At 43.6% G+C, this 72,089-nt stretch overlaps 2 protein-coding genes and 2 long non-coding RNA genes across 9 annotated transcripts; 1 reads left to right on the forward strand and 3 right to left on the reverse strand.

The window, feature by feature from the left end:
* The first annotated feature begins 645 nt into the window (after positions 1-645).
* On the forward strand, positions 646-3,974 carry LOC146181532 (uncharacterized). The gene is made up of 2 exons (XR_014700221.1): positions 646-1,041; positions 1,736-3,974. It is a non-coding gene; the product is annotated as an uncharacterized LOC146181532 (long non-coding RNA).
* Positions 3,975-20,349: 16,375 nt separating this feature from the next.
* Positions 20,350-40,996, reverse strand: LOC146181533 (uncharacterized). Of its 2 annotated transcripts, none has more exons than XR_014700444.1 (4): positions 40,934-40,996; positions 28,769-28,885; positions 28,093-28,129; positions 20,350-20,683 (listed from the first exon to the last, which is right to left on the reverse strand). It is a non-coding gene; the product is annotated as an uncharacterized LOC146181533 (long non-coding RNA). The 2 variants fall into 2 exon arrangements; XR_014700445.1 differs by lacking the exon at positions 40,934-40,996 and adding an exon at positions 40,821-40,889.
* Positions 40,997-48,447: 7,451 nt separating this feature from the next.
* On the reverse strand, positions 48,448-51,899 carry LOC146181534 (uncharacterized). The gene is made up of 2 exons (XM_084576578.1): positions 51,784-51,899; positions 48,448-48,735 (listed from the first exon to the last, which is right to left on the reverse strand). The coding sequence occupies exons 1-2, from the start codon at positions 51,882-51,884 to the stop codon at positions 48,510-48,512; spliced, it is 327 nt and encodes a 108-aa protein (XP_084432704.1). The 5' UTR covers positions 51,885-51,899; the 3' UTR covers positions 48,448-48,509.
* An 11,832-nt stretch (positions 51,900-63,731) lies between these two features.
* Positions 63,732-70,402, reverse strand: LOC146181535 (uncharacterized). Of its 5 annotated transcripts, none has more exons than XM_084576580.1 (5): positions 70,244-70,396; positions 69,953-69,986; positions 68,670-68,711; positions 66,501-66,827; positions 63,732-63,861 (listed from the first exon to the last, which is right to left on the reverse strand). In XM_084576580.1, coding segments are annotated over exons 1-4 (333 nt in total). In that variant the 5' UTR covers positions 70,245-70,396; the 3' UTR covers positions 63,732-63,861; positions 66,501-66,571. The 5 variants fall into 5 exon arrangements, 2 of the variants coding, with proteins under 2 accessions (XP_084432706.1, XP_084432705.1); XR_014700224.1 differs by having other exon boundaries at positions 63,733-63,861; positions 68,670-68,766; positions 70,244-70,400; XM_084576579.1 differs by lacking the exon at positions 69,953-69,986 and having other exon boundaries at positions 63,733-63,861; positions 70,244-70,397.
* Between the last annotated feature and the right edge of the window lie 1,687 nt (positions 70,403-72,089).

Raw genomic sequence — 72,089 nt, forward strand, 5'->3', positions numbered from 1 at the left:
GTTGTGATATACAGGGCCCATAGCGGACGTTAGCAACAGCGGAGCAATATTTTCAGGAACGTTTATTTTTTTCACCTATTACGGTCATAAGCGTTTATTGCCTTGATCGAGCACAACGGTACCGATTGCGCACCTTGACGGGGTTTGCATCATACAGGGTCTACAACAATTTTTTTTTCTTTTTCTTTTTTTTTAAGGCTTGCCATGTGGCATAGAATGAGGCTGTCTTTTAACCTGAAGGGAATCATGCAGTCTATTTTATTCAAGGAATCGGAGCAAGCTCCGGCTCTTAATTTGTCCATTAGCCACAAGTGTAAATGTTCCTCCTGTGTAGCCGACAGCCGATCCAACTTCTTGTAGTTGTCTTATTCTTGACGGCTGCATTCCTGGGCATGTCCATAAAATGTGGCGAAGATGCATCTCGGCAGCTGGCCTTGGACACTTAGGGCATGTGCTCTGCACTGCATCCTCTTCAGAGCCTCATCGGCACGTCACCGATGGAGTAAGGGACAAGTCTTGCTACGCAATAGCATCAGCGTGGAATCAATCTCGGTTTTGTGCCGCCACATGATTACCTGCAACTGTAACTGATGAATATGCGCACCAGAAGTGATACAGGTTTCCTGCTTTACAGCTGGCCATCCCAGGATTAGCTGCCGGGCTGCATGAGCGACTTCTGTGCTGCTGGAAGTTTCCCTGGCATCGTGGGCGCCATCGACGCCACTCATATGTCAAGATCCAGGCCCATGAGCTGTACGAGGGAGCGTACATATAAATAGGCATTTCTACCACTCCATCTTCGTGCAGCTTGCGGTGGACAGCAAGTGCCAGATCCTCGATGTGGTCGCAAAGTGGCCCGGTGGCACATATGACGCACGAGTGCTCACACACAGCGCACTCGCTCAGCTCTTCAAACCGGGCACTTACACCGGCATCCTGCTGCAGTGGCTATCCATGCAGACTTTGGCTCCAGGATGCGGACATATGCGGCAAAAAGCGATACAGTGCAGCTCACGGCACCACCAGAGCAGTGATTGAAAGGTAGGTGCGCAGCACATTCTAAATATTGGATTGCATGGTATCCCGGACACTGACCGGTTGTGGATGTCCGTGTTGTTCGAACAGCTTGGTACAGTTGCAAGTGTTGTTGAGCGAACAATGTATGCTGAAATTAACTTTGATGTCGCATTTGTTTACTAGTTAAATAACACTGCAGTCAAATAACTTTGGCCAAGCCTGTGTGGGGGGGGGGGGGGAGCTTTTCAGCAAACAAACAAATTATGGTTGGGTGTCAGTCAAGTTATATTTGTTGAATGACACATATCAATATTTACTTAGCAATTAGATTTGTTCAAAAATCATAGCATTATTTTGTCATTTGAGCATGATATATATTTCCGTAAATGAAGGTATTGAAATATTTCCATTCATTAATGATGCAAGGGTATTTACTGCATTAAATTTCACCGGACACGTTTACAGGTTGTGTGATAGCCTGGAAGAACAAATGCTCAAAACATGCATTCCATGTACAGCATATTACGAAGCTGCCAGTTCCATAAACCACAGGTTACTCAGAGCAGATGTGGCGTTATTTGAAATGCATCATGATGGAGAGAAAATTTTTATTATTCTGCATATGCATTCACTTTACTGCAGCAACTTGCGTTACGCGCTTCACCAACTTTATAGTGGCATTGCATAGCCCACTCATGATGGTTTTTTTTCTTTGTAGGACAATAGGGCAGCTGAAACGCTGCTTCCATTCCCTCCATGATCAGCAGCACATGCCACTGGACCATGTGTGGACCAGCATCATGACAAGGTGCTAACTCCACAACGTGTCCCAGGAGTATGCGTGCAGCATAGGCAAGCAAATGGAAGTGCAAGATGAAGTGTCTGTACATGCTTATCCTCACTGGGGTTATAGATTTATGCTACGCAAAGGCATGGTGCAGCAAGATTTCTCCTGCTTTAAGTACAGTTATGTGAAATGAATTATGCCTGTGCTAGTCACTGAGTTTAATGTTTTCACTGGGTGACTTCTCATGACCGGATAACTATGCAAATGTGCTTATTTCACTATGTGCTACGTCAGTCTTGTATTGACATCCTGAAGCCTACGCAAGAGTGTGCATTGAAGTATTTGCTGTTGAGCTGTTTAACATTGCAGTACATATAGATCATAACAGATGGAGCATAAACATCTTCTTTTTACTTCATTTTGGTTGTAACGTCCAATTCGAGACATGTAAACAGGAGATTATATTTGAGCACTAAGCTTAATGTCTACCTGCAGTGGAGTTACAGTGGTTAGGGTGCTCAACTACTGCACCCGAAGATGAAGGATTGAATCCTGGCCGTGGTGGCCACATTTCGATGGAGACAAAAACATAGGCGCCCGTCTGCTGTGCAATGTCAGTGATTGTTAAAAGGTCCGAGGTGGTCGAAATTTTCCTACCTCTCCACTACTGCATCTCTCATAGCTTGAGTCACTGTGGGATGTTAAGCCCAATAAATGAAACCAAGCGTAACCTTAACATCGGTTACACCAAGAGTAGGTTCAGTGTGGTAAAGTATGGTACTTAACAGATTACAGATATGTTTTTAAGCTGTGAATTTGTTATTTTAATACCTACAATATATATTTTGTTACAGTCTGTGCAGTAAATTGTTAAACATGCAATATATTTTTCCATCACTCAAAGATTGCCATTTTGTCAAATACTTGCATGGCATCAGAGTGCAATGGTAAACTCTGGGAGACTTGGTGAATGTATGCAAAAGTAGAAGCGCGGGCTACCATATTGTGGTAGGTGTTCACAGCCCCAGATTTTGTATAAAATGTCTCGTATGGCATCCATGGCAGCAATGCTCGGACGAGCCATGTGGCATAAAAATAAAATGCGAACTACCTGCTCAAAGTGTAACGAGTAATTTTGCCATCAACTTTCAGTGATCATACCTGTATTATTGGCAGTGCTTACATTGCAATTACAGTTGCGACAACTGAAAAGTATATATAGGGCCACAGAAAACTGTCTTATTATTTGCAGGTACAATATTCAACAACATTTTGGTTAACCTTGTATTAGAATGTTTATAGCCTTTTGTAGCACTCCTCACCCACCGTGATTCAAATCATGTGCATGTTTTGTTGTGTGAAGTTTTTATGTCAACTAAGCTTTTCTGCATTATACTCTTGCAAGTGCTTCAAAAGTATTAATTCCACCCTTTGAGACCAATACTTGTAACCATTACAAACTGTTGTTTGTTATTTATTCTCTGCTGCTCACTATGTAGCTTGACTTGCAGAACAAATATCAGCATGTCTGGTGTGTGTAGGGCATCTACAACTGCCATTTTGTACTTTTCTCAATTATATGTTGTTTTGCTTGTATGATAATATTTCTTGCCAATGTGGGCCACCATTTCCTCAATTGTATGCTGCGAGAACAGTATGTGCAAATGATTTTGCTCAATGTCATGCTGGTGCTGGTCACATGCTTGCATTAAATCACCTCAAGGGCTACTGATCTTGCATATCTGTATATGGTTGCAATACCACTCGTAACCTGTGCACATCCAACACCCAGAACAGGCCAAAATTATATGACTGGAAGAAAAGTACCTGGTCGTTTTTGTTTATCTGCAGGAAAAAACGGTGAGAGCAAATGCTGTGGTTGCACAAGTATACCACATTACTGTCATGGTGGCAACTGCTGTAGTCATATGAACAGCTGTATTTGTCAACAATACTGTAACATATTTGTGTTCATTTGTGTTTCAGAAATTGGGGTGTGGAGTACTGACATTTTGATATACAAATCGAGTACATTTGTGGGGAAGAATGCATTAGAATAAATATTCTACAAACTGGTGCAAAAATAATAAAAATTAATAAAAATAAAATTTTGTCATTTTTGCCTAACATTTGCACATGACTGATATTGTGCATAGGCATACACCGAAACTAAAAGTACATTACAAATGTTACACACCTTTGGACATACAATTTTTTTTTTCAATAAGGCCCTGCATAAAACTAGTGGGAGCTGTCATATCGTGGCAGAATGCAGTAAACTTCCATATACCTATATCAGCCTTTAAGGATCCAGAAAAATCTGCGCTTTATAAGAAAGCATTATTTATTTAAGGGGCCTGAATAAATTGACAGAAACCATTTGTACCTGACGTGCACTTGCGCGATTTTGTCTGCTTTTTAAATGAAAGCGTATTGAGAACGACGTTATTATCGGTTTTCGTAAAGCGCTTTATTGGGCACACCGTCGCAATGGCCCTCTTTACGAAACGGCCTCGTCGCGTTTTGAGAATACTTCACTGCATGGTCCACGCGATCACGGTGAAGCGTGGAAGCTTTCAAAGTAAGGTGATTGAGAAATTAACGGTATATTTGGTATTTTTACACTAGTCACAAATTCAAATCAACTTTTCGGAAGACGGATAGATTAACAAGCATATTTTAATCGTATATATTTTTTCGCGAAGCCCCTCTAAAACGAAAACCGCATATCTTGAAGTTCGTCAATACGACCCCGTTTTCTATTTAGGGGTGTTGCAGGCATGTGTTCCAACCTGTGCCGCTGCTAAGCGCAAGTTATTCTTTTAGTGCTATTGCGGTCCGTTTTGTATACCGCTGGTAAATAGGTTTACAGGCAACGTTCCGAGCGACGAGCCTGTGCCAGCAGTGGGTAAGGAAACCGTGTCGAAGAAAGGATGTGGTGACGGCTCCAAAAATTGGAATGTGTGAGCGTGGCAGCTAGTGAGGCGTTTTCTAAAAACGGAATGATATTGAATATTGGATTGATATTGGTGAATGAGCGACTCGACAGTTTCGCGTCAAGATAAAATGCATGATTGGTGAATCTTGCGTCGAGATAAAACGCACGATCCGTGAATGAGCGACCCTTAGAGAGGTCGAAATTTTGTGAGCCTTCCAATACGGCATCTTTTGTCACAACCTGATTTTAGGTCACATTTGCGGCGCACATAACCTCAATTGTAGCTGCAGGGCGTAGAGTGCTCTAAAATTGTGGGAGACAACTCTCAGCTTTTGATAGCTGTTAGGACAGCGTCTAAATGTAACTGGTCGATTCCTATAATATGCCTCAGTAGCGATTCAACCGGCACTGACGTCAGCACAATACTTGCTTTTGAGGACTGCAGTTAATTAAAGCTCCCTAAAAGCGCTGCTACGTGTACAAGTCTGATATCCGCAGCCTGTCTGTCCCGCCCCCCCCCCCCCACACACACACACACCAGCACCAGTACGCGCACGTACTTACACTGCTTACCCAAATGCATATAACCGCTGCCTAGGAGGCTTTTTGAAGTCATCCCGAAAACGTGTTGTGGAAGGGCGTGGCGCGTTCCTGTAGGCATTTTATGAGAGGAAAAAAAAATACCCAAGCAAAGACGTGGTAATTAATCAAAATGAGGCAAATGCTTGAGAAAAACTAGCGGCTTAACATTTTAATTGTCATTGCTAGAATGAACATTCAGATTGCCAATGAAGCACGCACGACGGCTACGGTTTCTGCTGCTTAAGACGTGAACGTCGCGTCATATGCATGCGAAGTTGAGCTCTGTTTTAGACAGCAACGACTGCAGCACGCTTTAACGTGCGCTCGCATCATGCCCCCTAAGAGATTAGACATGCAGGAAAATTCGACTTTGGAGGCGGCCTTGCTTAGCTGCTCATCGCTAGAGTCCCAACTGGCCGTGGCCAACGGGCAATGGTGATAGCTTTGTCCAGTGGCCTCCCATACTAGGCATTCCACTCATGCAAAGGACCCTTGACCTGCACTCTTTCTTTTTTTTTTTCAATAAAGTTTTTCACCCTCACCACGCCGTGACATACTGAAAGCACCGTCAGGTGCCACGGCGCGTTCCCTAAGCAGGGGCCAAGATTTCCCATGTATAGGTACCCGCTGTCCTCAAACTAGGTATCCACTGTCTCTATGGGTATGTTAAGACAGCCCTGAATAACTCCGGTCTTGAAAAAGTCTGGTCTTTCTAAAGACACTGTTTAAGTCTCGACTTAGCGCGGACTTTATCGTGCAAGCGGGCCCTGGTCTCTTCAACGGCAGCCGAGTGCTTGCTTAGACATGTGGCTGAGTTTCAGAGAAAGCTCAAGCAATTTGGCCCACGACAATCAAGGCAACGCGACAAGCAACAGCGAGCTTCAAGCGTTCATGTGCAGGCCATTAAGTCGTCTCTTCATGCAGCAGATGCGACTGCTGCCCTGCGTGACTCTTTTGGCAGGGGAGGAGGCTGTTATGACCGTGCATCGCCCGCACTTGCGCGCTCTATTGTTCGCCTGTGGGCATGGATATGTGCTGTGGATATGTGCGGTTGGTGCAAGGGCGCTAAGTGAGCCTGTTTCCATGAATCCTTTTGTGTGAGCCTGTTTTGCTTTGTCGAGACCCTGCAAATGCCAAATTGGCCCTGTCATGGGAACGTCAAGAAAAATAGAAAGAAATGTCGCCCTGTGGGTAATAGCCGGATGGGCTTTTATTCAATTGTTCACCCTTCCCGTCGAGAAGCGCTATTGTCCAGTGAGGAATAAGGCTCCTCTATTTTTTTAAAGGTAGCGACAACTACCCGAGCGCCCTCTCGAGGGGTCCAGGGGCTGCGCTAGCAGAGGACGCGTGGCACTCTTTCGAGCGTATACCGCGTACTCATGAAGCCGCGCTCGGTGCACACATATAAACCGGTGAATTCAACAGATTTGTGTGATCTGCTGCTCAGGCAACTTCAAAAGACAGGAATAATAACTTAAACATGCGTATGCAGCATAAACGTCAAAAAAAAAAAACGCGTGCATTAACAAGCCAGCTCATTCTTCTGAACCATTTTCGACTTAGTAAAGCGGCTTGGAAACTGTTCAACAATTATGCTTTGAAATTAGTAGCGAACTTGAAGTAGAAATGGTATTTCACTAAACGTATTGTGCTCGTTTCCTTACCAAAAAATAAGTAAACAGCGAGTTTGCAACTTTTGGGAACGTCGTTGCGCACAGAGCTCTGATGAAATCAGGGCGTCAGTGCGTTTGTAACTGTTCGGGTCTACTCCGTTGTACACACTTTTTTTTTGCTCGAGTTTATTTCGTTCACAGCATTCCAATAGCTTTATTTTGGAGAAAAAGTCAGTTTCTTCGCAGCTGTGCATTACCAAGGCATGTATATCTTCCAACAAATACAAAAAAATTCGGGTATGATGTGATGGCGGATAATGTTTTCTGACTTTCTATTCTTTATTTGCTTTATATTCTTTTCCTTATAGCCTGTCGGACAATAATGTCACCAGTAAGCTTGGATGCCGCCGTCCTGAAACTTGACGAGTCCCTGTGCGCGTTCAGCGGAACTTGTTTGCGTTTGATGCAACGCCGCGAGACTCCTCCGTTAAAACAATGGCTCAATAGCGTTTCACACACACGGTTGTTTTTCCACTTTTTATGGTACAAAATTTTGTTTTATTTTTTAATTTTATGCACCGGTAATTATAGCATAGGCAAATTTTGACTTTCCATTTCAATCACTTTGACAACATTCGCAGCCTCCTCTTTTTCCAATGTTTCATTTTTCATTTATATCAATTAACTGATCAATTGTACGGACAAAATGTTCGTAATAAGCATAATCAAGCATTGGCTTTTCATTCTGAGCATTTTGGCAGCATTGATTCCAAGCGTAATATTGCAGTCCTGATATGTTTGGGAAAGCAATGGGGCTTGAAACGGCAGTGACTTTGCACTATACATCCACAGTACAAGTAATGACTACATAGTCATAGTGTTCTTGATATGTTGCTCATGAAATAGCATATGCCCAAACAAAGGCCATCCCGGGTAAGCGAACGGCTTTTTAAGCAGACAGAAATCCCTTCGCATAGTCGGGTGCTTTCCGTGGCCATGAAAATTTTACGCCCGATTACATGAGGCCATAGCTTCCTTCGGTTGCTATTATCGCCACCGCGAAGAATGTTTTTTGCGTCTGCCGCACTGTCCCGGCAGCCGAAAGCACAGCAGCCCGACGCAGCCGCATGTCACGCGCACTCTTCAAGATTTGAGTTCAGAGATTTAATTCTTGCGTCCACTTAAACATTAAGTACTGCATATACACTCCTAAAGATGCAATAGAGGCATGTGAAATACTTTTTGCTTAACTAATCGGCCAATATCAGGCTGCCAAGCTCAGACCGCCATGCATTTCAGCGGCGCAGCGAGCTCCGCTGGACCCTTTGGGCGGAGCTTGGCGGCGAAGAGGTCACGTGCAGCCAACCGGCCTATCGGCGGGAGGGGCGGCTGGATTAAGACCTGTCGCTACCTTTAAAAAATAGAGGAGCCTTAGTGAGGAATGCCTATTGTCCAAAGGAGACGACAGAGTGACACGTCCGTTGACCTACAGGACAAGAAAGGAGCATGACGAATACGGCCATTAGAGGAATTCCCGGGAATGCGGGAAAGATTTGCAATTGTCGGAAAGGGGCAATGCTGGGAGCAGTATGTGGCGCGCACGTGCACTTGGGTTTCTGAGAAGGAAATCTACTTGCCGGAACCAGCATATCAGATCTTTGCTTAAGAATAGAAATGTACCTCCTCGCCGTTCCAAAGCTCTACCCGCCAACAAGTGACCACGCCCAACGAAACAATGCCGGACCAGTCAGTGCATCAGACCATCAGTGCAGTGATGTGTTCGATTGGATGCCGATACCTGAGGGGCGTGCCCTGGAACTGGTTGGTCAGCATCTTCAGAGAGGGGCTGGACATAGGGGGTTTTAAGAACATTGCAGAGCACGAAATGACGCTCTGAGCCCTGGGTAAAGGGCTCATCCAGACGCTTCTCGCTATGAACTCTTAACGCTTGCCATTTTGCTGATATACCTTCTTTTTTCATGTAAATAAGTTTTTCTCAAAGTGCCATTAAACCTGCTTGTATATATTTTACCAACTTCGAAGATTCAATCCTTCATCAACCCGGAGTCTCTGCACGCTACCAAGTGAAGGCCGGGTCGACTTAGCCCCAGCGTCACGACAATACATTGTTGGCTTCATAAACTAATGTTAAAATATGTGTATTGTCTGAAATTGCATGGTTTGTTAGAATCTTGGATTCTTTACAGATATAAGCGCACAAGATATTTCCGCGACTGGATGTTCTCCTGAGACTAAACAAGAGTCAAATGGTGCGCACTTTAAGTAAAACAGTGGAAAGTCTTTTCTCTTAGCGAGTACTCTATGACACAGCCCACATTGTGCTGTGCCTTCTTTTGAAACAATAAAACTTTGGTAAATATGTACGTACAATGTGAAGGCGACATAAAAGTACTTCTAAATATTGTTTAGCGGCGAGCATGACTCCATTATGTTACTAGAGGCTATACTAGGTGTAGGCGAGTGACTTCTTTAGTGTTTCATTTAAACTGCCAGTTAATTATATATCAGCTTATAATGTGGTAGTGTTGATGTGCCTTTGAATCCAGTATTTACACTTTTAACCTTTTGGCTCAAGTCTTGTGCTGTGTATGAATCTTTTTCTTTGCCATTTATTGCAACATGGGTCAGAACTCAGCAGATTTTCACTATTTGTGTATATGTTTTTGGTGTACCTACGTCGTGTATAATGTCGGCAATAAATGATTTGACTACTATATTGCTTTGATGAATTAAGGTATGCGTAGACAATCAGCGTGTGATACCTAGTCATGCTCTCATTTTTTAATTTCTGTTTCGACTCGGCAGTTAAAATGAATTTGGACTAGGTAGCCGCACTATTTTCTATTTTTTCTGCCACTGATTTGGCTACGTAGGGTTCTGGTTTTCAACAATTGATATAAAATACTGTTTATTCAGCGTATCTTTCGTTAAACGGTAAATTTCTAGTGCTTTTGATGTTTGGTTTTGCTGAAATTGTAGTAATGTGACATGACCCACATATGGAAGGCAGCAAAAAGGGTGTGGTCGGGTTTCCGGCAAACACCAGGTAAGTTCCCATAATTTATAATTTTTGACATTTTTGTTCGAACTGAAGAGCAAGCCTTTGATATTTGTTTATGAGCACCGTTTAAATGAGCATTTTAGCTATTTAGTAAGATATATTTTGAGAGAGAACGAAACTTCATGACACGTGAGCATGGAAGTGTAATTAATGTGGCAAGAGGGAGTTCAATAGTTTCTACATATAGACTGCCTACATGTGATATTTCTTTACGCATCCCTGCAAACATATGCAAACATTACTTCTGTGCTCGGTCTAGCTTTTTATGTACGATGGTCTGGCTGATCCATATACACTGCAACCATAGTCCATGGATGTGTGCCCAAGAGAGCGGTAAATTCGTAGATGACATACCCTATTAGAACTGCACCCTATTGGAAAATGCAGTGCCACTGGGACACACTGGGCCACAGCCAAATCTGATTATCGGACCAGTACGGCCCTGGTTTCTGGGACACTAGACACTGGCTAGCACTGTACTGGGGCATTGGACACTGGCTGGCACTGGGACACTGGCTGGCACTGGATACTGAGACACTGGCTCGCACAAGGTACTGGGACGTCCGGTGTTTCACTTCACTGACTATTGGCTGCATGGAATTGCGCCAGACGCGTATTTAGACCCATTTTAAAAACCGATACCTATAATAAGATGTACGGCATGAATTCTCAAGCAATTAAGCGTTAGTAAGCGCCCCCGATTTTCTCAGGGAGTATGACGGGCACTGTCCCAGTGTGCAAACTATGTGCAGTGTGACATTGGCACAGCTTGGCGCTGCCCAACGCTGGGACCAGTGAGTTTGCAGTGAACGTCCCTTAGGCACAGCATGACACACTGCGATCAAGCGTGAGAAGGGTAGCTTTGCGCTGTGAAACATTGGGACCGGTGAGCTTGCAGTGAATGTCCAGTAGGTGCCAGTAATACCCAGTGCTAAACTGCGAGCATCAGTTCCATCAAAGTGTGGTCCAGCGGATCCAAGTGCGACAACAATGTGGGGCAGTACTGCCAGTGCAAAAAATATACTGATTTAAACTGAAAACCACTGTCCAGTGTCCCAGTGGCACTGCATTTTCCAATAGGGCTATAGAAAATTGCAGTGCCACTGGGACACACTGGGCCAGTGCCACATCTGATTATCGGACCAGTGCGGCACTGGTAACTGGGACACGACACTGGCTGGCACTGTATTGGGACACTGGACACTGGCTGGCGCTGGATACTGGGACACTGGCTAGCACTAGGTGATGGGACGGCTGGCGTTTTAATTCACTGATGATTGGCTGCATGGAATTGCGCCAGGGGCCTATTTAGCCCAATTTTAAAAGCCAACACGTACAATAAGATGCACGGTATGAATTCCCCAACAATTGAGCGTTAGTAAGCGCCCCCAATTTTCTTGGGGAATGTGACGGGCACTGTCCCAGTGTGCAAACTGTGTGCAGTGTGACATTGGCACAACTTGGTGCAGCAGAGCGCGGGGACCAGTGAGTTTGCAGTGAACGTTCATTAGGCGCAGTGTGATACACAGCGACCAAGGGTGAGAAGTGTAGCTTCGCGCTATGAAACACTGGGACCAGTGAGCTTGCAGTGAATGTGAAGTAGGTGCCAGTGCCACCCAGTGCTAAAATGTGAGTGTCAGTTCCATTCAAGTGTGGCCCAGCGGATCCAAGTGCGACGTCAGTATGGCGCAGTATTGCCAGTGTAAAAAATATACTACTTTACACTGGAAAACACTGTCCAGTGTCCCAGTGGTACTGCATTTTTTGATAGGGTGCAGTGTTTATGTGAAATTACTTCCAGTATATTGGTGATGTGAAGCTTCGTTTTGCCGCACAATTTTATGGCATAGGACAGTTAGCTTTCTGTGCAATATTAGTACCTTATATTGGCGGTCGCCTTTTACAGGTAATTCAGCCTAGTTCGTGTTTAGAATGGAGTCTGGTTATAAATAAGTCCTGGTTTAGTGAATAAATAGCGGCCAACTAAAAGCAGGTGTGCTCCCAGAATACAAGCGTCGAACCGAGTGGATGCCAGCAGCTTCATCTAGATGTACCGTGGTAATTTTTGCCTGAAATACAGTTCGCCTTTATATTTCCTGTCTTTTACATAGGAAATAACACATAGTATAATTTGTTCTTTGTCAGCATATTCATCATCAAAGAAAAAATACGAGTATGTTTGATATCAAAGTGATAATAAAGTTTGAAGGAAGCAATTGAGCTATTTCGTATAGAATATAAACATACAATAAACACTACTGCAGTAAATAAAGTTTTATATAATTATCCATTCTGTAATATTTGAGAGGACATTTAACCGTATAATTTATAATAGTCTAGGGACTGGCATCAAAGCTCAATTCCTGGCATTTGAAAATAAAATGCGCAATATTTGCAGCAACTCAAGGTAAAGCTGGGCTGTTTATATTTCGGGCACATATTCTCTATTGACATCGAAAGCAATGAACATGGTTTACTTCGCTGAATCTAGTAAAGTGTGCGAAAGTCTACCTTGGTGTAGTTTATCATTGCTAATTATACTTTCACTTGACTTCGGCACTGTCTGCTTGTCCACTGTTTTTCAGGCCATTGAGCTCTTGTATCATAATTGTCAGGCCACTGCGACAAAGGAGCAAGCTTGGTATCATTTCAAGCAGTACGATTTCAGCGGCTTCAAGCAAATTTATTGGGCTACCAACTTGACACGTATCCTACTGCTGATCTCATGTTAATTAGATGTTTCATGTACCTGAACACCAAAACTACCTTATGACCAAGTAAATAACGGACACAACCAATCATTCACTGCCCATTAGAAGATGATTGTAATGTGTGCAGCCTAAGTTGTCATGAGGGAGAAGTTTGTAAACCCCCACGTAACAAAGTTGTTGTAACATTGCTGTGTGGCCTAAATGCATTGTGCATAAAAAGGGATTTATTTATTTAGTTAAATATTTATTTGCAATACTGCTAGTCTCTAATTGAGACTATAGCAGGTGGGCATTACAATGATAATATCGTAAAAATTGATTAAAATAATTAAAGCAGATTTACAAAAATACAGTATTAGGCAATTCTTAAAGCACGAAAAACTGAAAATGTGTTCGATCTGAACATGTCGATTCACAACTATGCCATTCATTTCAATGTTTGTGAATGCAGATAGGCCTCATGTCCCAGCGGTTCGAACAATCCATCTACCAGGGAAGGCCTGTAAGATGTAATGGGAAAATACTACCATCCCAGGGTATCATTTATGTCTATATTCTACATCACAAAAATTCCAATTGCTTTTTTCATATTTACGCAATGCTTTGTTTTCCAGGTAGAGAATATCCTTTTCTTTGCAATCGCAATGTAGATTCCTTCGGAAGCAAAACCATTACGGGTACTGGTATAGTAAAATGGCATTATCTCACGCACACCCTGTTTGAGGGGAACCCTGTGATGTACAAAAAGATGTAGCCTTTTTTCCGCTGATGTCATGAGCCGTATGCATCGTAATTCTTCAGTAATTGTCAAAAGAGTTACGTACCCAGGCAATTACCTGTTTATTGCAAGCTACCAAAAGATTTTTGTTTGGACGTGCGTCGGAAATGTCCTAATTTCAGCCACGTACCCGCCATTTGAAACGTCACCCATAAGGCTCTGTTTTCGATTAGGGGATGTGATGCCAAAAACTTCAGCAAATTATCGCTGTGTGGTCCTTGCAGTCGACAAGCTACCAGCATGGAAAGTTTGTTGCGCCGCACTCGGATAGTTTCTTTTTATCCCTGTAAACTCTACTGCGCCAATCAAACTGCTGCGCGTGAGTGTAGAGCCTAACGCATCTTTTTACATCCTGCTCGTAAATTATCGTATATGTGAAAGAAACAGCAACAAAGAAATGTTTCTTGAGGCATAACAACCTAAGTTTCATATGGTATGGGAGTTTGATCTCCAAAAGTGGCATCGGCTATTAGGTACGTCTTAGTGGAGTGACCCTAAAATTTATGGACTGCCGAGGATGTTTTGCTCTTCTCTGACGCCAACACTACCTAGGCGCTTCAGCTTCGCCTTCATCGAAGCGCGGCCGTTGCTTCTGTGATCAAACCTATGTTTTCAGGCACTGAAGTCAAGAGCACTAACCACAGAGCCACTGCTGGATGGCACAACCAGTTTCCCTATTTGTATTAAATATGTAACAAATATTAACAGACCAGCCAGCTCGTGCGGCTTCTGCAGCGAGAATACGAGTATAATAATATCGGTGCTATCGCTTGATTGGAAGCACTGTTTTACGTTTTCCGCCGGGTCATAGCATGCAACGAAATCTTGTTTGTTGCATGGAATGAGCTGGCCCTAATCAAAATGCCCCTACTCGAAAACAGAGCCTAATGGGTGACGTTCACAGATGTGAATAGGGGCGAGTTGGTACAATTGCATAGTGGGTGGAACAGCGCACTGTTCCTCTTCGCGCTGTTCCACCCACTATGTGAAAGCACGTTCAGCAATTTGTACACTCCATTATGATGGTAATCTGGTACGAATGGTCGAGGGTATCCTCTAAATATGTCACAACAAATATCTCCTGCTCCAGGAATAGGGAAACACTGCAGTTGAGTGACATCGATGCTTCCTGCAAGCGACTCAATTCGCCATTATCGCATTGAGCTGCTGTCATTTTTGAGATCTATTTCCACAGGAAAATAATAATATATACTTGGCTGAAGAAGGAACGCAACAGATTAGTAAGAAAGAAACCCATCAACGAATTAGCGGTGAGGGGGAGGGCAGAAGAGTTCAGGATCTCGCTACAGAATAGGTATTCAACTCTAACTGAGGATGGCAACATTACCTTAGAGGCAAGGAACAATAATTTCAGAGATATCATTACTGAATGCTCGGTAGAAGTAGGCGGTAGGATCGCTAGAGAGGATACCGGTAAGCTGTCTAAGGAGACGAAAGATTTGATTAAGAAACGCCAGAGTATGAAAGCTTCCAATCCAACAGACCATATCGAATTGGCCGAGATATCAAAGCTAATCAATCAAGCTAATCAAGAAAGCACTAGAAACTATGAAAAGGGGAAAATCAGCTGGAGAGGATCATATAACTACGGATATCGGGCTAGAAAAACTGGCCACCTTGTATACGCAGTGCCTGGCGTCATCTACGGTACCGGAACCATGGAAGAATGCAAACATTATCCTCATTCACAAGAAAGGGGACTCTAAGGACCTTAAAAATTATAGACCAATCAGCTTACTGTATGTTACGTATAAGGTATTTACTAAGGTAATCGCTAATAGAATCAGGACAACCTTATACTGCAATCAAGCAAAGGATTAAGCAGGGTTTCGGAAACGGTACTCTACTATCGATCATATCCATACCATCAATCAGGTGATAGAAAATTGCTCGGAATATAACCAGCCCTTATACATAGCATTCATTGATTACGAAAAAGCATTTGACTCAGTTGAAACCTCGGCGGTGATGCAGGCATTGCGAAATCAGGGGGTAGACGAGCCGTACGGTAAAGTGCTGGAAGATATATATAGTGGCTGCACAGCAACCCTACTTCTGCATAAAGAAAGTAACAAAATTCCCATAAAGAAAGGTGTTAGGCAAGGAGACACAATCTCCCCAGTACTATTCACAGCTTGTTTAAAGGAAGTATTCAGAGACTTGGAATGGGAGCAGTTGGGGATAAGGGTAGATGGGGAATACCTCAGTAATCTGCAATTTGCTGATGACATTGCCTTGCTAAGCAACTCGGGGGATGAACTGCAAATAATGATTGATTACCTAGACGGGAAAAGTAGAAAGGTAGGCTTGAAAATCAATATGCAGAAGACTAAGGTAATGTTCAACAGCCTCGGGAAGCAACAGCAGTTTACATTAGACAGCGAAATACTAGGCAAATATGTCTACTTAGGACAGGTAGTAACAGCAGATACGGACCACGAAAAGGAAATAACAAGAAGAATAAGATTGGGATGGAGCGCATTTGGCAAGCACTCGCAGATTATGACTAGCAGCTTACCGGTATCGCTCAAGAGGAAAGTATACAACAGTTGCATCTTACCTGTGCTCACCTATGGGGCTGAAACGTGGAGGCTAACCAAGAGAGTTCTACTTAAGTTGAGGACAACCCAGAGGGCTATGGAACGAAAAATGGTAGGGGTAACATTAAGAGATAGAAAGCGTGCAGAATGGGTCAGAGAAATAACTCAAGTTACCGACATTCTTGTAGAAATTAAGAAGAAGAAATGGACATGGTCAGGACATGTAGTGCGAAGAGAGGATAACCGATGGTCGCTGAGGGTAACAAACTGGATTCCAAGGGAAGGAAAGCGTAGCAGGGGGCGGCAGAAAGTTAGGTGGGCGGATGAGAATAAGTTCGCAGGGGTCAAGTGGATGCAGCTAGCACAGAACCGGGTTAAGTGGAGAAATATGGGAGAGGCTTTCGCCCTGCAGTGGGTATAATCAGGCTGATGATGATGATGATGATACTTGGCTGCGGGACATAGCATCGGCAACAAAGTTGTCGACTCTCTTGATGCGGTGCATGTCAGTGATGAATTCCGATATATAGGGCATCTTCAGCAGTTCGCGAGCCGTGTTGGTTGGTTGGTTGGTTCACAGGAAGGGAAAGGCGCAGTATCTGTCACACTTGCTCTGTGGAAACCTGAACCGCGCCGTAAGGGAAGGGAGGAAGGTGGGAGTGAAAGTGGAAAGAGAGAAAGGGGAGCCGTAGTGGAGGGCTACGGAGTAATTTCGACCACCTGGGATCTTTAACGTGCGCTGACATCGCACAGCACACGGACGCCTCTTCGTTTCGCCTCCATCGAAACGCAGCGGCCGAACCATCGCATTGAGGGACCATAAGGTGTACTTGAGGGGCTTCTGAACACTCATGACAAACAATTCAGTCCCTTCTAAATACGAACAAAAGTGCGAGTGCTGCGTAGACGGCCAGCAGTTCTCGACCAAAAGTGCTGCAACGCTGTTCAGTTGGTGTCGGTGTCCGAGAAAAGAAAGCGATAGGCCACTATGCTTCTGTGCTGAGTTATTGAAGGATGGCACCGACCGCTGCGTCTGATGCGTTAACCAATGCGCACTGTGGAATTCCCGTTTGCGGGTAGGCTAGATGTGCAGCATTTGCAAGGCAATTCTGCGTCACCCGTTCTGAGTAGCTCCTTCGTAGCACCTTCTGTAACTAAAGTAGGCAGTGGAGAAGGTGTAGCTAGCCGGCAACTGAAATACGAAATGTGGGCAGTAGTTTACGAGGCCTAAAACCTGGCTTACCTGGCGGTTTATTGTGGGTTCTGGAAGCGTTTCAGCAGCTCTAGCCTCGTCTGGGTAGGGTTGAATGCAGAAGATTAAAATGACGTGGCGAAGAAGTGAAGCTTCTGGTCACCCAGTTTGCACTTGGCCATGTTAGCTAATATCTGCTCAGCCAATCGCTGAAATACAGATAAGTGCGCCTCGTGCGTGCGGTGAACTGCTTGCGATGGGTAGGTCTTATGGCAGAAATCAAGGCCGTGGAAAACACCGTTCATAAAGCGTTGGAATGTCTGTTTGGCATGTATCAGACATAACGGCATGCGGAGCAACTCAATTAGTCCGAAGGGAGTCGCTATTGCCGTCTTCGGGACGTCTTCTGATACCCTTGTCATGCGGTGGTTGGGCCTAGAACTAACTCGATGTCAAAGAAAATTGTCGCATCATGTAGGCTCCTTTGACATCATGACAACGATGTACCGTACAGCGCTCGGGCACTCTGTTCGCAAGAAGTTTGGCTATACCCACAGGGTCGCTAATATCATTTTGTTGACTTGGGTAGCATGTGCGATGTCGACGTCCAAGTGCTGGCAGAGGAGTGGATTATGCCTAGCACGAACGTGTGATCAAACTCCTACCGTCCTGCTTGCAGCACTCGTGGAGACAGGTGTCGTGTTTGATGGCAGTGCCTGCCCGTAGTGGTCGCGTCAGCTCGGGGAAATCGCAGAGGATGCCGGCGAATTGGGCCACGCCGGTCTACGCCAAGAGCTTAGGACCGACGCGAGTATGCCTAGATGGCTTGCCGCGTACTTTTCCTTGTGAATGTATATCGTGTAAACGTCGGTTGCAGAAGCCGATAAGCAGTCAAACGTTACACAAAACCTGCGCTTCCAAGACTGTGAATTTTAAATCGGCCATTACAGAAATCCTCCGAAGTATCTCCTTGCTCCCAAATTCACTTAGAGAGAGCGTTGGCCGTACGCAGGTATTGCACTGTTTTTCACAGTTTGCAACGGTGACGCCGCTGGTCGCTTACTCTCAGCTGGCAACACTGGCGCTACACTGACGTCTGCCTCTGTATCCGCAAGGCAACTGGCGCTTTTCTTACGATCAGTCAAGAGAAAAACCTATGGTCAACTCTATGCCGGGGCAGTTGCACCGGTTGCCCTCAGTGCTGACTGGGGAGTTGCCCGACTTCTCGTATGGAGGCACACAGTTCGTACAGTACTTCCAAGCTTCCGGTGCTACCAGCACAGTCTCCGTTGTTGTGGTTGTGCAGAAGTACGCTGTCATGCAAAGTTGTCATCGCTCGACTGCAACGACGCGATGGTGTCAGCGAGGCGAGAAATCCCGTCTCGCATCTCTTGCAGGGAGTTGGCGGGCATGGGCGGTGCGTGTGCCCGCATCGCCGTGACTGTCGTCGTGGCGACGGCCATGATGTTTTTGGTAAGCTGAGACATATTGGTATTGCCCGTATTGCTTGAGGTTATGAGGGCTATCCGCGCGTTTTTTGGGAGATTTTGCAGATATAGCTCCTGCACTTGGGGCTACCGACGTTTGCCCTCCTGCCGGTCAGTTCTTTTTGGCTAGGCCTACAGTCACCCAGTTCGTCGTCCCGCATTAGCTGTAGAAGACGCTCCGGCTCTGAAGGCGTCAGACGAAGAATCAGCTTCTCTTTAAGGCTTTGGTAGGACGTTCCCGCTGGTAGCGGAGGACCTACGTCCCGCACCTCGCTGGCCGTCGCAAGCGGGAGGCTGCTCAATACGTGGTGGTATTTCGTGCTGTTGGCAGGGATGCGGTTTGCAGCGAATTGGGACTCGATGTGCAAGAACCAAAGTTCTGCGTGGTCGCTATCAAACGGAGGCGGTTTGACGCCCGGTATGCCTTCAGTAGAACTGACCATGTTGTTGTGCTGGTCCATGGCGATCACATCCATTTCACCACTTGCTGGAGTCCATTAGGACCGCAGAGCCCAGGCTGAAGGCTCGGATTGTCGGTGCCAACTAATTTATTTCCTTTTATGAGCCGGTGATTCTCTTGTAGCTGGTCGCCTTCGGTTGGTTGCGGATGGCTAGATAGAAAATTATAAGCATCCCCTTTTTAATGCGATAGTGAGAAGTGTCACCTATCTCTTAATACTGATTTATGATTTACATCCCAAAGTGACTTAGGCTATGGACGCCAGCTCGTAATACGCTGAGGCCAAACATTTGTATGTCAACTAATTATTACCTCTGCAGAGTCCAACACTACTTCCTTGACATTTTTAACTAATCCTCAAGTCACCTCTTACATGGTTCCCCCGTTTTATAATTTAGGCTCCCATGGATGTCCCTAAACCTACGTGCTTCTCGAATCCCTGCTTCGGCGTCACGCACTGAAGGTTGAAGTGTCATACTTTCTAAAATAGTATGTTCAATCGATTCCCTACTTTTCGCGAAGCAGCAAATCCCATCTGTGTAGTCAAACTTTTGCCGGTCGCATTTTGTTTTCAAGCCCCTATTCCTAAACACTGAAACTGAACCACTACTTTCGGTCTTAGCCGCCATATAAAGCTCCATCGTTGGTTTTTCTGGAAATCTTGTTTATCAATGGCAATTTGCTGAGGATTGTAATTTGGGTTTCAAGGTGATTTTTCTTCGGTTTTCTTTCCTATTACATTTGCATTTATCAGAGCATCATTCAGTTCTCGTCCATGTCGTATTAATACTGCACCGGTGCCGGTACCTGGAAATCTTTGCAGCTGTTCTCAATAGTTTGCCTCAAAATTTCTTTACAGTGTACTTTACATTTAGCCTCCCGCGATTCTAATGACGAAAATCCCATATTACTTTGAACTGCCTCATTATATTATCAGTGGCTCCATGTGCCCACAACGCAAGTCTCCCGACTCTCCTCCACTTTATTTCAAGCGCCGAAGTTGTGGCAGATCCCGAAAACAGCACAGATACGTCCCTTTAGCAGCGCCTTGGCTGAACTGTGGTGCATTTCAGGTTCGCCACACTCTATTAAAAATTTTTATAACCAGCACTAAGGCATCTACACAAATAGTACCAGAAGCTGTTTTTATGTGTTATTTATTATTCATACTTGTTAAAAACATGATAAAGAGCCTATGTGGGTTTCAATCGCCATTCTCAAGACTTTTCGAGATGTGTTCTAGCTTGTCTTTTCCCCTATTTAGCTCCGGATGTTATCTGGCTTTGTCCGTAATGTGATTGCGGACGTGGCCTTCCATTATTCGGCGCAGGTGGGCGGCGACGAGGCGGCGAAGGTGGCTGCCGTCCAACCCGCGCTGGATTACATGGAAGCCGATTGTACGGACCGGGGTTCTGGCGCTGACCGCACACACAGCCTCGAGCGCAGACACTTCCAGGCAGGGCTCCTGCTTCGCACTATCGTATAAAAAGAAATGAAAATCTTAAAATTGTTGAAAAGCTTACAGAACGATGTCTTACAAATATATTCATTTTTATGAAGCTATAACCCCTGTTTAGAAATGAAATGTTTGTTTTTAAGTACAAAATGTGTCAATTCGTAGATGATGTAACTTTTTAGTATAAAACAAATATTTTCCGCAGATGGCCATTCACGACTGTATCAGTAGTAGCACTGCAATCTGTCATACATTGACGCTGATATATTAAAGTTTTAAATATTGATTAGCCTTTATAGCTGGTTTCTTTTATTAAATCTATCTCCTTAGTCCTAAGAGATCCGATGGTCAGTTCGTGGAAATAATTATTATGAAGGGAAATATATGCAAGGTGTCGTCATTTATAGAATGGGCATTAAAAGATGAACATTCATAAAATCATGCTGCTCCGCTTACAAAAATAACAGCTGCGATCCTTACCGAAATCAAAACTTACCGGTGTTGTTTAAATACGTCAAAACTTTCCCAAGTTTACGCTTACTTCAACCCCGATGTCAATCTTTATGAAGAAGAAATGTGTGGTATATTTTTGTTTGGCGATTTTTCATCGGACTCTCGGCAGGATCAGCTTCATTTATTCATGAATCGGCTGGTGACGTCATCACCAGTCGTGACGGTACGTTGCGCGTCTCTTGTCGAACACAACCAGGATCCATCGAACGCGTCAAAGTTCACCGGCGTTATATTTTTCGTTCACAGGAAATTAACGGCTCAGCATATGTTACTCGCGGAATCCCGCTATCCGTACGTTTTAAAAAGGGAAACGGTCTGGGACGCGGCGCAGTTGGTAAAGCGCTCGCCTGGAGATCTAAGGGATAAAGGTACGATACAAGTTTTATTTATTTGTATATTTATTTTCATTGCCTCCCTCGAAAGCGTGGCACTTGCTAACAGCCTCTGCCTATAGCTCCTGCTGACAACGATGAAGCAATAATGGCTTTCGCTTTAATACTTCCTGGAAATATGTTTCACCTGGGGTGTAAAGCTGTTAGATTTTAACATTGAGACGTTGCGTATTAGGGCGAAAGTCTTTAATGCCTCATAGTTGTCGACAGAAGTTTTCCAGCAGAGGTCTATAGATTTCGAGAGCGAGATTTGAAAATATATAAAATTTGTCTCCACCAGCAATAGAACCACCATCCCTTTGATCCCCAGCCCAGCGCTTTACCAAGTGTGTTACATTTTTTTTCCTTTATTGCGAAATTTATAATAGAGCCTGCACAGTATCTGGCGATCCAGAATTGCTTTCAGGCACGCAGACATTGACGCGAGGAAAATTTGGAGGACGCTTAAGCTTCGCCTTAACTTGCTTAACTGCGTGTTCTGTAATTCTGTAATTTATATGCTCATAATTATTATTATACGCCACAACTGCCCCGCCGGGGTGGTGCAGTGGTAAGACGCCCGACTACTGCTCGGAGGTCCCGGGTTCGAACTCGACCACGGCGGCTGCGTTTCGATGGAAGCGAAACGAAGTGGCGTCCGTGTGCTGTGCGATGTCAGCGCATGAGGTGGTGGAAATTACTCCTAACCCTCCACTACGGCTCCCCTTTCTTTCCTTCCATTTTCACTCCCACCCTCATCCCTTCCCTTAAGGCGCGGTTCAGGTGTCCACAGAGCAAGTGTGAGAGATGCAGCGCCTTTCCCTTCCTGCGAACTAAATATCTGTCTATCTACGCCACAATACACTTCTCTAAGGGACATTTCTAAGACAACACCGCAATCAATAGACGCACCTTTGCCCATTTCAAACCCTCTAGCTTGCGTGGCGGAGTAGTGAGCGTGCTTGTCTCGCACCCCGGAGGCCCACGTTCGATTCCTCAAGTCGGCGATTTTTCCTAATCGTTTTTATTTGTTAATGCTTCTGGGATATTTCGGTCACGGCCAACGCCGGACGACGCGGAATGGTGGCCGCCGAAGACGACACCTTCTTTTCTGCAACACGGGGCCCTCAACGCTCTCGCGTTAAAATACGGCAGTATTTTTGAGAAACCGTTGCGAGTGCTGTTTTCAAGACACAAGACCAAGTGGCGGAGTCTCTTCCGAGAATGGAGGTGTTGCTGCGCATGCCTGCCTATTAATAGATCACGTAGCCCGAAATTGCGTGGTTTTCAACCTGTGTTGTGTGCTTGTGGAGAAACGTTCTTCATGTGTAAAATCTGATTACAAATTTGGCAATGAAGAAAAAAAAATTTGGAGGACGCTTAAGCTTCGCCTTCAAGAGTGGAACGAGATAGCGTTATTGCACCTCGTCGAGAAAACTTACTAAACGCAAGGGTATTGGGGCATCCTCGCACCGGTACCCGCGCGGCCCGAAGGGGAGAAGCGGGTGAGCGAAGATAGTGATCTAAAGAAAGGAAGGACGCTTGATTCTACAACCTGTGAGGGTGCACGGCGAAACGTCAGGGGCGAGTGGCGCGCCACGTGTCGGGGCAGCGCCGCACATTGCGAGGAGGGGTTCTTCTGTGTTTGCCGCAAGATGGCTCTGCATGTGCGCAGAGCGCAGAAGAAATGTAGCGGAAACGTACTTCGCTACTCGTGTAACTGCGACTTCAGTAAGTAACATGGTCATAATTACCGATATACACTGCAGTATAACGTTCTACGGCATGTTTCTAAGGCAACACCGCATTCACTAGAAGCGCTTTTGTACCGCTTTCAAGCATCGAACTCGTGGCTGAGTGGATTTAGTCACGGTCTTGGGCCTCCACAGCCTGTGGAAAACAAGGATGCAAGTGCAACATGCAGATGTCAATACGCGTTCTGTACGCGAGAACTTTATCGAGAGTGTGCTGCTCCTTAGAGAAACGTATCGGGTGCTTTCTGATCCACCTGACTGGATCAGTGTGCTCGATGAACTGGCTGTCCTCAAAAAATTTTAAACCTTTCGTGACAGCCGAAGTCTGGTTGTTGCGAGTTTTACCATTATTGTGGATCTTTTTTGAGTTGATGTGAACTCAAAACAGGCAATAAAGAAAAAAAAAAACTCGTGGCTGAGTGGTAGCGTCTCCGTCTAACACTCCGGAGACCCTGGTTCGATTCCCACCCAGCCCATCTTCGAACTTGCTTTTTATTTATGAAGTGCATGCCGGGATTTATCGCTCACTGGACGCCGACGACACCGGCTTTTCTATCAATGCTACCAACTGCGCTAGGCCCCGGATCGAGAAATGCTCTTCATAATTCCCCTTGTCTGCCGTGTAGATGATAACGGGAATCCGCCTGGGAAAGATATTGCTGCTTTCATTCCCTGTAAACGAATTATAGAACACCGGTGAGCTTTGATGCATTCAATAAAATGTTGTGTTCGAAAAGGTTTGGCTTGGTTTGGTTTGTAAGGTTTAACGTCCCAAAGCAACTCAGGCTATGAGAGACGCCGTAGTGAAGGACTGCGGAAATTTCGACCCCCTGGGGTTATTTAACGTGCACTGACATCGCACAGCACACGGGCGCCTTGCTTTTCGCCTGCATCGAAAAGCCGCCGAGGCCGGGATTCGATCCTGCGTCCTCGGGAACAGTAGTCGAGAGCCGTAACTAGTGCGCCAACCCGCGGGGTTGTTCGAAGTAGCGTCATCACTGCTCATGACGTCACCACATGATTTATGCATATACGATATCACGGCGGGCGTCCGATCTAGGGTGGCTGTTCCTGGGCTCATGGGCTGGGACGATAGGTCAACACCACTTCCGGCGAGGGCTAGCCAGCCAACGAATATTTATCTGCTGTAGGCCGTCATTGCACCCGTCACCGCTTAGGTGGTGGACGACGGCTGTTGCTCCGTGCGGCTTTCTTTTCCTATTCTTTGTCTTTGTTCTGTTCTTTCTCCTGTCCGCACGAGGCAGCGAAGGTGGCCGCCGGGGTGGGGCAGTGGTAAGACGCCGGACTACTGTGCCGGAGTACCCTGGTTCGAACCCGACCTCGACGGCTGCGTTTCGATGGAGGCGAAACGAAGAGGCGCCCGTGTGCTGTGCGATGTCAGCGCACGTTAAATATCCCCAGGTGGTCGAAATTACTCCATAGCCCTCCACTATGGCTCCTCCTCTCTTTCCACCTTCTCTCCCACCTTCCTCCCCTCCCTTACGGCGCGGTAGCAGTGTCCACAGAAAACAAGTGAGACAGTTACCGCGCCTCTCTCTTCCTATAAATAAATCAGTTAAATCAATCAGGCGGCTCAGCTACAGAGCCAGTAGAATAATAATAATTGGTTCACAGGAAGGGAAAGGCGCAGTATCTGTCACTCTTGCTCAGTGGACCCCTGAACCGCGCCGTAAGGGAAGGGAGGAAGGTGGAAGTGGAGGTGGAAAGAGAGAAAGGGGAGCAGTAGTGGAGGGCTACGGAGTAATTACGACCACATGGGGATCTTTACCGTGCGCTGACATCGCGCAGCATACGGACGCCACTTCGTTTCGCCTCCCGCGAAAGGCAGCCGCCGTGGTCGGGTTCGAACCCGGGAACTCCGGACAGTATTCGGGCGTCTTACCACTGCACCACCCCGGCGGGGCTGCCAGTAGAAGGCCCGTGCATTTTCTTTTCCTTCTTCCTACAGCCACAAAAACAACGAAAGAAGAGGAGATAGTGGTGCTGCAGTGGAGGACTGCGATCCACCGCGCTAGAATGGCTTTCGCATAATCGCACCTTAACCGGGTTCGAACCCTGCCTCCGAAGCTACGTTTCGATGCAGGGGAAACGAACAGGCGTCCGTCTGCTGCGCGATGTCGCGCACGTTAAAGATCCCCCAGATGGTCGAAACTACTTCGTAACCCTCCACTACGGCTCCTTTTTCTCTCGTTCAACTTTCGCTCCCACATTCCTCCCTTCCTTACGGCGCGATTGAGGTGCCCATAGAAACCAAGTGAGACAGTTACCGCGCATTTCCCTTCCTAAAAAAAATCGCGACCATGGCAGCCCCGCCGGGTTGTGCAGTGGTAAGACGACCGACTACTGTGCCGAAGTACCCGGGTTCGAACCCGACCTCGGAGACATCGTTTCGATGGAGGCGAAACGAAGAGGCGTCCGTGTGCTGTGCGATGTTAGCGCATGTTAAAGATCCCTAGGGGGTCGACATTATTTCGTTGCCCTCTACTTTGGCTCCTCTTTCTCCATTTCCACTTTCAATCCCCACATTCCTCCCTTACGGCGCGATTGAGGCGTCCACTGAAAACAAGTCAGACAGTTACCGCGCCTTTCCCTTCTTATACATCAATCAATCAATGCCGACCACGGCGGCTGCGTTTCGACTTAGGCGAAACGAAGAGGCGTCCGTTGTTGCTCTGGCTGTAGGTAAAAAGAAAAGGAAATGCACGGGCCTGCTGCTGGCTCTGTAGCTGAGCCACCTACGCTGTCTCGTGCGGACATAAGAGAAAGTAGACAAAAAAAAGAAGAGGAAGAGAAAGACGCGCGCCCAAATACCAACCGTCGTCCGCCAACACCGAAGCGGTTGCGGGTGCAATGACGGCCTACAACAGAAAAAAATCTGTGGCTTGCTAGCCCCCGCCGCAAGCTTCGTTGACCTACCGTCCCAGCCGTAGGGCCAGGAGCTGCACCCTTCCCCACCTCTCCGAAGTGTGCTGTGCGATGTCAGCGCATGGAATATTGTAGTTCACCGTAGCACGGTAAACATTTCCGGGTGGTCGAAATTATTCTGTAGCCCTCCACTACTGCTCCCCTTTCTCTCTTTCCGCTTTCAATCCCACCTTCCTCCCTTCACGTACGGCGCGGTTTACGTGTCCACAGCAACCAGTGTGAAAGATACAGCGCCTTTCCATTCCTGTGAACCAATTAATATTATATTACGCCAGGTCTCTTCTCGTCGCATAGCCGGTGGCCCATGGGCACGAATAGCAACCATTTCAGCCGACCTCCGCCAGATAGCGCCGCAGTCGGCGCCGCTGCCACTCGCTGCCCTCAGATGCTTTGCCTTGTTTTCTTGCGAAAGCAACATTCCGACAGCCAAAACGAGAACTCAGGTGGCCATAGCTGCGCCGTGCACGTGAAGAGACGTAGCTACGGTCTCCTCATAAAAAAATTGTCTCCACCGCAAACCGAACATCCATCCCTCGAATCCTTAGCCGAGCGGTATAACCAATTGAGCCACGCCTGGGACTGTGCATGCGCACCCTAATTCTACTTCTCTAGCGTCAGGATGACAGTAGTGACGATAGGCTAGTGAGCAGCGTCATTGCAGGCAAGCGGGTACTCAAGAGCGCTCCCGCGGACCTCTCCTCCGGGCTGTTGCAGTGGTAAGACGCCCGACTACTGTGCCGGAGTATCCGGGTTCGAACCCGACCTCGGCGGCTGCGTTTCGATGGAGGCGAAACGAAGGGGCGTCGTGTGCTGTGCGATGTCAGCGCACGTCAAAGATCTCCAGGTGTTCGAAATTACTCCGTAGCCCTCCACTACGGCTCCCCTTTCACTCTTTTCACTTTCACTCTCACCTTCCTCCCTTCACTTACGGCGCGGTTGTGGTGTCCACATAAAACAATCAATCAATCACTCGGACCTCTCGTTTCATGTGAGAGGGTCACATTAGAATCAGCCTGCGATGACATATGAATTCACGTTACCGTATTCCATGGGCAGGAGCAGCAATTTGGCTCCTTTCATATAAGAGGGTGATAAACGAATCAGCCTGCCAGGACAGTTTGCATTCTGATTATCCCTACGACACGCAGGCACGTCGGCTCTGCCCTGATGGGGCTGGTGCAGGTGGGTCACCGGTGCTTGCGGCGGGGGCTGTCCTGGCACCGAATTTTTATCCGTTGTCGGCCGTCATTGCACACGCCACCGCTGGTGGTGGACGACGGCTGTTGTTGCGGCGCGCGTCTTTCTTTCCCTCTTGCTTTTCTTTCTTCTCATATTCTATCTGCACGAGGCAGCGGAGGTGGCTCAGCTACAGAGCCAGTAGCAGGCCCGTGCATTTTCTTTTCCTTCTTCCTACAGCCACAACACACACACACAGGCACGTCCATGCGAGTTTGCTGAAGCGTGACTTTATCTGGGCTGGTAGCTTATGCTCTCGCGTCATATTCTTAAATAATTAGCTTGTGTCCCGAATAATGTAACACCTTACAGTGATAGGGCGTGATAGGGGAATAATGTACCAGGCAAAAGAAGTTTCCACTGTTGCTTCCGCAATTGAAGTAGTGTTAACGAGAGCTAAACCACAGCCAATTTCTATTTCTTCTCTACTTTCTCGTCTGTCCGCACGAAGCAGCGGAGGTGGCTTAGCTAGAGAGCCAGTAGAAGGCCGTGCATTTTTTCCTTCTTCCTACAGTTGCAACAATAAGAACTTTACTGTCCAAAGTGCCCTCTAGGATTTTTTTCTTTCAGTGATGGTGGCGTATTTGCTTACATTAACATCTACTCACCCAATGAGGGCAGCGCGGTTGTGGTGGAGGTTGGCAGCTGTGGAGAAAAATATCGTACCCATCCTTTACATATGAAGTTTAATAATAAAAATCACTTACACTTTATATTGAAGCCTGCTATACTAATTGTTGCGAGCAGGAAGAGTCTTGGGTTATATTTTTTAATGGTTCCACATAGTAAATGTTCTGTGTACTGAGCTATCCCAAATAATTAAACCCACCGTAGAACTTAGCGCAAAAAAATATCCCCGAACGTAAGCACACATTTGCTCCAAAATATAATTTAAGAAACAAAAGATCTCTGCTTACACAATTTAGCAAATAAAATAATAAAATGAATTGGGCTGCTCAACTACAGCAGGCTAGCGGAGGCGAGAATATCAAAATAACCGAAAATACGCTCATCGCAATTGATCCTTGCAGTGGCATGCCTCTATGAACTATGGAGAAGCGTAGATATACACTGAAATCACAGTTCCTTGGCTAAGTCAAATTCTCCCTGCATTATGTCTCTCGTATGTTGTTTGGAATAAAGATTTAGGGGAGAGTAATGTTCGCTCTCAATATATTTACTTGACACTTTCTCTTACATCTGCATGGATCATTTATTTCTCCGCATTCAGTCTATGATTGATTGCCTAAGTTATAAAAGGAAGACAATACAAATAACTCTTACTTTGATGCAGCAATCAAAGCCAGAAGGATAGCAGCTAAGAGTACTGCTGACCTCATGGGCAAACTTAAATATGTTTGGCCGTGAAGTGGGACGAGAAGATGTCAGCTTCTACTCCCTCTAGAAAGAAAATTCATTTTTATAGCCAGCGGATGCACACTAAACGATCATTGTTATGTGGCCATATTCAAAATCGTATTCAAATGGCCGATGATATAATAAAATATATATTTCCTGTTTTTAAAAGAAACTAAATAACAAAAACGAAGGGCTCAGTTCCGCGTAAAACATGCGCTAATGAGAACCTATTGCGCAAAATTCCTGAACATTACTTGTATGCTTTCTACGGAAACAACATGGAGCAATGGCAACGTAGGATGTTGAGCGCATGCGGCACTTGAAAACTTGTGTAATATAAAAAAATGCCTTATATGCAATACATTGTTTATTTTTAAATATTTTACTTATTTTTCTCACAAAGATAATGTGAATTTTATTTATGCTTCTTTGCTACTACTGCACGATATGCGAAAAAGCTTCGCGGTTAGGGTTAGGCAACTACGCGGCTGCAGCTTCCGGTCGCCATTTTTTTCTGGTCGTTTTTGCGTAGATGACATGTTCTCAGATGTGAGTGCTTTTTCTGATACCAGGGAAATATCTCGAAAAGAATTTTCAGAGTAAGTTTAAGGTCGAAACGCTGTTTATATTGCTTATATTTCACCATTTTAATGTCCCTTCTCTTCCGAGCGCCAGCATGCTTTGGACCAGAGTGTTCTGCTCCGCTTTATGTTTCCCGTTATCGATGGCAGGTATGGACACAGTGCGTGCGCAAAACGTTTCTGTCCCGTTGTCTTTGTTATGCGCGTATTTAGATACTGGCTGAAGTTTCTTGCCGTATCATGACTTTTTATTTCAAGCCGACTAACATTCTGGTGAGGAAGTGAGTAATGATTTGACGCTTTGTAGACCTGTGTTGGGCCGAGGAAAATATTGTTGCACCGCATTTTTTCCTATTCGGGCCTGTGTGCACAACATTGCGACCACTCGTGAGCTTCGGTCATCTGCATGGTGCTAATATTCCTCGAAGTACAGCGTGCGACGCATATCGGTTTTCAGCGTCAGAGTTACAGAGACGGCCGATGTTTTGTTTTGGTTTGCGCTCTTTAGCCTAAGTCTGGGGCCAGGAGGAGTTATTTACAGTATTGTAAATAACGCAACTGCCCATTTTCTTTGATTAAATTCCTAGTTATAGCATTGTAGCTACTCTCCCTACTCTTATGCAAAGCACACTGAAGAAAATAGCGTACGGCAGGGGCTGTTTGGGCTAAGCCGTGTGAGGCGCTAGATGAACATTTTGCATGATTAAGTGGCTTCTTACATTTCATTATTTGGATTCCAAGGTTCTACAAAGCGAAAATGGCTTTGTTGTGTGCAAGACGTCGCCGGCAGGAATAAAATTGAACTGCTTGAAGATGTTTAAGGATAATGTCCTAATTTAAACGCGTTTCTTGAGTCCAGTACGATGAAAGATTTATTTAGCCAGTTTTGAACGAACCTAAACCTAGTGAATAGTGATTGTAGAAACACTAAAAGAAGATTGAATGCCGCGCATCAGTTTAGTTGCAATGAACTCGTGGCAAACTAGGCACAAATAGACTCTTGGTGGTTAACACACTTCACAGTTCACGGCGTGACCAGACGAGGTTTGAGGCAGGAATACAATGAAACCACATGGGCCCGATTAGCCATTTAAATGAACAAAAGCTGTTGTTTGCTGTGAATAGACTGGAAGATTTAGCAGCACGTGCATACGGCGGCTGAAAACAAAACGTTTCAGTCTCTTTACATTCGGTGGGGTGAATATGTTTTGCCGTAGATTTAATTGACATGCATGCATACAGACAACAAATCATATGTTCTATATCGGTTTTTACCGCGAATGGTCGGTAAAAGATTCTGAAAAATGAACTTGGTTTATCTTCTGATAAAATGAGTGTAAAGTGATAGCTTCGGGCATGCGCTGGCCGCGCCTCAGCTATACTCAAGATTGACGTCAGCGATAATGCGTCTGGCCGCACGGCTGTTCTCGCGTAAAGCTACTTCTCACGTCTGTTGGCCTTTGGCCTTCGTCGTTGAGTTTTGGTGGGAACATAGCAGCCTAAAGTGGCTGCGAGTTATGTTCCGACTTGACCTTGAAGTTTTTTGAATATCATCGAAAGCACAGTGGGACCTTGGCTTTACCTTGAATAGTGAAATTCAAAATTTGCGTAGGAACTAAACGTTGGCTATTAGACAGAGTGTTTACATGTGATGGTTCGCAGTGAGTTTGGTAAACAAGAAAACTGTTCAAGGTTGATACGTGCTTGGCTCCCATATTTTGACTTCCATATAATATTGTCCCTTGGCAGGACAATATTCTACATGCAACAGATTGGCACGAAGCAGGTCAAAAAGGAGCTCATAATGTCAGTGGGTATCAATCGAATATTTACAAACACAGCTTTTCGAAGGCGCAAAAGTGGTTGTTCATTTAAATGTTTCTGGTAATTAAAAACTGGCATATTGCAATACCAACGTTATTATAAATTATACACCCGAGGCATTGCTCTCTTTATTTCAAGAGTGGCCTGTGAGTAAACATCACCTGTGTTTTAGGGTGCGACTAGGTAGAATTTTCTCTCATCTATGAGTTGTTGAATTCATTTTATTTGGTGATTTTGGCTTCTGTCTACAAGCCTGTACCAAATACCGCATGTCCTCTATCTTCATCCATACAGCTGTGTTTGACCTGTATACTTCAGCGTAGAATTCGTCTTGCTATCGTATTCAATTATACTTGTGGAAACATACAATTAATTACATGATGGATATCCCTTCTCTAATTACGGTGATGGGGAGGCCAATCAAATGCTCCTATCTTCTTTGCCAGAAAGCAGATCGAATAAAAGATTCACAGTGTTGGTGCAGTTTTAATAATTCTGTGTAATGGACGCTGCTCCACTACTAAATATTTTGCTAAAGTTGATTGTGCCTTTTCGCTACTTTCTTGTTTACGTTTCCTTTCATATAGGTCCTATATGCGCGAAAATTTCCTCTTCTGGCATGGCCAAATCTTAGTACCTTCAAAATGAGTTCCCTAAACAATTTTAAAGAGGTACCGCTGTATAGAAACAACAGTATTACATCGCAGTTCTATTAAAGAACGTATCTGAAATTTCCACTTAATCGGATAGATCAGACTGATTGTTTTATTGAATGCTTTTATTGAACGTTTTATTGAATGCCTAAAAGCATGCCGAAAGACAAAAATTATTGACAAGAGTTAGTAGGTTCGAAATATCGTATGGTGTATTCCCCACTCATAAATATTGCTACCAGCCATTTAAACGATGACAGACTGAGTTTGCATAGGATAGATCCTGCAAAATGTTCAATCGTTGGCACACCTTTTACCTGCACACAAACTAGAAATTTTCATTGCGGACAAAGGCTTTGCAACGGAGGAGGCACTAGACCCTGGCGTCTGAAGAAGAAACGAAGATCTTCAAAACCGATAACTGTGGCATAGAGTCGCGTTTTTTTTGCTTTCCACATCAATACCTTACTAGAGAACAAAAAATTGCACTTCTACAGAGTACAAAAGGAGATTGCTTCAAATTAAAATATCCAAGTGTACGTAGTGGATATCACATTATTATTGATTTGAACCTCATGCCATGTTCACCCGATGGTTTAGTGCGCGTCCATCGAGCGGCCGTGTTCATGCATTTGTGCAACTAATCATCATTTCACCTTCAAATTGTACAGGGCTTGTCTGTGGAAATGCACGAGAGAGACAAGACTAATAAATGAGGGAATGGATCAGCGCGCCACCTCTCTTGCTTTATGGTTAAAGTTAATTTTTGCCGCCATGGCATCACAAACGAGGCGTTTAGAACCTAAATATAGACCCCTACTAATATTGATGCATAATTATTAGATTTCGCGTTTTAACGTTTATACTTATATTGGAATTTCAAGGCCTTGATCTGTCATTGCTTCTTTTTAACCCCTAAAAAAAGCCATATTCAAAAGTAAAGATTACTCTGCAGTTGCCAAAGGACTATTAGAAGAGCACTTAAAATACTGTCGAGTTCATTTCAAAAGCACGAAAATAATCTGGTGATAATATAATAGCACGTCGGATCTCACTGGTTGGAGCCTAGATAATTAGCGCTGCGTGCATAAGTTACAATGCACAGTGGTTTCTGCACGTTTGTAATGTATGAGTTTAATTATAAACGAAAAGACAAACCAAAAGCACACCTGAGTCACTCATAAACCTTAGATTAACACGTAAATGAGGCAATGCGAATACAGAGATATCGCGTAAATTACAATGCATGTCCCTCTGTGATTAACGTCGTTTTCCACGAATTGCATTTAGCAAAGGAAAAACAAGAAGCACAAGAGGAATGCGGTAATACTTATCGATCTCTAAGAAAGAATTTCCTTAGCTTATGTCTTATTACAAAATATTTAAATCAGGGACCTTCCGGAGAAGTGAAAATATATTTTTCGCCTCTAACATTTTGGATTAATGTGCGCTGCACCTTCTCGCTTAGTTCCAAATTATTTGAAACGCTTTTCCAGGTTTTGTTTGTGTCACATTGCGTAATTTTCGAATAGGTGTTCCTTCCTTGAAACGCTGTTTAGTAGGAATGTTTTATATTGGAAAATTATCAGCGAAGCATTCTTCTTTTTTAATTTTGGCGTTTTTTATTGCGCCTTAGCTCGTAAAAAAATACTTTGCGCAAAGGTCAGCTTGGTCGAAAGAATGAAGGCAGCCTTTGTCGTGTGCTACAATATTTACCAAGACACACTTTTGCCTCATGGTATTTTTGAAATCTATTGTAGCCCTTCCAGGAGCAAAAAAGTCTGTGTAATATATAGAGTGTGCAATATAGTTTTGCTCTTGGAAGGACTACCCAACGTCTCATAGTTACCATGAGTCAAAAGTGCGCCGTAGTAAATATTGTAGCTGCCGAAAAACGTCTACTTTCACTATTTTGACGGTGACGTGCAGGTGTGGGGTGGTGCGCAAGGCGGCACTGAAGCCAGGCCGAGTTAGTTTGGTGGTGTGTTTCTGACTGAGAACTACGGCGGCTACCTGCGTGTACTATCCCCTAACAAATGGTGGAGTATTGCTGGGAATACTTCAATAACCAAACCTTGATCTCCGTAGTGGCCGCCCGCTTAGTACCAGCACTATGTCGTCCGACGCGACACCTTCTATAGCGGCATCACCAGCTTCCACCTTAATGGCGCAACCTTGGTATACTGGCACTTTTACGGCACCGACCACGCCGACATCGAAGACTTCACTATATCCGAGCGCGTCAGTAAGCACCACCACTGGGACGCGCCCCTCGTGCTTGCGAACGTCATTTACTATCTGGCGGGTACGGCACACGTCTGGTATTAGACGTACGAAAATGATCTCACATTCTGGGATATTTGTGAGGAGACACTACGGGGATCTTTTTGACAATCCGATCAGACGCAAGCGCAGCGCTATACATACCTAGCATCCCGAGCGCAGTCCTCAGTGGAATCATATGTGTCATATTTTCAAGACATTCCAGCCGTATTTCGCAAAGTGGACTGCGCTATGAGTCCGACAAGGTGGGCCATATTTAAAAGGGAATATGCTTTTAACATCCTGCTATGCAAAGACTGTACGATGGTCGACTCAGTCTCCAAGTTCCAGCAGTCGCTCCAGTGACTTCTCCAGCACTTGCTCTAACCCAATGTTCAAGTCCTATTTGCTGCGGCTCTTACTGCAGCCTTCCCGACTCCGACTCTTTGTCTCTACCGCCACCCGAAAGAATGGCGTACCTCAGACGACCGCCCTATCTGTTTTAAGGCGAAAGCCTTAAATGGCTCATACTGTCGTCCTTTCGCGAGAAGTATTACACTCCTTCACAAGATTTTGCGGGATATCACGAGATTGAGACGTCACGCCCTGGTTTCCGACGCGTCAGCGACGGGGTACCGTCCTCCTCACTACTGCGCGCCGCTCATTTGTGGGACACTTGATACTCTTTGCACCGCCTTGCAACCAGAGCTCGGATTTCAGCGACGCCGTATCATGATTCGCCGAAGGTCCTCTCTCTCTAAAGGGTGTTGCACAATTAGACGCGCGCTGTAGAATGCTTCTCCCAGCTAAACCGCGGAATCCTTGCAGTTCAGATTTCGCACAGAAATCACATTTTGTCGCTAGTATTTTTTAACACTAAATTTGTTTGTGGTACTTGCCTGATTCGATCAGAAGAAGTAAAATATTCCCATCGCCTGCGGCGGCGGCGACGCCAGACGAACCGCTGCCCAAGCGATGGGACTGGTGGCGCCACCTCATGCTGTTTACAACAACTCATACCTTCTGCCAGAAACGCTCGCCCCCTCTTTTCCTGCTACAGAGTTGTTGTTAGCAGCATGAGGTGGCGCCACCAGTCCCATCGCTGGGGCAGCGGTTCGTCTGGCGTCGCCGCCGCCGCAGGCGATGGGAATATTTTACTTCTTCTGATCGAATCAGGCAAGTACCCCTAACAAATTTAGTATTAAAAAATACTAGCGACAAAATGTGATTTCTGTGCGAAATCTGAACTGCAAGGATTCCGCGGTTTAGCTGGGAGAAGCATTCTACAGCGCGCGTCTAATTGTGCAACACCTTGTATTTCTTTCTCTGTGACGTTGCATTCTGTGTACCACTACTGCCAGTAAAGCTGCAACGATGTCACGTGAGTAAGCTCCATACGAAACTGACCCGCGTTTGTGCGGCGGCTTTCATTCGGCACTTCCTCGAGCGCCACACCACACAGCCAAAAGAAGCAGATACACATGTCTAGGAGGAGGAGGAAAAACTTTATTTAGCCCTATATTACTTGGCGGATTTTGGACGTCTTGAGAGATGTCTGCTTATTGAGTCCATAAGAGTCTTCTCCGTCGACCTCGTCCACTTTTGCACAATGGTCGGTTGCCCTCAGTCCAGGGCTTCGCTGGCCACTGTCGCCCGTTGAGCTCGCTGTACCAAACCTTGCTGGTCTTCGCAGCGGTCGCTGGACAGCAGAGTCTCCCATTGCTCCGCACTCGGGTTTCGAATTTTGGGGACCACATCTATGTTTTGACAGGCCCATGTGATGTGATATAGTGTTGGTTTTTCATCGCACCACGGACATCTGTCAGCGTATATGGTAGGGTGCAATTTGTTTAGTATGTGTAGGTTTGGGTATGAACCCGTCTGTAATTGTCTTCATATGACAGCTTCCTCTCCATGAGAAAACTGTGTGGTGGGGGATATCGCATTCTTCTTCCTCTATAGTTTTCTAGTATGGCCGAGTATGCCTTGGGGGCTGGGAAAAGTTCCGCGGACCCGTCGGATGCTCGGAAAGTAGTGTATCCTCGAGCTATCCGGTCCGCCTCTTGCTTCCCTGCCACCCCCATGTGCCCCGGTACCCACATAATTTTGTGTCTGGTCTTGTTTTCTTCGTGGTTTTTAATTCTGTCACTCGCTTCGAGGAGTATACGGAGCGCGTGACGGCCAATCCTACCATTCATGAAATTTCGACAGGCTGTTCGAGAGACCGTGAGTATCGTTAGCGACCGCCCAGCTCTATAGCCCTCCGGCACCGCTAGAGCAATGGCTACTTCCTCGGCCTCTGCTACTGTGCAGTGTCGGATAGAGGCGCTGGCCACTTCGCGTAGAGACGAATCGACCACCGTGGCCACTGCAATTTTGTTGTGTCCTCCTCTCGAGGATGCGTCTGCAACACGGTCGTGTCTTGGGGAGCGTATGCTTTTTGAATAAAATCGGCCCTTGCTGGAGGTTAGGGTCCATATTTCAGGGGACTGGAGCTACCTTGAGGGACTTGCGAAGTTCGTCAGGGATCGTTACCGTCCTCGCTATTTCTCGCATCTGCTCACAGTATCCGAGTCTCTGTAAGAGTGCTCTTCCACTCGTTGTCTGCAGCAGCCTGAGTTTTTGCGACTCAAGCGGCGCCTCGCGTAGTTCTTCAAATGTGTTTTGCAATCCAAGCGCCGAAGCGCCGTGAGCTTTTCTGCAGACGTGTTGCGCGGTAATCGGAGCGCTGTCTTATACGCTTTGCGTAGCAGGGCATCCGCTTGTTGTATTTCACTCTTGTGGAGGCACTGGTAGGGCAGACTGTACATAATTCGGCTCACTACCAGGTTTCTAACTAGTTTTAGTGTGTCCTCTTCGCGCATGCCATGCCGCCTGTTGGTGGTGCGGGTGATCATGCGTGTCACTTGTATCGTTGTTGTTTTGAGCATGGTAAACTGTGACTACTGCGTTAGTTCGACTGAACCTACATACCTAATATTCTTATTGTTGTCTTTTCCGGAATGGGCATTCCTTCTAGGTAGATGTTCAGTTTCAGGTTCTCACTGATTGGGACGGTCCGGTTTTGTTTGCCTCTCCACACTCTAAGCAGTTCCGATTTCTCGGTCGAGCATGCGAGTCCTCCTTCTCCGAGATATTTCTTTACACAGGAGGCCGCTTTCTTTAGTTTCTCTTCCTTCTCCCCGACGGAACCGGTGTTCGTCCAGGCTCTGTCGTCTGCATACATGGCGTGCCTGATACCTTCGAACTTCTCTAGTTTTCGTGCTAGACCTATCATAGCTATAATGAAGAGGATAGGTGAGACTACTGATCCTTGGGGTGTTCCTTTGTTTGCCGCGTGCATTTTGTTCGATCGAAGGTCTCCCATGCCGATGGTGGCAGTTCTATCTGAAAGGAAGGCTTTGACGTACCCGTGGATTCTGCGTCCGCAGTCCAGGTCGTCTAGGCCTCTAAGGATCGCTTCGTGACTGACGTTATCAAATGCCCCCTTGATGTCAAGGGCCATTATGACATTTTCACCTGTTCGAGGTATGTTGTGGAGCACATCTTCTTGTATTTGAAGCAGCACGTCCTGCGTCGAGAGTTTTGCTCTGAAGCCGAACATGGTATGGGGTATATGTTCGTTATCGTCCATGAAAGTTTGCAGTCTGAGCATCGCCACCCGCTCGTAAAGCTTTCCGAAGCACGACGTGAGCGAGATGGGCCTGAGATTTTCAATTTGGAGCTGATTGCAGATTTAGGAATCATAATTACTTCGGCGTGTTTCCAGTCTTCGGGAACCGTCTCCGCCTCCCAGTGTTTGTTTAGAAAGCTTACGAGATCTTGTATGAGGTCGTCACTCAGGTTTCGGATCAGGGCGTTTTCGATTCTATCGGCTCCTGCTGCTGTGTTTTGGTCGTATTCCTTATGGCCGCATAAACTTCTTCCAGTTTTTGGGTCGTTATTCTCTCGTTTTCGGCTCCGCGATAGGTTCTTTGGTATCGTGAGGGGTTGTGATCACCGAAACATTTTTTCGTGCCTTCTCTAAAAGGTCGGTGTCCGAACCCTCGGAGGAGTGGATAAATCTGTGGATGCTTTTATTGTTTTTTGATTTTGTTTTGGTCCGATCGATTAGTGCTCTTAGGAGATTCCAGGTTCTGGCCGTACCTAAGGTTCCCTTAAGCGTATCGCTGAATTCCTTACTGAAAAAGTTGTATGAGGCAATAACCTCGCATTTTCTCGCACATTCACACTCAATTCACATAAGAAATAATATACAAGTCGCATATAATAGCATAAGGTCTCATAGTTTCTTGCACATTATCATAAATTATGTACGATATTTTATGATAATGATGTGCACCGTATGAGAGTCTGTGCGATTAGATGAGATTTTATGAGGTTATTTCCCATTACAACTTTTGATTCTTCAGTAGGGATGTTCCCAATTCTGTCTCGCGAGTTGCGCTGCGTCTTCTTCAGCTTTTGCCGTAACTTCTGCTATCTTTAGTTTAAGTTTCCTGTTGTGTTTTTGCTTCCGCCATCTTTTGGTGAGACTGCGTCTGGCTTCCCATAGTCGCAGAAGGTGCCCGTCTACTTCGGTCGTTGTTGTCGTTCGTCCTACACTTTTTGTGCATTTGTCTCGCGTTTCTGTCAACATGACGCTCCAGTCTTCTATTGATTGGATGCCGCTTTCAGATCTTTTGCAAGCCCCGCGGAACGCGTTCCTGTCCGTGAGTTTTGCTTGTCCGATTCGGCATCTTACCCTTTCTGATGCTATTCGCGTTCGGAGGATAAATTGATCGCTGCCTAGGTATTCCATCATGTTTTCCCACTGTGGCTCCTTGCTCTTCCTTACGAACGTGAGGTCCGGGCAAGTACCCGTGCTCACACTATTACCGATTCTCGTAGGGGTCGCGGGATCTGTGATTAGCCTGCAGCCAAAATATTCGGCTGCGTCCGCTGATGTTCTTCCCTTGATATCTTGTTTCCGGTATCCCCAGCTCGTGTCTATGGCGTTGAAATCTCTTACGATAATGAGTGCATTTTCTTTGGCCAGCTTGTGCGCTCCGTAGAAGAGTTCGAAGAATTTGGCTTTGCTTTCTTTTGGCGGGCTGTACACGTTCAAGTACGAATGTGCTCCTTCCCTTTCGCTTTTACGGAATGATTTCGACCCGCGCGTGCTCTATGTCCGTGTCGGCGATGGTATCGTGCCTGATTGCGGTGATGGCTTTGATGACTAGAACGGCTGCTTTACCTCCGTGTTGGCTCTCGTAAACATCGTACCCTTGTAAAGAGGGCCTGGTTCCAGTCTCGTGTAGCGCAATCACATCGGGGGGTGTAAGCTGTGTGTTTATGTATTGTTTTAGTAGGGCCTGTTTTTTGCGGTGGCCTCTGCAGTTTCATTGCCAAATTTCTAAGTTTTCTTAGTCTTGGTGACGCGTCTTGGTTATGTTTACGTGTTCGTGCTGTTGCCTTGTTCGACAGCGAACGCCGTTAATGCTCGACGGTTGTACGCTCTTTCCTTAATGTTTTCGTTATGTCTTTGTTTTGAAAAGCACTTTTGATTTCTGAGATCTGCCCCTAAAGTTATGCTTGCATCTGTTGCATTTGAGATTGGATTTGCCGCGTCATATCCTGTATCATGTGTTGCATCATCTGTTGCATTCGTGTTTCAAGTTCTCCATTGTTGGATGCTTGTGGCTGTTTTTGGAAGGGCTCTAGTGATTTCAAGTTCCCGCTGTTGTGCCTTCAGTGTTTTTGTTAGTTCCTCGACCTTGCGTTCGAGCTCATTTTGTTTGAGTAGTACAGCAGGCACCAGCGGCGTTTGAAATAAGGTTAGAAAAGGCGCTGTATCTGTCACAATTTTCCACGGACATATGTACCGGGCCGTAAAGGTAGGGAGGAAGGTTGGAGTAAAAGTAGAGAGGGAGACAGAGGTGTCGTAGTGGAGGGCTGCTATCCACCGCGCTATAATGGCTTTCGCCTCATCGCCCTTTAGTGGTATAAAGACCACTCTAGAATTTTTATCTACTTCCGTGTCGCTCTCATTTCCCGCCAATGCCGAAGCCGTTGGGTACCGCAGGTTGCGTCCTCATCCCAACTGTCTGCGTGACACGCTTTCCTGTGACCTCAACTCTATGGACCCGCGCACCTGTAGCCGCTCGCCGTCTTCGCAAACCCGCCTCCCCCCCCCCCCCTCCTCCCGCCCGCATCAGCCTCACCGTTCACCATTCCCCCACTCCTCTCCTCTCCTGCGGGAAAAGTAACCAATGCAGCACCCGGAGGTAACAAAGAAACAACAACTCGATCTCAAAATACTCTGCTGACTTTTAGATCGCGCAGCTTTTTAGATATCTGTTTGGACAGTGTCCCCGTTCGTGCCCTCTTTGATACTGGTGCTTAGATTTCTGTCCTCAGCTCTTCGTTTCGCTGCTGTCTACAGAAGGTTGTTACACTTGTAGCTTCTTCAGCCGTTCGTCTCGCCGATGGAATTGGCGCTGCTCTCGTGGGATTATGCAATGCGCGCGTGACCACATGCGGTCGCACTACCCCATGCGACAGCAAATTCTTATGATATGATGCAATGAATTGTGATTTTAGTGGCCAACGCTGCCCTGGTTGCTCAACTACCTTTCTTCGCTAAGACCTTCGCTAAGCACTTAAAATCAAACTTACTCTGAGGATGCAATGAACACCAGAAGTATAGCATGGAACAGAACAGCAGAATTCACAGGAAAAGATTTCATGCAAATTTATGCTCCGATAAATTCAGAAAGAATTTATCTTACCGTGTTGCGGTGCGACGTGGATGAAGCTGTGATGAAGTAAAAGGTCGCGCGCGAGCGGAATGGGCATAATTGTAAATTATATCAAACGAATTTGCGTTATATTCACTATGTATTCATTTTTCTAATGTTGCAATGATGGATTTTGAAGCACAGGAAATTTGAATTTTTGTTTCCGGGTCCTTCATACTAACCACTCATTAGTAACCATTATGTGCATGTTCGTACGTCGCTCCCGGTATTTGGAATTGTCGCACTATTATCATCTAATTCTTGTCTCAAACCCAGCAATTACATACGTTAGAAACTGTCTCAAACACTGTTTCCTAGGGACGCCTTGCTGTTCCTAGTTTGTGGGTAATGTAGTTTTCTATCGGTGGCTATCGAGTTTTCATTCGATGCTTCATATTAAGAAATGTTCCTGTGTGTTTCAAAGTTAAGACTGAGATGACGTTTTATAAAGAGCTACCAACATCACCAAGAATAAAACAGTTCTGCTTTGCTTCCCCGCTTAGCTTCATGTCAGGGGATTGTACCACTGCGCCAGTATTTCCTATTAAAGTAATAATAATATAATTGGCTCACAGGAAGGGAAAGACGCAGTATTTGTCACACTTGCGCTGTGGACTCCTGAACCGCCCCGTCTTTCTACTTTCACTCCCACCTTCCTCCCTTTCTGATAAAGTACTAAAATCAATTGGGACAGTTCTGTTTAAGTGTCTTTTTTATGCGCACAGGTCATTTATTGCTTTTGAAGATTGCACTTTTTAATACTAAGTTCGAAATGTTTACTTGCACGCGCATCAATAAACCAAACATAAATTTTCATCATTATTTGTGGTTCACTTCAAACCTGCAGAGATTAGTTCTTGCAGGCTATTTGTAACAACACATCTGTAATGCCTGAAGCAAGACCAATAATCGCATTCATGACAGAGTAAGTATCCCCACGGCTGAATTTGCTTGGAAGAATCGCACCGTTGAACCAATCAATCCTTAGGGTTTGGGCCACTTGTATTACATTTATATATAATTTATGTCACCTCCATTGAATTGATCTCGTGCAGCTTCTAATTTCAAATTAATGCATGGCTAGGTGAAGAGCCACTTAAAGGTGTAGTGTTATCAAGACAGGCACCTAACCTGCAACGCAGAGATAACTGTAAACGATTAAACAATAAAACCCCATGATTGCCACTGACAACACGAGGCCAGACACTCGGAGGGATAAATTACAGATCAACGCCATAGATGCAGAGATGGCTGAGGCTCAAATGTGCACAATTATTCGCAGCAGCCAGCTAGAAAAGCGCGCTACTTTTCTCCATATCTTTTATATCTGTCGCCACTGTGTTGTGTACATTGATTTTATGTTATTTACGCTTTGTGAATGTTTGTTTTATTCTGGAGGAATTTTATTTTATACTACTTGTTTTCCCTGTATTATATTCATTGTTATGTATCCTAATTAACCCACTCCCCTCTGTAATGCCTTTGGCCCTGAGGGTAAAATAAATAAATAAATAAATAAATAAACATTAGCAGCCCAATGCAATAGCAGCACAGAAGCCAAGGCACTTGCATTGTAAACTTTTGTTCTAGCAACTCAAACTAAGTGTTCTAGAACTTATTGCGCTATCCTAATATCACCTTTATTTTTTTAATTTTTTCTTGTTGAAGTGATACGTATTTTTGTAAAAAACTGTAGCGAGAATAGCATTTGCAGACAGTGGATGTAGAAGTATTTCTCAACTTCAGAGTTCATCCGCCACATATTTAGACACAAAATTTTGATCTGGCATGAAAGCAATTATTCATTATATACTTAATGGTATATTTCAAATTGCATATTACACGTACATTGAAATAAATCACACAGTAAAACATAATCACTGTTCGTTTTCAACCTCAAAAAGCAAAAATATTTTAAGCAGCTCTTAAGCTGTTGGCAGAATTAAGCGAGGAGGTGCCACTGAGTATGTAGTACATCTTGCGTTACTTATATCGCTTCTGATGTTAGTATTTCCGGGCTTTCTTTCGGTATTTGTGTGAAAGCAAGATTTTCCGAAACTAAGCGGCCCTAGAGATAGTGCGGTAATTTAGTGCTTCCAAGAAGCAGTGAAATTATCCCAACAATCCAGCATTGGTCACATTTCGTAGGCGTTCAAGCATGTCTTGCTAAAAATTTTATTATAAGGCTTTTATTGTTAGAACATAGGAAAAAATTTTTTTCGTTTCTAGAATTGATTTGACATTTACTTATTGCATTGAAAAGAAGCTGTCGTTTAACAATCTGGGTATTTCGGCAATACTAACGCGACAGTTAGCCGGTATCTTGGCGGCGAAAAATTCACAACTAATTTATGATCGCCTCAATTTATTTCATGCCCGCCTGGTGTCATGATTGGAATATGAATTTGCGAATATGTGACATTTATTCTGCAGGCGAGATTAAAATCTAAAGCTGTTTAAATAAGAGGACAGAAATCAGGCTTGACTACAAAGCCAAAACTCGGCTAATTAATATGGTCTAGGAGAAGCTTTCTTCCACCGGGATTGCGTAAATTGAATCTTGAGTCACCTTTGTTAAGCTGTCTGCGGAGATCTTGAGCATTTTGTTGAAGAACGCTCAGGAGCACTTGGTTATATATTGACTGCAATGATGTTTGAAGTTCTGTTGTACGGAATGTTCTCAATAAATATAAAAGTATTGAAATTTGGTGTATTTATGTTTTGTAGATTTGCCGTAGGTCTAGCACCAGAGATTATGCCAGAGAACCTAAGTCAACCATAAAAGCAGGAGTGATCAAAGCATTACATCGTAGCACATGATAACGTGCTAAATTAGTTATGATCACAAACAATTTGGTGCGATTTTTTTGCTATCCAGAATGTGAGATGTCCCTAAATCGTGCTTTTATTAATGCCGCGGATGTCGGTCTGCGCATACATACTGCTTGGTAAGAGCAGCGCAACTGTATGAGTTTGTTTTTTAATTAATTTGTTTTACAATCAATCATTGCAACTCCCGTATTTTTTAACATTTTTGCCATACAATCTACAAAAAAACTCCATCTAACTGTTTTCTAACACTCTCGCTGGTGTGTCTAGAAGCGATAAAATCTATCCATTGAGAAAGTCTACATAGTGTAAGCAAAAACATGCACACTGTAAACAACGATCTACTAATTTTGTACGTGTTATAGCTTTGTACCAATAATGTGTTCTCAGGAGGACTAACAAATTGGCAACTATTTAGGTATAACTTCTCATTCTCTATATGTTAACAAATCGTAATGTTTATAGCGTTAACAAATCGTAATGTTTATAGCTTAGGAGCGAAGTTGCGTGCGCTCGGAAAAGGTAAACATTAAAGCATGCGCACAGTCATAGTGATTATTCGAAGTGATAGTTTTTATTAAATGATAAACGCTGTGACCGCTTGATTACGGTAGCAATAACCTCTCTATGTTAGTAAGATATGTTGTTGTTAAGACAGTAGACACTTTGTTTGACTGAAAGAATAACACAGATTTAGTGTGCGGGTTTGAGATTCAAAAGAGATTGCGGATGTAGTATATCTTTGAGAAAATATTACATTGTAAGGAAGAATTTAAATGATTCTTTAATCCCTCATTCGCTTTCGATTACGTTTTCTGTACTTAGAAGATATATGCACATATCATGCCGTAAAACTTCCCTGGCCTAATTACGAAGCAAAATATATTCCCCCGTAGTAGCTATAAACTTCAGTATTGTGAAATATAATGTCTACCACAGAATATGCACGAGATAATGAGTTAAAACTTTTTAAAGAAGCAAGCATTCTACGAGTTCAAGGCAGCTTTGGGAATATTTCTTTTTTTGTTGTTGATAGTGAAGAGAGAGCCTTATGATGATTTTTATTGGGGAAGAATATTAACGGGCGTAGTTTTTCCTTTCACTTTACATTATTTATTCTTTCACTTTAAAATTTTTCAGAAGACCCTCTTGTCAATACCAACAACGAAAACAAAACAAATATCCTCAATGGTTCCCTTGGACTCGTAGACTTTTCGCTCCTTTAAAATCGATCATAACGAGCCCCTCGTTTGCCATGCAATTGTCCAATAAGAATGTGAAATTCATAGAAGATGTGAAAGACATCTTTTATATGTGCGTATGAAATGAGGTACCTTAAAAATTTCGACTAAACAGCTTGTGGTGTACTTTTCGATAAAACGGTTTAGGACTATTCTAATGTAGTTTCCTTATATGTAATTGAGCACCACTACATGCGCATACTTGCCCTCCTTTGCCTTTCTCCGAAACGTTATAAGGGAGGTTGTTTCTCGGGATCAGCGAGATACGCAATTTAAAGCGCTGTTACGAATTTGTTGCCGCAGTTGGGCCAGTGTATTGGTCCCTGGCACATTATACTTTCGACAACACGATGCGAGTCAAAGGTTTATGATTTTCAGGTGGTTTCCAGGTAAGGCGAGCGGCAAACGGGCGTTGGTCATTGGGCGCCCGTTAAAAAGGACATTGAGCCTAAAACCGCAGGCTTGGTACATCTGAAGCACGGAAATTCGAATATACCTGCCTTTTAGATAGGCCAAAATATGCACTGTTATTTAGCAATATTGCGCGTCAGCATTCAATCAATGTCGTTCATGAAAGTGCGATAGAGAACCGTCCTTAAGAGTATAAAGCTGGTCTTCGTGCAGACGCAGACAAAACGTTTCCCCAAGCAGTTAATCAGAATATTTCTCAAGATGTTCAGGAGTTTTCAGAAATAAACTAATTATTCTGAAATAGATTATGAAAGCACCAGGCAGCACAAAATACACGCCGCAAATGCTATCCCCTGACTTCCACAATTGCAGCAAAAGGAATAGGCATCTAAAAAAAATAATTATGCCTTAAATATATCTCAGCAACCCCGTAATCACCATCAAGAGGAGTCATAGACAGCATGAGTTTTACGCTCTTTCTTATTACGTCTCACCCTTCGTTGCACGAGCCTATAAAGTTCCCGAAATAGTTTTTATTTATTTTTTTCTTCTGGCACCATTTGCTTTTATTATTCCTTCGTTTGCATGCGTTGTAGCAGGCACTTTTCTTCCACTCTGTATTTTATCTTTTTCTTCTACGTTTGTGTTATTCGTTTCAGTCTCCTCGAACCTTCTTAGTATTACTTGTTGCCTCTACTTCCCTCTCTTTAAGAATAACCATTCACTCGTAGAAACGGCTGGTATCCTAAGCCGGGTTTACAGGCTGTTTCACAATCTGGTCCCCACTTCCTCTAATCTTCAGCGCCTGCATGGTTATCAGGTCCCTGGCCAATTTCTTTTTGTAATAAGATTTTTTTTTAATGCTTGCGCTGAACACTACACTGCGCATTCTCAATATTTTTGAATAAACACCAATCTGTTAATTTGAAATATCCCATACTAAATTTTCTATTCATTGATCAAAGCTTTAATATTCGTGTTACCTGCTTAATGTTTGAAATACTGTCAATTTCGTCATTTGTCGGTCAGTACCAATTCAACAACATAAGATTACCCACAATATACTTTCAAGGCGCAAATATTGGAACTAATTACGGTAGGTACTAATTCCCTTATACAGAAGCGAACACGAATCCGGCACTTGACGATAGCTGGACTTTTAGCAACCAATCCAGCATCATATATCGCTTGGACGTAGGGACATCATTATTACTCACTCCTGGACTTCATAATATCAGCCAACCTTTTTTCATTCATTTAATAATTAAAGCCTCCTTCATCTCATACCCCACTTATGTCCTGAGACAATAATTATAATAAAAGAAATAATAAATAACAATCTAATGTTTAAATGTCCACTAATACATTATCTTATCGATAACTTGATTGTACAACTTCCACTTTGTTATTGTATAACTACTACTTCCCAAAACATGACTTAACAGCTGTTTTCTCTAATATATAATATCTACTTCCGACTCACTGCTGATAGCTTAAATTCATTTATCGAGTTATCTATAAGATCACCTCTGACAACTCTCACTCAAGTTCTCAAGTTCTGTGTTTCTACCTTAATATCACTGATGTCATATATGTACAGGGGTAGTCTAACGTTCCCAGGCCACAGTGTCGTCTTCTGAGCAGTATAGTGAGGCAGCTACGACAGCGCCAACTGTCAAAATATCTGTGCAGGGTTCAAGAAGCATTATTCTGTCCTCCGAAATAATGCATTGCTTTAATTGAATTTCAATTGCCAAAATATGTTGCCCAGAAGCAGAACCTGCGGCCTGGGAACTTTTGACTGCTCCTGTACTAGTAGTTATTATTACAATTATTAATTTTCTGCGAAAGCAGTTTTGGCAGTCTATAATGGCATGTCTCCATTTCTAGAGAGTTCTCAAACATTCTTCTACAACCGCATTTTGGCAGCTTCCACTGAAATTATTATGCTCTACAAACAACTAAAGCCCCAAACTAACTTCCTGATCACCTCTGACAACTCTCACTCAAGTTCTCAAGTTCTGTGTTTCTACCTTAATATCACTGATGTCATATATGTACAGGGGTAGTCTACCGTTCCCAGGCCACACTGTCATCTTCTGAGCAGTATAGTGAGGCAGCTACGACAGCGCCAACTGTCAAAATATTTGTACAGGGTTCAAGAAGCATTATGCTGTCCTCCGAAATAATGTATTGCTTTAATGGGATTTCAATTGCCAAAATATGGCGACCAGAAGCAGATCCGGCGGCCTGGGAACTTTTGACTACTCCTGTACTAGTAGTTATTATTACAATCACTGATTTCCTGCGCGAGCAGTTTTGGCAGTCTATAATGCATGTCTCCATTTCTAGAGAGTTCTCAAACATTCTTCTACAACAGCATTTTGGCAGCTTCCATTGAAATTATTATGCTCTACAAACAACTAAAGCCCAAAACTAACTTCTTGTGCATTTACATCATCTATCTCACACTATTGTTGTCTCTTTCCATGCAGCTTTTTTATTTCATTTTGTTCTGGTCAGGGGAGCACAGGCAAAACCATCTCCAATGCAGCTTTCTTTCAGTCTTACCCCGCACTCCTTAACACCTCTCCTCCTTTACTTCTTCTTTCGGAAGCACAAGGCTATATCAAAATAAGACAAACGCTAGCTATAGAATAAAGGCTTCTCGTAATCCTCATTTCTGTTTCCTTTCACTGCTAAATAGAAACTGCATTTTGGTTAATACATGTGTGCAATGAAATACTTCAAAGAAACAACAATCCCCATTTAGCTGCCTTCAAATACATTTCATTCAGGTGATAGCCATGTGGCTCAGGTTCTCGGTGAAGGATATGCTATGATACATAAAGCATGCTAAAGATCCTTACCACTTTTGCAGGTTAAAATGGCGATTGCAACTTTAAAGAAATCTGACAATACCTATATTGCAGAATGCTGGCACCAACACTAAGGCATCCCGCAAATTTGGTCAGAAGCTGTTTTTATGTGTAATTTAATATCCATTTTCTTTCAAAACATGAAAACTGAGCTATATCGATTTTATTCCCCATTTGGACGAAGTTTTGATATGTGTTCCACCTTATCTATTCCCTATTTAGCCGCGGGTGCCGTATGACGTTGTCCTTGACGTGGTGGTGGGCGTGGCCGTCGATGATTCGGCGAAGGTGAGCGAGGACGAGGTGGTGAAGGTGGCTGCCCTCCGAATGGCATTGGGTTACAGGGAAGCTGATTGTTGACACCGGGGATGTAGTGCTGCCCGCAAACACAGCCTTGAGCGCACACACTTCCAGGCAGTGCTCCGTGTCGGCACTAGCAGATAGAAACAAATGTACAATTTTCAAACAAGTACAAAAAGGTTAGAGAACAATTTCTTACAAATGTATCTAATTTGTCCTGGAATGTAAAATAGCGCACTTCAAAACACAGACACAGGAAGGGAACGACAACACAGCACTGACTTCAACTGGTTTTTTATTAGAGAGTGACACAACATATATGTACGAAAAGTGGGCGCGTAAGAATTGATAACAACTGCTGAGTTTGCACGTGGCGTAAAACACCGAACGCAAAGTTAAAAGGCGCACGATAACAATATAGGTCAAAGCAAGGCAGAACGGCAGGGCTATGAAAACTAAAGAAGAAGCGAAAAGGGGGGAGGCCAATAGGTAAAAACAGTTAAAGATGGCACGATCCGAAGATACGTAAACTAAAAACGAAAAAAAAAAAAACCAACAAAAGGGGCATTAAGAGCGATAAAAGCCAAAGGGGGCATTAAGAGCGATAAAAACACAAAAGGGGCATTAAAAGCGATAAAAAACACAAAAGGGGCATTAAGAGCGATAAAAGAACCAAAAGGACAATTAAGAGCATTACAAGACCAAAAGGCCATTAAAAACAGAATACCTAAAACAACCAAGACCAGGCCGCTAGAGGCTGAGGAGTGTACCCGGAATCTAGACATTTAAACTACTGTGCGTCTGGTTCAAATATTCTACCTCGCGTTTAGTCAGGGCTATTGAGGGTGTGCTAACACAATTTTGACCTAGCTTTAGAATGTGAGCGGCTTCTATGATTTCGCGTGTGAACTGATGTGCATTTCTCGCAATGACAGTGCATTTATGAAGGGATAGCTCACAGGACTGAGAGAGACATTTTAGGCAGTGAACACCTAGGTTTCTTTTGCCAACCAGCCCGTTCTTCCACCCTTGCAATCTAATTTGTTTTCACGCTATAATCCCGATCTAGAATTAAGATTTTTTATATGAATAAAATGCGCAAATTCATGCTTGATACTTTTTCATATGCAAAAACAATTATTTTCAGCAGGAGCGCTATTCACGACTGTGCCTGCTGGAGGACTGCAATTGGCCATATATCCACGCTTATAAATTGTACTTTTTAAATATAGATTGGTGTTTGAAGTTGTTCCCTGGAATTCAATGTGCCCCCTTAGGGCCTGGACATCCGATAGCTAATACGCAAAACATATTTATTAAGACAAATATGTGCAAGGTTTGTTTACGTAAGTCCACATTGTGCATTAGAAACTAACATAAATAAATATATTGTTGCTCTCCTGAAAGCAACAGTAGCGATCCTTAACGAAAAAGAGTTACCCAGCACTGACTGCGCTTAACTACGTAACAACTTAGACCTTAGGCCTAATTAAACACCGGCGCTAATTGTTTTGAAGAAGCACTGTGATGTATAACATTGCTCATCGGTTTGTAGTTGAATGAGGGTACACGTTTAGTCAAAGCGAAAATGAGCACGGCCATTACCTCTCCGCTAATCTGTTGGTCATACAGCGCTTTCCCACTAGAATATGAAAGTGTATTCAGGATGACTGTAGTTTCATAGAAATCAAGTGCCGCAAAAGCGCTACCAACAATATAGATAAATATATGCACATGGAAGAAAATGAAGGTATAGACACTTCACACTCGCATAAACACATAAATTGTTTACCACATTGCAGTTTCAGCTGCGAGCTTCTTTATCAACGAAATACAAGATGTCTTTGATAAAGAAATCTTAAAAACATTATGATACAGTTACTCCAGTGGGCCAACCAAAAGATCAAGAAAAAATTGATTACACCCAAGAATCAACGATATCTGTAGGCTACTAAAAATGCTGACAATGAACAGACTTTATAATCCGGAAAGGAGCGAAATGGAACATCCTATTCAAGACCATTAGATTCAGCGCAAGCTGTGCTCTGTTAGTGTAATTTTCTACTTTACGTCCTGGATGCCCTGCGCCCCCTCAAATTTCTTATTCATAGTATTATCTCAAATTTGGAGTTTGGTATTCTAATGGTGATCTGATGAGAAGAGAGGAGTCGCTGGAGAAAGATTTGATGTTGGGAAAGGTTGAGGGTCGCCGGAGAAGGGGTAGGCAGCGAACGCGATGGTTAGATGGCATCCTCGAGGCACTGCATATGAAGTTATGTGATGTTAGGAAGATAGTGAGAGACCGGAAAGCGTGGCGTGACATGGTCCATAGGGTCACGAAGAGTCGGACACGACTGAACTGAACTGATTTTAATGATAAGGCTTTGATAAGTGGTAGAGGTCGGTCATTATCACGTAGGGACTATGGTTTCGATCGTATCGTCTGGCATGCACTAGATTGAGCCATCTTGGTTTTGAGTGCTTGTTGCTTCAAAACCTACCGTAAATAATTAGTCTCCCATATATGTGCTTCGCTAGTGGCGCGAACGTTTTTCCAACTGCCGTATTTTTATGCTCCTTCAGTATTTCTGTTTTCAGACCAAATAAACCAAGAATATGAAAACACCTTTCGCGACAAATAGCTGACGTTTGATGTGACATTTTTCGCACTTACGGAAGTGTCTATCAGTTAATAAAGTATATGCGCACGCTCGTGTCAGTTCTGCAAACGAGGTGTTGCAATCGAGAGAATGTAATCCATCGCCGTTAGAATAAGTAATAAATTATAACAAGCTTTGAATATTAGATTAAGGCAGTTCTCCCTAAAAAAAAAAAGAACCTTGAATTTTTAGAGAAAGCAAAATGCATATAGAAATGACTTCAAACCTTTTAACAATAGTGGGTAAAAAAAACAAAAAAACCTTGAATTTTTAGAGAAAGCACAATGCATATAGAAATGACTTCAAACCTTTTAACAATAGTGGGTAAATATTTTATGGCAATTTGTTTGCTTAAATTTAAACTTTTAGCGAGTTAAAATATAGATACGATATTTAGTTTTGTAGTAATTCCTTGCACATATGTTTCTGCTTGGGATCTAAAATTTGAAACAAAAATTATTCGTTAGACGTTGCGTATTTCTTGTTTGGTGGAGTACTAGCTCTCTCTAACATCTACTCACCCAAAGAGGGCAATGCTGTGGTGGTGGAGGTTGGCAACTGCATAGACAAATACCGTACAGAGAGTTAACATTCCAAATTGAATGGTCGGAATCGCAGACATTCTTCTCTGTATCTGAGTCTGCTATACTAAGTTGTACAGACAGGAACTGATTTGATTTACAATTTTGTTAGAGTATAAGCGTACTAAATGTTCTTTATATCAAAGCTGTCCCTCAGAAGACAAAGCCGACCACAGACCGGAGCGCAAAAGCTTGCAGCTTGCCGAAAATCCGCCACATGTCACCAAACATTTTCTTCTGAAATAATAGAAAAAACAATCTGCTTCCACACTAATATAAAATAACACTCGGGTTGCTCTGCTACACCAGCCAATGGAATATAGAATACAAAAAATACACTAAAGTAAGCAGATAAAAAAGTAGTCCTTGCTGTATGTAACATACTGTCGTGACGCTGGGGCTATGGCGACCCGGCCTTACCTGGTAGCGTGCAGAGACTCCGGGTTGAAGAAGGACTGAATATTCGAAGTTGGTAAAATATGTACAAGCAGGTTTAATGGCACTTTGAGAAAACGTATTTACAAGAATATTTACATGAAGAAGAAGGGTACATCAGCAAAATGACAAGCGTTAAGAGTTCATAGCGAGAAGCGACTGGATGAGCCGTTTACCCAGGGCCCAGAGCGACATTTCGTGCTCTGCAGCGTCCTTAAAAACCCCCTATGTCCAGCCCCTCTCTGAAGATGCTGACCAACCAAATCCAGGGCACGCCCCTCAGGTATCGGCATCCAATCGAACACATCACTGCACTGATGGTCTGAAGCACTGACTGGTCCGGCATTCATTCGTTGGGCGTGATCACTTGTTGGCGGGAAAAGCTTGGGAACGGCGAGGAGAGGAGGTACATTTCTATTCTTCAGCAAAGAAACCACAGGCTGGTTCTGGGGGTTTTACTTCTCAGAAACCCGAGTGCACGTGGCGCCGCATAGGGCTCCCAACATGGTCCCTTTTCGACAATTGCAAATCTTTCCTGCATTCCCGGGAAATCACTTAATGGCCGTATGAGTCATGCTCTTCTCTTGTCCTGCACGTCAGCGGACATGTCACTCTGTCGTCTCCTTTGGATAGGAGGCATTCATCACTGGAGGATAGCACTTCTCGACTGGAAGGGTGAACAAAAGAAAGCACTTCCTGCTATTTCCCGCAGGGGGACGTTTCTTTGTGTTTTTCCAGACGTTCTCTTGACAGGGCCAATTTGGCATTTGCAGGTTGTCCACAAAGCAAAACATGCTTACAAAACAGGATTCCTGGAAACAGGCTCACTTAGAGCCAATGGACCATCACCACATATTCACAAAACTTTTCCATGCCCACAGGCGAACAATAGAGCGCGCAAATGCGGATGCTTGGTCGTAACAGCCTCCTCCCCCGCCAGAAGAGACTCGGAGGGCAGCAGCCGCAGCTGCTGCATGAAGAGACGACTTAATGGCCTGCACGTGAACGCTTGAAGCTCGCTGTTGCATGTCGCGTTGTCTTGATTGTTGTAGGCCAAATTGCTTGAGCTATCTGAAACTCAACCACATGTCGAAGCAAGCACTCGGCTCCCGTCTGAAGAGACCAGGTTCTAGAACAGGGTTAGATTTTAGAACTGGTAAAGAGAGTGTGGAAACGCCTTTAGGTTTGGTAGTTTGCACTGTTGTTTTGGAAAAGCCCACTCTCAAGACGTTCAGGACCCACGTATGCCTCGAAAACCAAACGTGCTGCTTTACATAGTCATCTATATTCAAGCGCACGAAAAAAAAAAAACCTGATTATCAATTTGGATACATGGTGAGGAACATCTCGGACCGCTTAGAAAGAGCGGCTAAGCGCGTCCGCATTCCCATTTAACTTCCCCTTTTTGTATCTTATTTCAAAATTGTACTGCTGTAAAATCAAGCTCCACCTAAGAAGGCGACTGTTCTTCGATGTCGCAGTTTGCAGCCAAGCCAGGGGACAATGGTCCGTCTCTACGGTGAATTTGGCCCCTCCAAGATAGCACTGCAATTTTTGAATGGCCCATACAATGCAAGCGCATTCTTTCTCTGACCGACGCTCTCCGCAAGACAGAACCGACAAATGTAGTCTGGGACGAACAAAAGGAAGCCTCCTTCGTAAACCTGAAGGCTGTGCTGATTAGCCGTCCGGTATTGCGAGCTCCAGACTATGGCCGAGAATTCACGGTCCAGTGTGATGCCAGTGATCGAGGGTTAGGTGCTGTTCTCTGCCAGAGAGATGACGACGGTAATGAGCACCCCGTGCTCTACTTGAGCAGAAAACTGAGTTCTAGAGAGAGGGCTAAACAACAGTGCAAACTACCAAACCTAAAGGCGTTTCCACACTCTCTTTACCAGTTCTAAAATCTAACCCTGTTCTAGAACCTGGTCCACATCAGAAGAAAAGCCAAGCACTCACCCACACATGCGATCGATGTTCCGAGCTGCCCTCTTGGCCGATTGTTGCTCCTGCTTGTTGCTTGAGATGCCACCTCCGATCACAAGGTGTTGTGGCTTGTAGCTTCAGATCCACCTCCAATCACCAGATGTTGTGGCTTGTAGATTCAGATCCCAACGCTGGGCACCAGTCGTTGTGCTTGCAGATTCAGACCCCACCGCTGCCACCAGTTGTCGTGACGCTGGGGCTATGGCGACCCGGCCTTACTTGGTAGCGTGCAGAGACTCCGGGTTGAAGAAGGACTGAATATTCGAAGTTGGTAAAATATGTACAAGCAGGTTTAATGGCACTTTGAGAAAACGTATTTACAAGAATATTTACATGAAGAAGAAGGGTACATCAGCAAAATGACAAGCGTTAAGAGTTCATAGCGAGAAGCGACTGGATGAGCCGTTTACCCAGGGCCCAGAGCGACATTTCGTGCTCTGCAGCGTCCTTAAAAACCCCCTATGTCCAGCCCCTCTCTGAAGATGCTGACCAACCAAATCCAGGGCACGCCCCTCAGGTATCGGCATCCAATCGAACACATCACTGCACTGATGGTCTGAAGCACTGACTGGTCCGGCATTCATTCGTTGGGCGTGATCACTTGTTGGCGGGAAAAGCTTGGGAACGGCGAGGAGAGGAGGTACATTTCTATTCTTCAGCAAAGAAACCACAGGCTGGTTCTGGGGGTTTTACTTCTCAGAAACCCGAGTGCACGTGGCGCCGCATAGGGCTCCCAACATGGTCCCTTTTCGACAATTGCAAATCTTTCCTGCATTCCCGGGAAATCACTTAATGGCCGTATGAGTCATGCTCTTCTCTTGTCCTGCACGTCAGCGGACATGTCACTCTGTCGTCTCCTTTGGATAGGAGGCATTCATCACTGGAGGATAGCACTTCTCGACTGGAAGGGTGAACAAAAGAAAGCACTTCCTGCTATTTCCCGCAGGGGGACGTTTCTTTGTGTTTTTCCAGACGTTCTCTTGACAGGGCCAATTTGGCATTTGCAGGTTGTCCACAAAGCAAAACATGCTTACAAAACAGGATTCCTGGAAACAGGCTCACTTAGAGCCAATGGACCATCACCACATATTCACAAAACTTTTCCATGCCCACAGGCGAACAATAGAGCGCGCAAATGCGGATGCTTGGTCGTAACACATACCTCTATAAAATTTGGCAAAGCGTGGACTCACTGAAGCTCCATCTTTCTCGCTAAGTGAAACCCTGCCTTGATATTATCTCACTTTTGTTGCTTGCATTATAATTTCGGCAATAAGTAATGTTCGCATTCAATATATGTAATTGTCATGTTCTCTTACATTTGCATATGATCATTTCTGTGCATTCAGTCAATAATTTATTGCCTATGATGCAAAGAAACACTTCAAAAACCTCTTACTTTGATGCAACAAACAAATTCAGAAGGATGACACTAAAGAGTACTGCCGAATTCATGTGAAAACCTATATATGTTTGGCTGTAAAGATTGGCGACAAGATGCCAGCTCCTGCTCTCTCCAGAAGAAACATTCCTTTTTATAGTCGGCGCAGGCATGCTTATGCAGAAGTGTTAAGTAATTAGATTCCTAATTGTATGCAATTATTCGATGATATTTGAAAATATCTTTTATTTTCAAAGTAAACGTATTAAGAACAGAAGAGAACTGCTAAGTTGAGCATAAAACAGGCTGCACAAATGCACCAGATTGCACAAATGGCTAAGCATTAGTTATATGCCTTTGTCGGAAACGGCACGGAGCAATGCAAAATAAGATGTTTAACGTTTGTTGCACTTGAAAGTTGGGAAATATAAAAAAATACATTATCAGTGCCATGCCGTTTCATTAGGAATGCTTTAATTATACTCCTGATAATCTTACTTTAAGTTTCGTTGCTTCTAATTGCTCATGGTTAAACTTTGTGCATGCCTGTGCATCCTTCCTTGCATTTTATATTGTTGTTGCTTACTGCATGGATACTTGATGCTGCTATATTGCTTAAGTTTTGATTGTAAGTGGTACTCTGTACACCCTGCTCAGTCATCATGCTTTCTGATTCTTATTTTCTTATTTGCTTTAGTTATTGCCTATTATTACTTGAGCTCTCCGTTTCTCGTGTTTGCAACATTTTCGTGTGTACAATAAACGTCATACAAGTATAGTTAGTTTTACCGCTTCGGGTTTTAATGTAAGGAACTATTATATAAAACAAGATTATACGCTTCTGTTTATTGTGGGTGGTACAGCACGAAGACACGAAGGACGAATAAGAGATACACAGCGTCCATCGTATCTTTGCGCTATGCAACCCACAATGAACTATTACCAATTCGTCCAACTGTCCAGCTTAATATACTTCTGTATTATATGGCATGCCAAATTGTTGCATCTTTCGCTTTTATTATTGAATAATGGAGACGAAAATCTCGTTTTTAAGTGCATCAGTATAGGTATACAGAAATATTATATAATATCTGGTTCCAATACAAGCATATATTTCTTTGTCTTTAGCATGCATTTGGAACACGTGTGCAATTTCTTGCTCTTATAAAGTCATCTCATTTACAATAATGTGGCTTTTTCAACAGATTAAATTGTTTTGAAAGTTCCGATTATTGTATCCTAGTGACATCTCGCCAACTTAAGTTATATTAAGTACATTCAACTTGCTTCATTTCTTCAATGACTTTACATCGGCAGCGTTATGCTAATAATTTTCTGCATGCTTGAATAACGACGAAAACGAGCACGAAAAAAGTTTAGTTCCATCAAAAGGAGAAGTCGCCTTTTTTTGCAGGTAACATTTTACAGCATAAAAGAACTCGACCTTCTCACTGCTACCGAACAAAAGACACCATAAGCATCGAGGGGCAATTCATTGATCCCCTCTGGTGGTGTAAACATAGGCGTGGTGTTGTGGAATCCATTGAATTTGAGAAAGAAGGAAGACTTGCAAAAGCCTTACTATTCTTGATAACATAAAATAAAGAAAAGGCTTGATAGCCGCCAATTGGTACCTGCGCCATAAACAGTTAGGGCTGGCAGTAAACTAGAAGTCCTATAACGTATTCCTCGGTCCTGCGAACATTTCTGTCTTCAGAAGTATTTTATTCAAGTGATATACAAAACGTTTTCAATATCAGCATACTTCAGCTGGGCAAACATTCTGCATGGCAACAGATTTGTACAAAGAGGGTCAAAAAGGATTGCATAATTTAAGTGGACGTCAGCTGCATACTTAGAAACACAGCTGTTGTGCGGCGCAGAAGCATTTATACATTCTCAATTGTCCCGATACATAAAAGCATATTAAAATATTCTATTGGTGTAAATTACACACGGGAACAAACATGTCTGTCTGAACATGAAAATTTATCGAACATAAAAACAATGAGATTTTTCTTGGTATGTTCACTGTATCAAGAGGCAATTCAGTGAGCTGCGAAATTCCTATTAAGATCTTTTCTTTCGGTATTTTCCTGAAAGCATGATACTCAAAAGCAATGCACCAAATATTTCTGAACCGGTAACTAAACCTATCCCAGACAAAGATCTATTGGCGACTTTCTACTGCGGAGTTGCCCAACCGAAGGCAGTGTGCGCTGGGCCTTCTCAAAGTTTGTCAAGTTTTTGATGTTTTTTGAGCCATTTTCTCACATAGATTTGCAAGCTGTTACATTTCTTTCAGCCCCATACGTTTCAGCACTATGGGGCTCAAACGTGGAGGCTAACCGAGAGAGGTCTACTTAGGTTGAGGACAACCCAGAGGGCTATGGAACGAAAAATGGTAGGGGTAACATTAGAGATAGGAAGCGTGCAGAGTGGGTCAGAGAAATAACTCGAATAACTCAAGGACATTAAGAAGAAGAAATGGGCATGAGCAGGACATGTAGTGCGGAGAGATGATAACCGATGGTCGCTTAGGGTAACAAACTGGATTACAAGGGAAGGAAAGCGTAGCAGGGGACGGCTGAAAGTTAGGTGGGCGGATGAGGTTAACAAGTTCGCGAGGGTCTAGTGGATGCAGCTAGCACAGAACCGGGTTAAGTGGAGAAATATGAGAGAGGCTTTCGCCCTGCAGTCGGTATAGTCAGGCTGATGATGATGATTACATTTTTTTATCAGGACCAGAGAGGGCTTGATTTCGAAAAAGTTCTTTGACATTCTATGTTTTGAAATTAGATTTCCGTGTCTTCAGCAGAATCAGCAATTGCCATTTTGCTAGATAGTAGGTGCTGGTACAGAAATGGTCATCAAAACCGAATCAGTGAATAAGGAATAATATAAATTCTTCCTATACGATGTAAGGTTTCTCAGATATTAATATTTCCAATACATGTTGAGTCCGAAAATTGCATATATTGGCCAATAATATAGGCTTTTTAACTGATAGTTCACTAAACCGTTTTAAATCTTCAAGATAGAAAAAAGTCAATTTCTTAAAATAACAAAGTGTGGTGTTGCTACTGTAATGAGGCGGACGCAGCGTTTATCGTTTAACAAAAATAATAAATTGGAATAACCACAATTTCTGTATGCGCACGCTAAAAAAGTGAGCTTTTCTGTGGGCACGCTACGTCACTTCCGAAACTATTAACATTAGTTCAGATATTTATGCCTTGAAGCAGCCAAAGTTTTCTAGTATTGCTGAAACACCTTTTTTGCTATATATCTTTTAACATGTAAAAATCGCTTGATCTTTGTTACATCGTGTGTTATTTTATGTATGTTCCAAAGTATACTTTTTCTATACATACAGTTTTATTGTTTGTAGACACACCAAACTGTGGTAGGACAATTGAATGGAATTTGCACATGGAATGTATTGCAAAAAAGAAAGTTTAATCATTGATTGCAAAGAAAAATTTGTTCAACCGTGAAAGGCATACAGTTGCGGTGGTCGTCTTTACAGGCAGTATGAACGCGCACAGAAACATCAGCGGCATTAATAAAGCAAGCATTCGGGCCATCTCATTCTGTATTACCAAGGAATAGCTTCAAAGTATTTTTAATCTGATCTGAATTTGCGCGTACTCGTCTGGTGCGATGTAAATGCCTTTTGCACTTCTGGTTTTATCCTCGACTTAAATACTCTGGCGTAAAACTAGTGCTAGAGCTCCGGCAATATTATAAAGGATTAATGGACTACAAATTAATTGTTTTTCGTTTGTTGAGAACCATCACACACTCAATCCAGAAACCATTGAACTCTAAACCTCATCGCAATCAAGATACGCACAAGCGCTTCGCATCGTTCTATATCAAAATCCTCATGCACTCCGCAGATAGCGTGACAACCGTCACTCAACACTCAGTTTAGCAAACTCTTAGAAGGAAAGCTGCTCCTAAACCATGACTGATTGCCCGAGATTTGGATCCTAGTCACCTCTAATTTCTGTCTTCTAATTAAAAACTAATCTTAAATTTTAAGCCCACCTGTAAAATAAGTTTCACGAATTTGCCGATCCTTATTCCTATCATGATAGCAGCCTGGAACAAAATACATTGCGACCCCCATAAATGAATTGTGAATACGTCGGGACCGAGATAGCGGCCGGCCATCGCTTTATCATTGCCAAAATACTCCGATTATTGAACGATATTTTCCTTTCAATCCAATAAGTAAATTGTAAAAATTCAAGAAACGAGAGATTTTTTAATATATTTCTTACGTTATAAGAACAAAAGCTTTATAATGCAAATGTCAGGGAGACGTGCGTGAACGCCTACCGGATATGAGCAAAGCGGAATTCTTGGAGAAATTTGAATCTAATTCACTGCATGGAGAATGAAACAATTTTAAACTATATATCCTTCTCAGATCTGAAAACAACGCCACTGCCTGTGATGCTAAGTGGAGAAATGTCTCAGCAAGCATCACATATTCGTCGTGGAGGCCCAGCGTAGCACGACATGCGGCTGGGTCTGGTGGTGTTGACACTAGAGTGTGCTGTACTTGGGAGTAGAGAAGGAAGTTTTCTGCTGTCTCCTCTTGACTGCTGTATCCTGTCTTGTCTGCGAGCCTGACCGTTCTCTCAGGTGAGGCCATTTCACGTCGGGGGATTGGCCAGTAGTTGTATTAAACCAAAATTAGGGTTCATGTACAAATAGTCCTATAATGTCTCTGGCTTCCCCAGGTGGGGTTCGGCATCCTGGTTTGCCAGTCTGCAGGCCCAAAGCTTGGGCTTGGAATCTTTTGGAAGGAATGGAATTAGCGTAATACCGTTGGTATTCTTTACCAAATTGGGGATGGAGCACTGAAGTTGAAAAATCCAAAAATAATCTAGGAGCAACTAAAGGCTCTCACCCCCCACTACCTAAAAATCTCTTAGGTGCGTCCGTTTGGCAGGAGAGGTATCCTCAGTAAGTCCTCGAATAAACAGTGTGTGTCGGACTTGCTTCGATGCACATCGTTTGCATCACTGCCAGTAAAGCCTTTTATACCTGAACAGCTGGCATGTTCAAAATGTATTATACGCGGCGTGAATTCATCAGCTTCTCCGCAAGAACTGAACGAGGAATTTAAAGAGGCTGGTGTTGGCATCATATCACTATTCCGTTGCAGCAGGGATGCTGGTGGCTCCATGGTGCCGACAGAATTGATGACAGAGACTTTTGCTGGCTCTAACTGTACAACAAAGAATAAGGTATGGCCCATTGTGTACCGTGTAGATCCCCTGCAGCTTCGCCCTTTGCAGTGCAAAAACTGCTGGCGATTTGGATACAGCAGCAAGGCGTGCAAATCCGCAACAGGCTGCAGACTGCGCGGAGACAACCATTCATCTCACATTTGCACGTCTGCTGTGCTAATTTGCAGACTATGTCACACAGATCACCCTGCTGATGATGATACATGCCCAAAACGCGCAGATGAGCTAGCGGTTCTCGACATTATTCAGCATAAAAAGTGCTCTAGAGCAGATGCCTATGAACAGCTAGACCATAAGAGGAATTCATATACAGCTTTTACAAAAACACAAGGTTCGGATGTGGAAGCAGGCCAGACAAAGTCGGTTGTCTCAGATGTAGAGAAATCACTTGAGGGTGTCATCGAGCGTATGTTAATCACGTTTACAGAAGCTGTGTCACAGGTCATAGCTACAAAGATTGGCTTTACCGAAACTGCAGCTTTGCAAGTTGGCAACCCTGGTATAGCTGAATGCCATGCTCCTATTGTTGCTAGGACCTCTGTTGATGGAGATTCTACCCAAGCAACGCCTACTCCTTTTTCTTCGATGAAAGTGCAGGGTCAGGGTCCAGTGGATACTCACGTCTCCACCGTTTACCCATTGGATCTAGAGATGACATGTTCATCCCAGAAGCGCCGCGCTTCTTCCACTCCTTCAAAATCCGCCATTCTAACACTAAAAAGGAAAAGGTTCCCCTAATCTTCAGAATAACACTGATGTCTTAAAGGAGGCTGTTACAACATCCCGGATTCTACAATAATCGGGGTGGGGTTAAAAGGACTACAGCGGCATTGTCGTCCAACTGCATTTTTTTTCACGATTACAGACTGTTATCTTAAGATTCAACCCAGACATAATTTTACTACACTTTCTCCCAAATATTTTAGAACGTTTAAATCAGATCGCACTAGAGGCCGGTGCGGCGGCTTGCTAACTATAAGTTCGTCAAAACATTTCATCAGACGAAGGTGTCACACAAAATTCTATGACAAGACAGCGAACTGCTTGCAGTTGATATCGCAATTTCACAGTGTGCTCCTCTCACTATTGCAAATGTCTACTTCCCAACAGGGGTCCGTATAACAGTTTGTTTAGGTGGTATATTGAGTTCAACCAACAGACTGATTATTGCTGGCGATTTTAATTCTCACCATGTTATTTGGGGTTACCTTTCAGATATATGGGGGTAGCAGCTTTGGAACTGGATGTCTGTAAATGATGTGCGTGGCCGTAATAGTCCAGGCATAACCTACATGCGAGCAGCTTCTAGGTCAGTAATTGATTTAAGTTAGCAGCAAATAGATTGTCTCATTGTGGGCGATGGTGGATTGTGGTACATCTAACGACCAGTTCCTAGTTACGTTTAATATAGTATCCTCTCCCCTTCGAGTAATTACTTGTGAAAAAAAATTTGTCAACCATGAACTCTTTAAAAAATTTGTAAATTCCTTTTTTCCTCCATAGCATCATCCGAGCATTCGCACGTTAACAAGCACTCTGTTCTCTGTTAGATGCCACTGAGCGTTCAGTGTTCACTGTAAAATCGTCTGTCCCTAACAAAATGTCGTGACGATGGCGGAATAAGGAATGCGAAGAAGCTTTCCGTTGTAGAAAAGCTGCATGGAAGAGCATTTCCCATAACCAGTGTTCCCAAGATTAGATTAATTATAAATTTTATGCGGCTTCATTTAAAAAAAAAAGATTCGTATAGCAAAGTATGAGTATAATGCTAATATGAATATTTATCTCTCTAATACAAAATAATCGGAAGGCATTGTATAGATTCATGGAACGCAACTAAAGTTCATCTCCACCACATGTAATCGAGGCAGAGGTGTTATCACCCCATGAAGCAAAAAATAAACATGAACAAATTGCGAACGGTCTTGCTATTCGCTTTCAAGCGCGAACAGTGGTTCCGTTACTTCAACCTAAGCCATGTGCTGATTTCATTACGATTTAGCCATCGGAATTGCATTGTATAGCAGCTGCTCGGAAACCTGCAGCTCCTGGGTGTGATGGTATTACAACCGCTATGCTGAAAGCTTTAGTGCAGGACCACAACTCGGAAGTGTCGAATATTGTAAATATTTCCCTGGAAACTGCTTGTTACCTGAAGACTAGAAAGTAGCTAAAATATACTAATGCTCAAAGATCCGAAAAAAAGTTCTCATTTGGATAATATTCGGCCGATTTCTCTAACTTAAAATCTAGTGAAACCTATTGAACGCATAGTTCACCTGCGTCTCACAAACCATGGTATGACCCTGAATGCATTTAGTGATGCACAGATTGGGTTTCGTCAAGGGTCCTCGCTTTGGACGGCTTATACAGATTTGGAGAGTAGAATTAGGTTAACAATGAAGAAGAAAAAAGTGTCGGCATTGGTCACTTTAGATATCGCCAAAGCATATGACAGTGCAGAACACTCTATACTGTTGAATAAGATAAACGAAATTAGGCAACCTTTTTACATTTTTGCATGGCTAAAAGAATTTTTAAGGAATAGGACTTTTTTTCTGCACTAGAGGTTCTTTAACTTCTGAAGCTTATTACCAATCTAGAGGCGTGCCTCAGGGATCAGTGTTATTTCTATAGCTATTTAATATAATAATGAGGGATATTCCTGTTCATCCGAGTATGTGGATGATATTGCCTGTTTCTCTTCTGATGTTCATCCTTTATACCAGTTATTGCAAGCCTACTTGAATGACCTTAAGTTTGGCTGGGTAGAGTAAAATTATTTCTTAACGTGAAGAAATCCTCAGTACTCGTTTTTCAATCGGCGCACCCTCTTTATATATTTATTTATAATGCGGTTCACAAATCCCGCAGGTTGAATCCTTGAAGTACTTGGGTGTATTATGCCACTTGCAATTGGACTGGCGCCCTCATATCCGAAGTAATTGCCTGAAAGGTAAGATAGCCTTTGATTGCCTGATACGAATTAGCCCTAAGAAATTAGGTATGTGCTCAGATATTATTTTGGTTCTGTATAAAACTTATATAGGACCAATTCAGGAGTTCGGCTGTCTTCTTTTCTCGGGCAGTCCTAAATACAAACTACGACCTTTGTTGCCACTGGAGAGGCGCGCTTTACGACTATGTTTGGGGTTGCCAAAATCAGTTTCAAATGCTGTCCTCTATTTAGAGGCCCGTGTACGTAACTTGAACTCTCGATTTGAGCTGCTCACTGTGCGATCCTTTTTACGAGCACTGGAACCTCTGTCTGGAGTGGCTGCTCCATTTTTATAACACACCAAGCTCAGTTTCTAGATTATCATTGGCCGCAGTATAAGTAACCACAATTTGTATTTACTCAGTCCTTGCTGTCCAAAATTAGTTTCACTTATTTCAGTAAGACGTGTTGGCAATGTTCAAGCGACTTGCGCACTGTGCTTTGACCAGTCCTTGCCATGTAACGCGAAACACTCGACTACCACTGTAATAAATTGGCACCTTAAAGATTATCTATTACAGTATCCATATTACAGACCGTAATAAAACCGCTGAAAAGTGATGCCAAACGTGGCGCGGTAATTGCGGTTAAATGAGGAATAAACATCCACAAGTTACCTTTCGGTTATATGCTCATGAAGGAAGAAGACGATAGTGAAGGCAATGGATATCTCGGTAGGACCAATTTACCGTGACAAGTGTCATGGCAAAGCTTGGTCGATGAAGAAACACGTACTTAATGACAATCCAGCGATTTAATTATCTTAATTCTGAGTGTATTTATGGGTCTCTTTTTTTCGTGCCTTTTGGAATGCTCAGGGCCAGTAATTGTCAATTCGTTAACCCTGTGCTTAAAGCTATGACAATTTCTAGTCCACATGTCTACTGTAACGAGTTTTATTGACTGAAGTAAATTGCAACCCATTAATAAGAGTAACATTTCTGATTGGCAAACACGTCACAGCAAACAGCGTTTGAGAAATAAAGAACGTTTGTTTACTTTTCGATGCAATGTATGAAGTGCTTTCAGTCAGTAGCTGCCTAAGCACACTAAATTCGGAGCTTGCATACGTCGAAAAACACTAGCTGCGGCTTCTTAAAGCGGGAGCTACCTCGGGTTTGAAGCAATCGCTTCTGAAAGATTATAAGGTCTCGGTCATGATTCTCGAAAGTCAACATTATTGCCTATCGAAAGTACCACCAAAAAGTGACGTAAGCTAAAATTATGACAGCACACAGGGATTGGAGATTATAGTGGTGTTCTGGCGTTAAGCCCAAACTAGGTAAACCGATGCGATGGCGTTTATAGTGAAGTGAAAACAGAGCCACACGGAATGCGGGCTGAGCGTGATTTTACTACTCGCGTGAATGCGCAGTTCGGAATCTTAAATTGCAATAGTTCGCGGCTGCCTGTGATCCCTAGATAGAAGTTGAAACTTTTAACGGCATTCATGTTTCTTGGAGTTTGTGTTGCGCGTTGCACCGTAGCCAGCGCGATTACAGCCGCCATTGAAAGCATCGTACTTGCCGCACAACAGCGTCAGCAGCAGGATGTTTCACACACCTTGCAAACAAGCCCCGAGCGGTACTTTGTGTACTCCTCCTTCCACGCCTGCTTACAAAGGATTTGCAGGCTGATTTATAGCGCCGTACACACCTTGGCATCACAGAACACTCGCACGAATATTTAATGCATCATATGGAAGAATAGCCCAGCCCAACACACCTGTAGCAAGACTGTCCTATTATCTCAAGGGCAGTTACTTGGATTTTATGTGGCGCTCCTATTGTCTGCGAAAATGTAGAACAGCCTCATGTCCCAACGTTGCGTTGTGTACTGGGCTGAAAGACATGAAGCCTTTATTTGGCAGTTAGCAGTTTAACGGTGCGCCTCTCCTTCGTGGTTAATGGTTTGAAAATAGGAGCATTTGGCACCACCAATTTATTTTGTGACACATTTTGTTTCAGCTAATATTTCTTTTACAGTGACAAAAACTGCTACTTCAGTTTTATTATTTTGAATGTATCTATATCGCTCATCGCTGGCATAAATATTGTCATGTTTCTTTCAATTTCATTTACATCTTTTGTGCGCCTAAGTCGTTCAAAATAGACATAATAAAATGCTCTCCAATGGATATATTTTGTGCCTTACTCTTCGGTGTTTCAAGCGCTTGCTAGTACATTTTACTTGGGCAGCTTAAAATGCCCAAGATCTTTTGTTTAGTCGGCTCTGGGGGAGATCAAGGACACTTCGAACGAGAGGGGCTCATTCTGACAGAGTACTAGTGATTCAAGTCATGCTCGCATAGCAACGTGTATAGCTATAAAACTTAAATTTAATCCATCTTTTGGAGGCAGCTTTTCAGTCAAGATGAAATGGAAGCCGCCAAGTCAGTTCAGTTAAAGATCCCAGATGGTTGAAATTTCTGGTCCTCCACAACGGCGTATCTCAATCTTGAGTAGCTACGATACGTCAAAGTAGACAACAATAACATACCATTTAAATTTATATGAAGACTATTCATTCTTTGTATGAAGGTATCACCAACTTTAATGTGTAAAATGTAGTTATTGCTTAATGCACTTACCTCGTATTTTTCAACTGTGTAGATTTACATGCCTCTAAATACACTTATGAACGTTATATTTTCGCTTTGCTTTATTCCAAATGTTTACTTCCATATTGACAGTACGTAGCATGCGTGTCACAGAATGTGTATATCGGGCTATTTAGCTGCGATAGGACGTTGCCTCTGCGGGCCCTGAGGACGTGGTCGGTGCTGATGAGGCCGTCGTGGCGGTCGTACAAACTGTTCTCTGTTGCAAGGAAGCCGACTATGCGGGCCGGGGTTAAGTGGCTGACCGCAAACACAACCCGGAGCGCACACAGATTGAGGTCGGGCTCCTTGAGCGCACTGCAGGTGGAAACAAGGTTGCTCAGTGAAATAAACGGAATAGTGCTTTTTTTTTTTCAAATTTACCTACCCTCCTAAGAAGTTACAATGTGTGTCCATTACTGTCGAATATGTAAACGCTTACAAATTTTAATAGACAGTCTATCTTAACAGTGTTATTATTTGCATTCAAAGACATCTGTTTGGAAACGAAACTGGTTAAATGAACTTGTGATACGAGGCAATGACCAATACAATTAAAACGTTAACGAGAATAGAAAAAGTCTGAACTTTAAGAGAGCGCTTCCATATTTATAATTCTGATATCCTCTTCAATAAAATTCACTCTAATTTTGCAGGATATCTAATTGCTCTAGATGATTCCTCTTGTGGAAAATCTTTATTTCGGTTTAAGGAAGTTGTGTCCGTTTTTTAAGCCAATTTGCAGTTTAGAGTCATACGTTTTCGAGAGAGCAACTGTGACTGATCATGACAACTTGATGCGTTATAACTCAAAGTATTGATTGTTATACTCACTAGACCAGAGTATTAAGTTGGATTCGGTATCATTAAACGTACATCATTAGCAAAAGCCTTATAAAACATTCACAGATATGGACACTGTATATACATGGAGGAGAATGAAAACAAAACCACAATATTGCAATTGGCGGCTCAATATTTTATGCGCGTCTACTATTCAGCGGGGACATATTTTAGAAACCGGTATTTCAGATTAAATTTTTTTTTCTCTAAGAAGGGCTTTGTAGATCGATCAGGCGAATATGAGGACCGAAAAAGTTCTTCAGAGCAACACAAATTTCAAAAATCTTTTGTTGGTACTCAACTCATGCGTTAACAAAGGCTTCATGCCACACCAAAATATTGAAATGCTAACGATATTGAATATGCTACGTTGAATCAGAAACAAAGATGCGCGGACCGGTTATTTCACACGTCAACATATTGGCATTCGGCCTGTGTGTTAAGATCCGCTGCCTCTGTAAAGCTCGACTAGATAGTCTTCTTTCATTTGTGTTTTTTTTTATTCATTTTATTCGGTAGCTTTGGCGTCCATCTACATGCCTATAAGAAGTACCACATGTCCTTTATGGTCGTCCATACAGCAGTGCTTGGTCTGTATTCGACGGCGCAGAATTCGCCATGCCATCGTTCTTATTTGTATGTATAGAAATGTACCATTCACTACATGAATAATTTTCCCTCTTCTAATCACATCACTGGGAATACAATTCACGTCCTGCAGAGCTCACTGTAAGAAAGTATATATGATAAAAGGCTCATTGTGATGGCGCAATTTAAATAAATTTTGCGAAATGGGTACTGCCTGACTACAAAACTTATGCGAAAACAATATTTGCTCTTTTTCGCTAGTTTCTGGTTTACATTTGTTTCACGGAGCTGTCACCTTCATACACGAAAATGAAAAAGGCAGCAGCGAATTCCTTTGCCTGACAGGGCACTATGGCGCTGTAAGTGAATCTCCTATATGCGTGAAAATTTGCGATTCTGCATTGCGAATATTAGTGCCCTCAAGGGCAACTACCTAAACATGTTTTATAGAGGTGTGCTTTATAAAGCGCTGCATACAAACGGTGATGGTATAGTCCCGTTAGCATAAAAAATCCATCTAAATTTCTTTCATAATCGGGTAGGTTAGTCTGATTCTCCTTTACAGGGAAATTTATATTGAAACGTCAGAAACAGTTACTAGGTCCTAAAGTTTATATTCTGTATTGCCCCGTCATAGATATTTCTACCAGCCCTTGGAACGGTGACTGAGTAGGTATGACCAATAAAGATGGCCAATCATGCGCACATCTTCTACAAACTTGTACTTACCCATTGGGGGCAACGGCGTCGCAAAGGTGGAGACACTGGAGCCTGGCATCTCAAGAAGATAGCAAGGTTTTAAATGCAACAATACTATTGCGTTGGCCTGCATGTTTTAAATAAAAATAGCGTGAAACCGCGGGACGACAGAAAAGAAGGACAGACACGAGCACTGAATTAAAACTAAGTTTATTTTGTGCAAGATTGCAAATATGGAAAGCAGGCAAAAGAAAATCACAAAAACTGCTAATATCAATTGTCAATATCTAAAAATGCAATTTTTTTATAAGTGAAAAGATGGTTCGCTCAAGCAATTTTCCCCTGTGTCATGGATAACGAAGTCGTCGTAAAGTTCCCGTTTTAGCCATCGGGTAAAGATCGTGGATCCTGGCGGTGTACGCTTCCTCTTTTCAGCTCCTAACAAACTGCGCACAAAGCGCGAAAAGTAAATTGTGAAAAGCGAGAGCAAGTTTAATGTACTACTAAGTCGTGACGCAGTTTGTGGAATGTGCAAGCGAGATGATTTATGAGATCTCTCTGCCTTGCGCTGCCACATACGTCGGCCAGACCGGGCAATGCATAAATGACAGGTTAAGAGAGATCGCGAATGACGTGAGGACTAGCAAATTGCCACTCTGACAAAATACGTGACTATGTGCGGGTGCATTCCTCAGTTCCGGAAGTGCAAAGTGTTGCTCACGTATAGTTGCCATCTAAAACGGGAGCTTTTCGAAGCCTTCGTTATTAATGAGAAAAGGGTCATTGCTTAATGAATCATCTCTTAAATTATAGAACGAAAGAAAAAGCTTTTTAAGATAGAGACAAATGATATATGCAGTAATTTTGGGATATTTTTCTGCCTAGTTTCGTATTTCCATGCTTCCTCGAAATACGCTCAGTTGTACGTCAGCGCTGGTGTCTGTGCTTCTTTTTTGTGGTGCCGTGGTTTCGCACTGTTTTTATTCGTAATCATAAAACAAGTAGCCCAACAATTCTTTTTTTCGCGTTTTTTTTCTCTCCTTATCAATACCTTGTACTAGAACAAAAATGGCACTTCTACAAGACACAAATGCAGATTGCTTCAAAGACTATAATTTGCATGTAGAAATGAAGTTACCTAGAGCATGCATTGTGCTAAACCGTCCTCTTCGACCCGGAAAAAAATAAAATATACACTTTTCTTTCAGTGCCATGTCAGTCAAACAGCGGGGACGGCAGGATATAAATAAGCAGTTGTATGTATTGGAAGCTGCATTATTAGCGAGTGACACGCATGCATTTGTGAAGCTCACCTGCAATTAACTTCAAATTTTACAGAAATTATCACTGAAAATACAAGACAGAAAGAAGTCTAATAAAACAACAATCAGAGCTTCATCCATCTTCGATTCCTGGCTAAATGAAATTCCTGCCAGCATGGGGGGGGGGGGGGGGTGCTCCCAACCGAGGTGTTTAGAACTTCGACTGCTATTAATATTTTTATGCATAAGTAGTAAATTTTGCACTGTGGCAGTTCAAGGTCTTGATTCTCTCTCAATTTCTTTTTCAACTACAAAAATAACATATTAAGATGTAAAGCTTACTTTGCAGTTGCGAACAAGACCATAAGAAGAGCACCTAAGAGCACTGTCGACTTCATTTTAAGGGCTTGGAAAATGCGCGGAAGATATTTTGCAATACGCAGCCAGCACGACTGCTCACACTGGTTGGAGCCTTAGTATTTATCGCTGCTGCGTGCTTACATTAAAACGCACAGCGCTCTCGTCATTCGCTTTTAATGCGTCATTCGCTTTTAATGCTGCGGTCTGGCGCACTTTTAGTTTTTTAATTTTTTTTCACATTATACAAAAATACAAATAAACCGAAGCCCCGCAAAGGCCCACATAAGGCATATATTAACACGTAAAGGAGGTATTGCGATTACTGAGATATCGGCCAAGTTAAAATGCACGTCCCCCGGTGATTAGCGTCTTTTTCTGTGAATCGCATTTGGCAAATGGAAAGGTAGAAGCCTAAAAACGAATTAGGAAACCTAAAAATCTCTAAAGAAGGATGTCATTAGCCTGCCACAATGCTTTATCGCACAAGTTCAAATCAAGGACATTCCGGAGAACAGAAAATAGGCTTTCCGGCTCCTAAATTCGTCATAGTGTGCTAGAGGTCGAGAATTCTACGCTTTACATAGCCCCTTTGCTTGGCACCAGATTATTTCCCGCACTTTTTAAGTTTTTCTTGGTTACATTGTGTATTTGTCAATTGTGTGTTCCTTCTTTGAAACACTCCATAGTAGTCATGTTTTAGTTCCAAAACAATATCTACCAGACCTTCTTCTTTTTTATTCTTGGCTATTGTAACTATTGCTACGGTAAGCAATATCGAGATGAAGATGATGCACTGGTGTGGTGTTGGGAAGAAGACGACGCTCAGGCTAAGCTGGTTTCGTTCTGGTGGTGTGTGCTTCTGAGAGTTAACTAGCGTTTACCGCTGTGTACGTTTCATGGATCACTGCCTTGTCGTGGCGGAGTGGCTTGCGAAACTCGATGAAGTGGTGAGCTCTGCTGTGTAGGGCCACCCAAGATAGACAGGTCACGGCAGAGAGTTCTGACAAAATGTGATTCACTGGAGAAGGTAATGGCAACCCACTCCAGTATTTCCTGCCAAGAAAACCCTACGGCCAGTCACAATACCATTATGCGTGGCGTGACATGGTCCATAGGGTCACGAAGAGTCGGACACGACTGAACGCCTGAACTGAACTGACGTTTCCTTTAACATTTGGTGGAGGTGCTGGGTTATATTATTTATTATTATTAATACTATTATTATTTAGAGGGCATTTTGGTGTTCCTCAGTCCTCATATTCTATGTCATCATTAGTGGTCGGCACCGGCGCAAAATGCCTGCAGATTAAACTGCAAAAGCAAAACGCTATCATTACTAGCTGAAAGAATACGATTAGAGATCCCGTTCTCTAAAAACACCGACTTGTGCGGCGGTTGTGCGCCCTTATGTATGCCCGTGGAAAGCACCAGTTGGCCGAAATGCGACGTGTGCAGATCACATCGTACGGCGCAGCTAGAAGCAAATTTCAAACGAATCCTGTCATATGGTGGGTTTTTCAAATTGAATTAAATTGAATTGAAAGTTATTTGTCGACGCATATTACAGTGGGAAGAGGGGACACTGGGCAAAAAGCAGCATAATACAGCTTGAGGTAGCACCCAGTGCCCCAAAAACACATAGGCAGCAGTGTGGTTCGTGAACATCAAGCTTAAGATGAACTATTTGAGACCTATGACCCCTTTCCCAAACATTTCACCCCAAAGAGCACAGCACCAGGCCGGGGGAAAGCTTGTACCCATTTAAAAGCCGGAGGGCAGCCGGCGGCGCCAGGGATCGAACCTGGTACTTCCCGAACTCGAGGCAGAT

Source organism: Amblyomma maculatum, chromosome 8, assembly GCF_055883805.1.
Source record: "Amblyomma maculatum isolate TAMU_Amacu chromosome 8, ASM5588380v1, whole genome shotgun sequence".
Taxonomy (NCBI): Eukaryota; Metazoa; Arthropoda; class Arachnida; order Ixodida; family Ixodidae; genus Amblyomma; species Amblyomma maculatum.

What these genes read in the sequence shown, in the direction of transcription:
- LOC146181535 (XM_084576579.1), bottom strand. Translation starts at nt 70,299, where the DNA reads ATGAAGTCGACAGTGCTCTTAGGTGCTCTTCTTATGGTCTTGTTCGCA. An exon ending in GTCTTGTTCGCAACTGCAAA is followed by an intron (nt 68,712 to 70,243) that starts GTAAGCTTTACA and finishes TTGAGATGCCAG; the next exon opens with GCTCCAGTGTCTCCACCTTT. An exon ending in GACGCCGTTGCCCCCAATGG is followed by an intron (nt 66,828 to 68,669) that starts GTAAGTACAAGT and finishes TTCCACCTGCAG; the next exon opens with TGCGCTCAAGGAGCCCGACC.
- LOC146181534 (XM_084576578.1), bottom strand. Translation starts at nt 51,884, where the DNA reads ATGTCTGCGATTCCGACCATTCAATTTGGAATGTTAACTCTCTGTACG. An exon ending in CACAGCATTGCCCTCTTTGG is followed by an intron (nt 48,736 to 51,783) that starts GTGAGTAGATGT and finishes TCTATCTGCTAG; the next exon opens with TGCCGACACGGAGCACTGCC.